The 71571-nt window shown below is 45.5% G+C and overlaps 3 protein-coding genes and 1 long non-coding RNA gene across 8 annotated transcripts; 3 read left to right on the top strand and 1 right to left on the bottom strand.

Moving 5' to 3' along the window:
• Window positions 1-10200: 10200 nt before the first annotated feature.
• Window positions 10201-15325, bottom strand: LOC106575928 (Krueppel-like factor 12). Its single transcript, XM_082971268.1, has 4 exons — window positions 15259-15325; window positions 12273-12762; window positions 11195-11349; window positions 10201-10580 (listed from the first exon to the last, which is right to left on the bottom strand). Exons 1-4 carry the CDS (start codon window positions 15323-15325, stop codon window positions 10399-10401), a joined length of 894 nt encoding a protein of 297 aa, XP_082827394.1. The 3' UTR covers window positions 10201-10398.
• A 6193-nt stretch (window positions 15326-21518) lies between these two features.
• Window positions 21519-25727, top strand: LOC145867214 (uncharacterized). The gene is made up of 4 exons (XR_014383264.1): window positions 21519-22433; window positions 22593-22704; window positions 25192-25261; window positions 25675-25727. It is a non-coding gene; the product is annotated as an uncharacterized LOC145867214 (long non-coding RNA).
• A 7-nt stretch (window positions 25728-25734) lies between these two features.
• LOC145867213 (LIM domain only protein 7-like) lies at window positions 25735-26808 on the top strand. The gene is made up of 4 exons (XM_082971269.1): window positions 25735-25743; window positions 25776-25889; window positions 26325-26529; window positions 26717-26808. The coding sequence occupies exons 1-4, from the start codon at window positions 25735-25737 to the stop codon at window positions 26806-26808; spliced, it is 420 nt and encodes a 139-aa protein (XP_082827395.1).
• On the top strand, window positions 26535-51139 carry LOC106575926 (uncharacterized). 5 transcript variants are annotated; one of them, XM_082971274.1, is made up of 11 exons: window positions 40146-42728; window positions 43073-43182; window positions 43925-44086; window positions 46119-46489; window positions 46812-46856; window positions 47060-47115; window positions 47570-47839; window positions 48123-48386; window positions 49662-49770; window positions 50183-50285; window positions 50623-51139. In XM_082971274.1, exons 3-7 carry the CDS (start codon window positions 44063-44065, stop codon window positions 47833-47835), a joined length of 762 nt encoding a protein of 253 aa, XP_082827400.1. In that variant the 5' UTR covers window positions 40146-42728; window positions 43073-43182; window positions 43925-44062; the 3' UTR covers window positions 47836-47839; window positions 48123-48386; window positions 49662-49770; window positions 50183-50285; window positions 50623-51139. The 5 variants fall into 5 exon arrangements, with proteins under 5 accessions (XP_082827396.1, XP_082827397.1, XP_082827400.1 ...); XM_082971273.1 differs by having other exon boundaries at window positions 47570-47793; XM_082971270.1 differs by lacking the exons at window positions 46812-46856; window positions 47060-47115; window positions 47570-47839; ... (2 more) ...; window positions 50183-50285; window positions 50623-51139 and adding exons at window positions 26535-26796; window positions 27049-27208; window positions 36129-36158; ... (1 more) ...; window positions 38937-39067; window positions 39190-40136 and having other exon boundaries at window positions 42471-42728; window positions 46119-46313.
• Window positions 51140-71571: the final 20432 nt, after the last annotated feature.

Consider the following 71571-nt stretch of genomic DNA (forward strand, 5'->3'; position numbering starts at 1 on the left):
TACTAGACCAGGCCCATCACAACACAGCTCTACTAGACCAGGCCCATCACAACACAGCTCTACTAGACCAGGCCCATTACAACACAGCTCTACTGGACCTGGCCCATCACAACACAGCTCTACTGGACCTGGCCCATCACAACACAGCTCTACTGGACCTCACCCATCACAACACAGCTCTACTAGACCAGGCCCATCACAACACAGCTCTACTAGACCAGGCCCATCACAACACAGCTCTACTAGACCAGTCCCATCACAACACAGCTCTACTAGACCTGGCCCATCACAACACAGCTCTACTAGACCTGGCCCATCACAACACAGAACTACTGGACCTGGCCCATCACAACACAGCTCTGATCACTACTCCCGGGTCGGACAGAACACTGTCCTTCAGAGAAGTACACCACATGATCCAGTCCACACCATGTATCATTCAGATCATCAGCCTACATATGCTGAGGTAACCTCTGGCAAAAGACACCTAGAACAATCAGAGATAGGAGAGGTGCGCCAACTACTGCAACTAATATGCAGACTACTGAGCTAGACAGACTCTTTAATTCACACACACACAAACACACACACACAGACAGGGTTGCAGATTGCATTGTACTTATTTTTCATGCAATCTTATTCCATTCTTATTCATTTGTTTACAACTATTCTTAATTTTATTGGCACCGGTATTATAGTAATGTATGTATGTATGTATGTATGTATGTATGTATGTATGTATGTATGTATGTATGTATGTATGTATGTATGTATGTATGTATGTATGTATATTATTATTATTTTGTTTTTTTTCAATGTACTTTACTCAAACCAGTGAATATCACTTATTATAAATGAGATCATTAACTATCAGCTCTTGGAATATCCAGGGACTATACTCTTCACATTTTGGTTATAAAACAACAAATCCAGAATTGATTAAAAACATCAAGGGACAGGACATCATAATCCTACTGGAAACATGGTGTCGTGGAGACATAGATACTCAGTGTCCCTCAGGCTATAGAGAAAGTTTACTACCATCAATCAAACATAAAAATGTTAAACGGGGCCGAGACTCAGGTGGAATCATCATTTGGCATAAGCAGGACTAAGCACTGAATGAAATGAAAAAAGGTACCAGTCACATTTGGCTAAAACTTAACAAAGGTACAATCTACTGTGACAATGATGTATACATATGTGCAGCTTATGCTCCTCCTTCAGATTCACCATATTATGATGATCAGTTTTTTGACAATCTCCACACAGAAATCATTACATTTCAGACAGAAGGTAAAGTGCTTATTTGTGGAGATTTCAATGCAAGAACAGGTTCTGAGCCTGACTACACTGATGAGGGAGGTAACCACCACATATTTGGACACCCCTCCTTGTACAGTAACCCTATTATAAATAATAGAAACAGTCCTGACCAAATACTGAACAAAAATGGGAAGGAGTTAGTGCATCTCTGTCGAGCCTTAGGCCTGTACATGCTTAATGGTAGAATCAGAGGGGACTCTTTAGGTCGGTTTACTTACTGCTCAGCTCTTGGGACAAGTGTAGTCGATTATGCCATCACTGACATCGACCCCTCCTCCATTAGTGCATTCACTGTCAGACCACAGACACCATTGTCAGATCACAGTCAGATCAACGTGTTTCTGAAGAAATTAACCGGCAATACTCATTCAAAAAAACAGCACAATAAACTCTACAACATAAACCCATCGTACAGATGGGCTCCAAACAGTGCAGAGAGATTCATTGAAACGTTGAACTCAAATGAAATGATGAACTCTATACAGTTTTTCAATAACTCACAATACCAAAACAATAAAGATGGTGTCAATTTGGCTACTCAAAACATCAACTGCATATTCCAAAAAGCAGCATCGAAAGCAAATTTGAGAAAACCAAAGAAATGCAACCTCAGAAACAAAAAACAAAATGTTTCTGATAAATGGTTTGATAATGAATGTAAAACAATCAGAAAACACCTAAGACAAATGTAAAATGAAAAACATAAGCAGCAAAACAACCCAGAGCTACGATATGAATATTTTGAAACTCTGAAACAGTATAAACAAACACTGAAACGCAAGAAATTGAATTATACCAACAAGACACTTGATGAAATTGAAAACGCAATTGACCAAAATCAGTTCTGGGACATGTGGAACAATTTAAGCACAACAAAGCCACAGGAATTAGCCATACAAGATGTAGGAATTTGGAAAACGTATTTTGATAATCTATACAAAAACATCCCACAAAAAGACTTACAACAGAACCAATTAGAAATTAAAGAAAAATGGAACATCTTTCAATCAGTCATTAAAAACAATCAAAATCCATTAGATTACCCAATAACCCAACAAGAACTAAATGAAAAGCTCAAATCTATTAAATCAAAGAAGGCTTGTGGTCTAGACAACATCAGAAATGAAATGCTGAAAAACAGCATACCTGAGTTGCAAAATGCTGTGCTTAAATTGTTCAACATGGTTTTAACTTCTGGCTGCTTCCCTGATGCCTGGAACCAGGGGCTCATCTCCCCTATCCACAAAAGTGGAGACAAATCAGACCCCAATAATTACAGGGGAATTTGCGTAAACAGTAACTTGGGAAAGGTTTTCTGTAGCATTTTGAATTCAAGAATTCAAACCTTTCTTCAAGAAAAAAATGTAATAAGTAAATGTCAAATTGGCTTTCTCCCTAACCATCGCACTACTGACCATATATACACCTTACACACACTAATTAATAAACATGTCCACCAAAAAAAAGAGGGCAAAATCTTTGCTTGCTTTATTGACTTTAAAAAAGCATTTGATTCTATTTGGCATGAAGGGCTATTCTACAAAATTCTCCAAAGTGGGCTTGGTGGTAAGGTGTATGACTTAATAAAATGTATGTACACAGAAAATAAATGTGAAATAAAAATCAAAAACCAAAGAACAGAATTATTTTCACAATGTCGAGGTGTGAGACAAGGCTGCAGTTTGAGTCCAAACCTTTTCAACATTTATATCAATGAATTAGCAGACATGTTGGACCATTCTCCAGCCCCAGGACTCACACTATTTGACACAGAGGTGAAATACCTTCTATATGCTGATGACTTGGTACTTCTATCACCAACCAAAGAAGGTCTTCAACAGAACATTAATATTCTAGAGCAATATTGCCATAATTGGGCCCTGGCAGTATTTTTCCAAAAAACAACAATCATGATTTTCCAAAAGAAAACCAGATGTCAGAAACACAAATATAAATTCACCCTGAACAACACCATCATTGAACACACTAAAAAGTACACCTACCTTGGTCAGACCATATCTGCATCGGGAAACTTTAATATGGCAGTGAATACACTCAAAGAAAAAGCCCGCAGAACATTGTATGCAATAAAAATGAAATTATTCAAAATCAACATCCCAATTAGAATTTGGACCAAAATATTTGACAGTGTAATCCTACCAATAGCTCTTTATGGAAGTGAGGTTTGGGGGCCACTCAATAAACTGGACTTTAAAATGTGGGACAAACATCCAATTGAAGCCCTACATGCAGAATTCTGTCGGAAAATCCTACAAGTCCAGAGAAATACACCAACTAATGCATGTAGGGCAGAATTGGGCCGCTTTCCAGTAATAATGAAAATACAGAAAAGATCATTAAAATTTTGGCTACATCTAAATTCAAGTCCAAATTCAAGTCTACAATTTAAAGCACTCCAAACCCAAGAGCTGAGCCCAGAATCGAGCCCTCTCAGTCAGCTGGTGTTGGACCTCACCAAACAAGCTGACACCAGCACTGCTTCAAAAGAAAGAATTCAAATAAACAAAATCATGAACCAATCAAAGGACTCATATTTACAACATTGGAAAAACGAAACAAAATCCCAAAGCCGACTAAATTGCTACCTGACCCTAAACAGAGAATATGAATTGGCTGATTATCTCTACTCTGTCAGAGATACGAAGCAGAGACAGATCCTTACCAAGTACAGGCTGAGTGACCACCGATTGGCAATAGAAACCGGCAGACATAAAAAGACATGGCTACCCAAAGAGGAGCGTGTATGTGGTCACTGCATGACAGGGGAGGTAGAGACAGAGATGCACTTTCTCCTTTACTGTGATAAATATTCCTCACAAAAAGATTCCTTATTCACAGAAATGACTACATTTATTCCAAATTTGAACTTATTAAACCCAGAGGAAAAACTAAAAATACTCATGGGCGAAGGAGCAATGGCTCCTCTTGCAGCCAAATATGTATTTGCCTGCCATAGCCTGAGGGACACTGAATAATAACATCTAGATAGTAAGCAGTAACTTACTTATTATTACTATTATTGTTATTACTGTTACTGTTATTTCTATTATTATTGTTGTTTATCATTCCAAATAGTAGTAATGGGTAGTAATGGTAATGATAACAGTTTAGTCATGGTGGTGGTGATAGTAGTGGTGGTAATGATGATAGTAGTTGTAGTACTGATGTAATGGTGAAGATGACCGTTATTTAGTTATAAGTTAGTTATAGATTCATTTTCCATATTTAGATTTTTATATTTATTGCATTCTACTATTTTACTATTATTTTACTACTATTTTATTGTTATTATTTTTAATTTTGTATTATTATTTACTGCCATGTTATATTATTATTTGTTATTGTTTATAATTGTATTACAATGTATATTGTATACATTGTTGCTTTGGCAATATTAACACAATGTTTTTCATGCCAATAAAGCAGCTTGAATTTGAATATGAATTTGAATTTGAGAGAGAGAGAGAGAGAGAGAGGAGAGAGAGACAGAGAGAGAGAGACAGAGAGCGAGAGAGAGAGAGAGAGAGAGAGAGAGAGAGAGAGAGAGTGAGAGAGAGAGAGAGAGAGACAGAGAGAGAGAGAGAGAGAGAGAGAGAGAGAGAGAGATTCGTGCCAAAGGAAATAAAGAACCAGTTTTCTCTTCCCTGTGTTTCTGCTTCGTGGGAATGTCTTGTCAACAAACGTTCTCTTCTGTGGTGGAGCGGTGTGCCCAGGGGTTCCACTCTCGTGTTTGGATTGTGTGTGTGTGTGAGGGTGTGTGTGCGTGTGTGTGTGTGTGTGTGTGTGTGTGTGTGTGTGTGTGTGTGTGTGTGTGTGTGTGTGTGTGTGTGTGTGTGTGTGTGTGTGTGTGTGAGTGTGTGTGTGTGTGAGGGTGTGTGTGTGTTATAGTAATAACAGTACACTGCCTGTTTGAATTGACGCTGAGACAATATTTTCATAAGGTGTTTCTTATCTTCTCTCTTTCTCTCAACCAGTCAGTCAGAAAAATAATTACATACCTCTATCTCTCTCTCTTTCTGTGTCTCTCTCTCGCCCTCTCTCTCGCCCTCTCTCTCTCTCTCTCTCTCTCTCTCTCTGTCTCTCTCTCCCTCTCTCTCTCTCTCTCTCTCTCTCTCTCTGTCTCTCTCTCTCTCTGTCTCTCTCTCTCTCAACCAGTCAGTCAGAGAGATAGTTACATACCTCTATCTCTCTCTCTCCCTCTCTCTCTCTCTCTCTCTCTTTCTCTCTGTCTCTCTCTCTCTCCCTCTCTCTCTCTCTCTCTCTCTCTCTCTCTCTCTGTCTCTCTTTCTCTCAACCAGTCAGTCAGAGAAATAATTACATACCTCTCTCTCTCTATCTCTCCCCTCCTCTCTCTCTCTCTCTCTCTCTCTCTCTCTCTCTCTCTCTCTCTCTCGCCCTCTCCCTCTCTCTCTCCCTCTCCCTCTCTCTCGCCCTCTCTCTCTCTCTCTCTCTCTCTCTCTCTCTCTCTCTCTTCTCTCTTTCTCTCTCTCAACCAGTCAGTCAGAGAGATAGTTACATACCCTGGGTTGAGGCTGGTACAATCTGGCTTAAACATAGTTCATGATTTTCAATTTACACAATGAAACGTACACAACTCACACACCGACCTTGTTCAACAGTAGGACTCTGTTATAACTCACACACCGACCTTGTTCAACGGTAGGACTCTGTTATAACTCACACACCGACCTTGTTCAACAGTAGGACTCTGTTATAACTCACACACCGACCTTGTTCAACAGTAGGACTCTGTTATAACTCACACACCGACCTTGTTCAACGGTAGGACTCTGTTATAACTCACACACCGACCTTGTTCAACAGTAGGACTCTGTTATAACTCACACACCGACCTTGTTCAACAGTAGGACTCTGTTATAACTCACACACCGACCTTGTTCAACGGTAGGACTCTGTTATAACTCACACACCGACCTTGTTCAACAGTAGGACTCTGTTATAACTCAACACACCGACCTTGTTCAACGGTAGGACTCTGTTATAACTCACACACCGACCTTGTTCAACGGTAGGACTCTGTTATAACTCACACACCGACCTTGTTCAACAGTAGGACTCTGTTATAACTCAACACACTGACCTTGTTCAACAGTAGGACTCTGTTATAACTCAACACACCGACCTTGTTCAACAGCAGGACTCTGTAATAACTCACACACCGACCTTGTTCAACAGTAGGACTATGTTATAACTCAACACACCGACCTTGTTCAACGGTAGGACTCTGTAATAACTCACACACCGACCTTGTTCACCGGTAGGACTCTGTTATAACTCACACACCAACCAGTTAAATGTTATAGAGAGGTGTTCACCTTCAGATAGATACCAGTTAAACTCCTCTCTGTTCCTTCACCTTCAGATAGATACCAGTTAAACACCTCTCTGATCCTTCACCTTCAGATAGATACCAGTTAAACACCTCTCTGATCCTTCACCTTCAGATAGATACCAGTTAAACACCTCTCTGTTCCTTCACCTTCAGATAGATACCAGTTAAACACCTCTCTGCTCCTTCACCTTCAGATAGATACCAGTTAAACACCTCTCTGTTCCTTCACCTTCAGATAGATACCAGTTAAACACCTCTCTGCTCCTTCACCTTCAGATAGATACCAGTTAAACACCTCTCTGTTCCTTCACCTTCAGATACATACCAGTTAAACACCTCTCTGTTCCTTCACCTTCAGATATTTACCAGTTAAACACCTCTCTGATCCTTCACCTTCAGATAGATACCAGTTAAACACCTCTCTGATCCTTCACCTTCAGATAGATACCAGTTAAACACCTCTCTGTTCCTTCAGATAGATACCAGTTAAACACCTCTCTGCTCCTTCACCTTCAGATAGATACCAGTTAAACACCTCTCTGTTCCTTCACCTTCAGATAGATACCAGTTAAACACCTCTCTGTTCCTTCACCTTCAGATAGATACCAGTTAAACACCTCTCTGCTCCTTCACCTTCAGATAGATACCAGTTAAACACCACTCTGCTCCTTCACCTTCAGATAGATACCAGTTAAACACCTCTCTGTTCCTTCACCTTCAGATAGATACCAGTTAAACACCTCTCTGTTCCTTCACCTTCAGATAGATACCAGTTAAACACCTCTCTGATCCTTCACCTTCAGATAGATACCAGTTAAACACCTCTCTGTTCCTTCACCTTCAGATAGATACCAGTTAAACACCTCTCTGTTCCTTCACCTTCAGATAGATACCAGTTAAACACCTCTCTGTTCCTTCACCTTCAGATAGATACCAGTTAAACACCTCTCTTGTTCCTTCACCTTCAGATAGATACCAGTTAAACACCTCTCTGATCCTTCACCTTCAGATAGATACCAGTTAAACACCTCTCTGCTCCTTCACCTTCAGATAGATACCAGTTAAACACCTCTCTGATCCTTCACCTTCAGACATGCCCGATTAAATGAAAATTAGGCAACAAAACCTAGATTGAAAATCATTAAGACAGTTGATTATTTAAATCAGGTGTTTTAGTGCTGGGTTGGAAGAAAAACCTGCATATCCCTCTCCAAGACCAGAGTTGGAAACCCATGTTGTTTTAAATAGGGAACTGCTGCCCTCTAGTGGATATATATAGAATATACAGCCCCCTTGTGGATATATATAGAATCTGCTGCCCCCTGGTGGATATATATAGAATCTGCTGCCCCCTAGTGGATATATATAGAATCTGCTGCCCCCTAGTGGATATATATAGAATCTGCTGCCCCCTAGTGGATATATATAGGATCTGCTGCCCCCTAGTGGATATATATATAATCTGCTGCCTCCTAGTGGATATATATAGAATCTGCTGCCCCCTAGTGGATATATATAGAATCTGCTGCCCCTAGTGGATATATATAGAATCTTCTGCCCCCTAGTGGATATATATATAGAATATATTGCCCCCTAGTGGATATATATAGAATCTGCTTGCACCTAGTGGATATATATAGAATCTGCTGCGCCCTAGTGGATATATATAGAATATACTGCCCCCTAGTGGATATATATAGAATCTGCTGCCTCCTAGTGGATATATATAGAATCTGCTGCCCCCTAGTGGATATATATAGAATCTGCTGCCCCCTAGTGGATATATATATATGATCTGCTGCCCCCTGGTGGATATATATAGAATCTGCTGTGCCCTAGTGGATATATATAGAATATACTGCCCCCTAGTGGATATATATAGAATCTGCTTCCCCCTAGTGGATATATATAGAATCTGCTGCCCCCTAGTGGATATATATAGAATATACTGCCCCCTAGTGGATATATATATAGAATATACTGCCCCCTAGTGGATATATATAGAATATCCTGCCCCTAGTGGATATATATAGAATCTGCTGCCCGCTAGTGGATATATATAGAATATACTGCCCCCTAGTGGATATATATAGAATCTGCTGCCCCCTAGTGGATACATATAGAATCTGCTGCCCCCTAGTGGATATATATAGAATCTGCTGCCCCCAGCTGGATATATATAGAATCTGCTGCCCCCTAGTGGATATATATAGAATCTGCTGCCCCCTAGTGGATGTATATATAGAATCTGCTGCCCCCTAGTGGATATATATAGAATATGCTGCCCCCTAGTGGATATATATAGAATATGCTGCCCCCTAGTGGATATATATAGAATATGCTGCCCCCTAGTGGATATATATATAGAATATACTGCCGCCTGGTGGATATATATAGAATCTGCAGCCCCCTGGTGGATATATATAGAATCTGCAGCCCCCTGGTGGATTTATATAGAATATGCTGCCCCCTAGTAGATATATATAGAATCTGCTGCCCCCTGGTGGATATATCGAGAATCTGCTTTCCCCTAGTGGATATATATAGAATCTGCTGCCCCCTAGTGGATATATATAGAATCTGCTGCCCCCTAGTGGATATATATAGAATCTTCTGCCCCTTAGTGGATATATATAGAATCTGCTGCCCCCTGGTGGATATATATAGAATCTGCTGCCCCCTGGTGGATATATATAGAATCTTCTGCCCCCTAGTGGATATATATATATATAATCTGCTGCCCCCTTGTGGATATATATAGAAACTGCTGCCCCTTAGTGGATATATATAGAATCTGCTTCCCCCTAGTGGATATATATAGAATATACTGCCCCCTAGTGGATATATATATATATAATATACTGCCTCCTAGTGGATATATATAGAATCTGCTCCAATGTCGTCTTCTCACTGTGATGTCTCAGAATACAAACTATATCTTCTTTGAAACGTAATTAAGAGAATTCAGACATTATAGTACAATAAATTAATAAATCAATGTCATTTTAACATTTGACACATTTGTATTTTAGTATACATTTAATTCACAGTTTAATTTGTATGGAAAACAGAATAAAATACATTAGACAAATAATTTTGGTACTTGGACACTTGTTCTTTCAATCCGAGTTTAAAACATGTTGAATGACCTGTCTGGCTTCTCAACCTTAGTGGACCTTTCCTACTGTTCTGTCTACTGACCCATCGGTACACTTGCAGGCTACAACAGTCCATCTACTGTTTGTCTCAGTGTCTGTCTGTCTGTCTGTCTGTCTGTCTGTCTGTCTGTCTGTCTGTCTGTCTGTCTGTCTGTCTGTCTGTCTGTCTGTCTGTCTGTCTGTCTGTCTGTCTGTCTGTCTGTCTGTCTGTCTGTCTGTCTGTCTGTCTGTCTGTCTGTCTGTCTGTCTGTCTGTCTGTCTGTCTGTCTGTCTGTCTGTCTGTCTGTCTGTCTGTCTGTCTGTCTGTCTGTCTGTCTGTCTGTCTGTCTGTCTGTCTGTCTGTCTGTCTGTCTGTCTGTCTGTCTGTCTGTCTGTCTGTCTGTCTGTCTGTCTGTCTGTCTGTCTGTCTGTCTGTCTGTCTGTCTGTCTGTCTGTCTGTCTGTCTGTCTGTCTGTCTGTCTGTCTGTCTGTCTGTCTGTCTGTCCGTTCCTCCTCAGATCAGTGTCTGTCTGTCCGTCCGTCTGTCCGTCCGTCCGTCCCTCAGATCGGTGTGTGTTTGCGTCTGTGCAGGGCCAGGTGATCTGAGCGGGAAAAGGAGCGTTCGCAGTCGCCACACCTGAAGGGCTTCACCCCCGTGTGTTTCCTGTAGTGGCGGGTCAACTCGTCAGAACGGGCAAAACGCCAGGTACACCCGTCCCACGTGCACTTGTACGGCTTCTCACCTGGAACAGAGAAGATAGATGATGTTTTTACTGTCACAGACACCGGATAGGTGACAGGTGCAGTGTAATGTGTTGTTTTACAGGGTCAGCCATAGTAGTATGATTGGTGTTGTTGTACAGGGTCAGCCATAGTAGTATGATAGGTGTTGTTGTACAGGGTCAGCCATAGTAGTATGATAGGTGTTGTTGTACAGGGTCAGCCATAGTAGTATGATAGGTGTTGTTGTACAGGGTCAGCCATAGTAGTACGATAGGTGTTGTTGTACAGGGTCAGCCATAGTAGTACGATAGGTGTTGTTGTACAGGGTCAGCGATAGTAGTACGATAGGTGTTGTTGTACAGGGTCAGCCATAGTAGTACGATAGGTGTTGTTTTACAGGGTCAGCCATAGTAGTATAATAGGTGTTGTTGTACAGGGTCAGCCATAGCAGTATGACAGGTGTTGTTGTACAGGGTCAGCCATAGTGGTATGATAGGTGTTGTACAGGGTCAGCCATAGTAGTATGATAGGTGTTGTTGTACAGGGTCAGCCAGTAGTATGATAGGTGTTGTTGTACAGGATCAGCCACCGGTGTCTGTGTGTGTGTGTGTGTGTGTGTGTGTGTGTGACCTACCTGTGTGTGTGCGTCTGTGGGCCTTGAGGTGGGAACTCTTGGTGTACTCCTTGTTACAGCCGTAAAACTCACACCTGTGGACACGCCCCCTGACCTGGTCACATGACCTACTCTCATGCTCTGGATACCACCGGCTAAGATGGAGCTGCAACAATCAATCAATCAGTCAGTCAGTCAGTCAGTCAATGAATCAATCAATCAGTCAATGAATCAATCAGTCAATCAGTCAATCAATCAGTCAGTCAATGAATCAATCAATCAGTTAATCAATCAATCAGTCAGTCAGTCAGTCAGTCAGTCAGTCAGTCAATCAATCAATATGTCAGTCAGTCAGTCAATCAATCAATCAGTCAGTCAATCAATCAATATGTCAGTCAGTCAGTCAATCAATCAATCAGTCAGTTAATCAATCAATCAATCAATCAGTCAATCAATCATTACACCACGTTGTATCCCATTTTATCCTGCTATTTATCAATGAACTGTGTTGCTGTCTCCTATTGGACAAATCCAGACTGTTTCAATACATTTAAATGGTATTTTCTGACGGTCTCTTCTTTTGCCACTAGATGGAGTGAAGAGGTGGAATGGAAGACTACTGTAGTCAGCCCTGACCCAGTCTGGTTACAGCCCTTCCCATCTCTGTACTCACTCATGACCCAGTCTGGTTACAGCCCTTCCCATCTCTGTAGTCCCTCATGACCCAGTCTGGTTACAGCCCGTCCCATCTCTGTATTTACTCATGACCCAGTCTGGTTACAGCCCGTCCCATCTCTGTATTTACTCATGACCCAGTCTGGTTACAGCCCGTCCCATCTCTGTATTTACTCATGACCCAGTCTGGTTACAGCCCGTCCCATCTCTGTATTTACTCATGACCCAGTCTGGTTACAGCCCGTCCCATCTCTGTATTTACTCATGACCCAGTCTGGTTACAGCCCGTCCCATCTCTGTAGTCCCTCATGACCCAGTCTGGTTACAGCCCGTCCCATCTCTGTAGTCAGCCCTGACCCAGTCTGGTTACAGCCCGTCCCATCTCGGTACTCACTCATGACCCAGTCTGGTTACAGCCTGTCACATCTCTGTCACACTGTCCAGTCTCATGGTTGGCAGCTCATCGTCCTGGCCGTCACCACGGTGATGTGGACGTCGGGTTACCGCCAGGGTTCTGCTGTGTGCTGGGTGGGTGTAGAGCAGGGGTGTGGGCCGCACCACTACGGGCGTACGGTGGGCATGAAGAGGGGCAGGGCTGGAGGAGAGGGGTGTGACGAGGTACCCTCTGACAAAACCCCAAAGGCCTCTCCTGCCGGGACCTGATATAGCAGGACTCTTCGGGACACACGTAATGACAGAGGAGGAGGAGGATGATGAAGGCCTGGTGATGGAGGTGGACGGTAGGGGGCACAGAGAGAACCATGTGGATGTTGGAGAAGTCCTGGAGCGGCTGGTTGACAGATCTACAGGCTCTGTCTGGGGCTGGAAGGAGTTTGGGTCACAGGGTTGCGTATATCTAGAGGTCTCGAAGGAACTGGGCCGAACATCTTCCTCTTCAGAACCGCCCTGTCTATCTCAGGAGGGGACAACACAGACAGAGACTGGAGAGGAGAGAGGGGAAGGAGAGAGAGGAGGTTGAGGGGAGAGGGAGAGAGGGAGAGTAGAGAGGGGAGAGGGGAGAGGGGAAGGAGAGAGGAGAGAGGGGAGAGGGGAGAGGGGGAGTAGAGAGGGGAGAGGGAGAGTAGAGAGGGGAGAGGGAGAGAGGGGGAGAGAGAGGAGTAGAGAGAGGAGAAAGGGGGAGAGAGGGGAAGGAGAGAGGGGTAGAGGAGAGAAGGGGAGAGGGGAGAGAGGAGAGAGGGGGAGAGGGAGAGAGGAGAGGGGAGACATTTTGTAATTCATCAGTCTGTTAGTACTAGTTGTTATGTCCTCCTCTTTGGTCAAGTGTTGGTTTACAAGGGGTTAGTAGAGTAGAGTAGAGTAGAGTAGAGTAGAGTAGAGTAGAGTAGAGTAGAGGAGAGGAGACTACAGTAGAGTGGAGTAGAGAGAACAGGAGAGGAGAGAACAGCAGAAGAGAGGAGAGGAGAGGAGAGGAGAGGAGACTACAGTAGAGTGGAGTAGAGAGAACAGGAGAGGAGAGAACAGCAGAAGAGAGGAGAGGAGAAGAGAGGAGAGGAGAGGAGAGGAAAGGAGAATAGGAGAATAGGAGAATAGGAGAATAGAAGAATAGGAGAATAGGAGAGCAGAGTTGAGACATCCCTCCGATGTCAACAACTACAGACCAGTATCCCTTCTTTCTTTTCTCTCCAAAACTCTTGAACGTGCCGTCCTTGGCCAGCTCTCCTGCTATCTCTCTCAGAATGACCTTCTTGATCCTAATCAGTCAGGTTTCAAGACTGGGCATTCAACTGAGACTGCTCTTCTCTGTGTCACGGAGGCTCTCCGCACTGCTAAAGCTAACTCTCTCTCCTCTGCTCTCATCCTTCTAGACCTATCTGCTGCCTTTGATACTGTGAACCATCAGATCCTCCTCTCCACCCTCTCCGAGTTGGGCATCTCCGGCGCGGCCCACGCTTGGATTGCGTCCTACCTGACAGGTCGCTCCTACCAGGTGGCATGGCGAGAATCTGTCTCCGCACCATGCGCTCTCACCACTGGTGTCCCCCAGTGCTCTGTTCTAGGCCCTCTCCTATTCTCGCTATACACCAAGTCACTTGGCTCTGTCATATCCTCACATGGTCTCTCCTATCATTGCTATGCAGACGACACACAATTAATCTTCTCCTTTCCCCCTTCTGATAACCAGGCGGCGAATCGCATCTCTGCATGTCTGTCAGACATATCAGTGTGGATGACGGATCACCAGCTCAAGCTGAACCTCGGCAAGACGGAGCTGCTCTTCCTCCCGGGGAAGGACTGCCCGTTCCATGATCTCGCCATCACGGTTGACAACTCCCTTGTGTCCTCCTCCCAGAGTGCTAAGAACCTTGGCGTGATCCTGGACAACACCCTGTCGTTCTCCACTAACATCAAGGCGGTGACCCGATCCTGTAGGTTCATGCTCTACAACATTCGCAGAGTACGACCCTGCCTCACACAGGAAGCGGCGCAGGTCCTAATCCAGGCACTTGTCATCTCCCGTCTGGATTACTGCAACTCGCTGTTGGCTGGGCTCCCTGCCTGTGCCATTAAACCCCTACAACTCATCCAGAACGCCGCAGCCCGTCTGGTGTTCAACCTTCCCAAGTTCTCTCACGCCACCCCGCTCCTCCGCTCTCTCCACTGGCTTCCAGTTGAAGATCGCATCCGCTACAAGACCATGGTGATTGCCTACGGAGCTGTGAAGGGAACGGCACCTCCATACCTTCAGGCTCTGATCAGGCCCTACACCCAAACAAGGGCACTGCGTTCATCCACCACTGGCCTGCTGGCCCCCCTACCTCTGAGGAAGCACAGTTCCCGCTCAGCCCAGTCAAAACTGTTCGCTGCTCTGGCACCCCAATGGTGGAACAAGCTCCCTCACGACGCCAGGACAGCGGAGTCAATCACCACCTTCCGGAGACACCTGAAACCCCACCTCTTTAAGGAATACCTAGGATAGGATAAAGTAATCCTTCTAACCCCCCCCCCTTAAAAGATTTAGATGCACTATTGTAAAGTGGTTGTTCCACTGGATATCATAAGGTGAATGCACCATTTTGTAAGTCGCTCTGGATAAGAGCGTCTGCTAAATGACTTAAATGTAAAATGTAATGTAAATGTAGAGTTGAGGACAGGTCCATGGCAGTGGGCCCACTCTAACAGAACAGAACAGAGTGGTTCAGCCTTTCTACTGCTTTGTCTGTTGATTTAAGTGAGGCCCTGATGGGCCCCTGATGCGGTCCAGAGCTAGACAGACACTACCCACACATTTCCTGTTGCTCTCTCTCTCTCTACCATTAACTAGCTGTCGCCCCGACGGCAACACCACCAGTAGCACCGCTAACAGGAACAGAGAGGATGGGGACTTGAGTACACACAGGAAGAGACCAGGGTTTTAATGTAGACACACACACCGCATCACTTCCTCTCACCGTTCTCTGAGGCTCCAGGGACTCTGGTTGGACGCTGACGTTCAGGCATCCCATCAATCAACAGCATGACGTCCCGCCCACGGCTGTTTAGAGAGCCAAAATAGGATAGATGTTTTAGTTTGTTTATTTGATAGGAATATAAACCACAACCAAAACATTGGTGAACGTAACCGTGAACAGACTGTGTCCTGCTGCACTGTAACCCCTCTGACTTGCAGCATCAGTCTCTGGGTTGTAGAGAGACATGTGGTGGTTTTAGTGTTTAGTCAGACATATAACCCACAATGCAACTTCCTCCCAGACAGACAGCCACCATCAGACTTAATGGTAAACCAGCTCACACTTTAACCACAGATTACTGCTGCTCAACATAGTTTTACCTTCCACCTATAGCTCTGTCCTGACCTGTCTGTCCTGTCTTGTCTTGTCTGCCTGTCTGCCTGCCTGCCTGCCTGTTAATCTTTCTGTCTGTCTGTCTGTCTGCTGCCTGCCTGCCTGCCTGCCTGCCTGCCTGCCTGCCTGCCGCTGCCTGCCTGCCTGCCTGTCTGCCTGCCTGTCTGTTGCGTTGTTGTTGTTGTTGGTATTTATGTATTTTCCTTAAAACTACACTGTTTGTTAAGGGCTTGTAAAGTAAGCATTTCACTGTAAGGTCTACACCGGTTGTATTCGGCGCATGTGACCAATACAATTTGATTTGATTTGTCTGTCTGTTCTGCTTGTCTGCCTGTCTGTCACACCTTGCTCTGTCTGTCTGTCTGTCTGTCTGTCTGTCACACCTTGCTCTGTCTGTCTGTCTGTCACACCTTGCTCTATCTATCTATCTGTCTGTCACACCTTGCTCTGTCTATCTGTCTGTCTGTCTGTCTGTCACACCTTGCTCTGTCTGTCTGTCTGTCACACCTTGCTCTGTCTGTCTGTCTGTCTGACTGACAGACAGACAGACAGTCACACCTTGCTCTATCTGTCTACCCCTGACTGCCAGAGTAGATAGATGTCCCTCCTCTCTGTCTGTTTCCTCTTGAGGTTTCCTCTTGATAAGGAGTTATTTCTATGTCACTGTGCTTGGCCTTCTGCTTTGCTCTCTGGGGGTCGAAGACGGATCACTGAAAATAACCGTGTGACATGTTGCTGTTAAAAGGGCTAATGTTATCTCTTCTCTTCTCTTCCTCTCCTCTCCTCTCACCCCCCCTCTCCTCTCCTCTCCTCTCATCCCCCCTCTCCTCTCCTCTCATCCCCCCTCTCCTCTGTTCAGTGTTATACTGATCACATAAAGGAAGCTCTTTATAAATCCTCATAAAGGAGGCTATTTATCGATCACATAAAGGAAACTCTCTATAGATCCACATAAAGGAAGCTCTTTATAGATCACATAAAGGAAGCTCTTTATGGATCCACATAAAGGAAGCTCTTTATATGTCACAAAAAGGAAGCTCTTCTTAGACCACATAAAGGAAGCTCTTTATAGATCACACAAAGGAAGCTCTTTATACATCAGAAAAAGGAAGCTCTTTATATGTCACAAAAAGGAAGCTCTTTTTAGACCACATAAAGGAAGCTCTTTATAGACCACATAAAGGAATCTCTTGCTATAAGATTTCCTTTCTTATTTTTTATTTTCTTTATTATGAGGACTGTTCTTCTCCATGGTCTCCACATGCCCATCCTGTCAGGCTGTGTCACCGCCTGGTACGGCAACTGCACCGCCTGCAACAACAGGGCTCCCCAGAGGGTGGTGCTGCCAGACCACCTGGCTACCACCCGGTACTCTACCCTGAACCTGTTACTAGCCGGCTACCACCTGGTACTCTACCCTGAACCTTAGTCACTGTTACTAGCCGGCTACCACCTGGTACTCTACCCTGAACCTTAGTCACTGTTACTAGCCGGCTACCACCTGGTACTCTACCCTGAACCTTAGTCACTGTTACTAGCCGGCTACCACTCAGTACTCTACCCTGAACCTTAGTCACCGTTACTAGCCGGCTACCACCCAGTACTCTACCCTGAACCTTAGTCACTGTTTCTAGCCGGCTACCACCCGGTACTCTACCCTGGACCTGTCACTAGCCGGCTACCACCCGGTACTCTACCCTGAACCTGTCACTAGCTGGCTACCACCCGGTACTCTACCCTGAACCTTAGTCATTGTTTCTAGCCGGCTACCACCCGGTACTCTACCCTGCACCTTAGTCACTGTTATGGCTACCACCCAGTACTCTACCCTGAACCTTAGTTACTGTTACTAGCCGGCTACCACCCGGTACTCTACCCTGAACCTGTTACTACCCGGCTACCACCTGGTACTCTACCCTGAACCTGTTACTACCCGGCTACCACCCGGTACTCTACCCTGAACCTGTTACTACCCGGCTACCACCTGGTACTCTACCCTGAACCTGTTACTAGCCAGCTACCACCCGGTACTCTACCCTGAACCTGTTACTACCCGGCTACCACCCGGTACTCTACCCTGAACCTGTTACTAGCCAGCTACCACCCGGTACTCTACCCTGAACCTTAGAAAGACCTTAGAGTCCAGCTCTGACAAGCGAGGAATGTGATTTCCCCCCTTTTTTTTTGCAGACGGTATGGCTCAGTGTTTGATTGACTGGTTTTATATAGTCATTGCTGCTCATCTTTATCGAGGCTGTCAGTCATTACGGACCCCGTGGTTTATAGAGACGTTAAACACTGGACCGTTTCTTTTATACTGTTTTTCAAACTGTGGATTCATATATCGGATTATTCACATAGCTCATTGTAATATTATTTGGCTGACCTGTGTCATGACGTTGGCCTGAGGGTAAGGTTTATGACCCCCCCCATAAATACCTTTCTCCCTTCCCTCTCTCTCTGACCCTACTGAAGGACTCTTGAATAGCCTTTGCTAAATATAGAGTGTCGGGGAACATCAAACAAGTGGGGGGAAAGGAACCATATTTCGGTAATAGAACCAGTTGAAAATATGCGTTGGTACTTAATGTATATGATGTCTGTTCGGGTGTCATCTGAGACATTATGACTGATGACATAAACTGTATCTGGGAAAGTCTACACATTCTAGTTATCAGATTCACATGGAATTGTTGTGCAATTTAAATGTTTAAATATGAAACTATTTGTGAAAAGATGAAATGTAATTTTAGCTTCCAAATGAGAGAATTGGGTTTTCATAAGGTTAGAGCCCTGCTCAATCAGTGGCCCGCCCCTGTGAAGAGACATAGGTTATAAACTATGAAACACACCCTTCTCTCCCTCCACTATATAAGCCCTTGACGAAAATGTAACCTCGTGTTCCGGGTACGTGAGGTCTGCAGCCTCTGTGTTAAAAAGGACTAACACGTCAAGTACAGAACTAAGCCAACCTCAGCGTGAGCTTTGGTTGTGAATGGTATGAACTTTGAACTCTTATTCACTACAGAAGTGATACTTCCTAGCCGTTGAGTTAGCAGCGGCCGCTGTAGACGTGGGCTAGGAAAGGACGGACGACGTATCCAGTCTAACACACAACGAAGATACTACAACATATACAATTTACCACCAGAGACATTCTTCAGAGGACAGGAAGATCTCTGTTGGCCAACACGGCCAGCATCTATGACCAACCTACCGAAGCGCAGCTCAGAGTAAATATTTATTGCATTTTCCTTTTCCAAATGGGCAGTAATTTAGAATGCATAAGATACTGTATTTACAATAGCACAGATTCTCCCTTTGTTCCTCAGTCTTCCCGCTCTTTCATTCAAGCCCAACCTCCTCTCTTTGTGTAACCAGCCATCATACAGGTTCTGTCCCCCAGGGATGTTTTCTGTATGACATAATTTGTATTCTGTGTATATGTAATTCTGTGTGATTAGTTAGGTATTTGGTAAATAAATAATTAAAAACCCAATTTTGTATTGCTGATTCAACTTGTTAGCCAGGGTTCGTGAAGATAACCAAGAATTTAGAACTTTCAGATGAGATTGAAATAAGGTGACGATTAATATTGACTGCTACTGATGTAAAATATTACTAGGTCTTTAAGAGTTTATTCGGGAAGATAACAGCTCTATAAACATTCTTTCGTGGTGCCCCGACTTTCTAGTTAATTACATTTACCTGATTAGCTTAATCAGGTAATATTAATTACAGAGAAATTATTTTATAGAAAAGCATGTCATATCACCTAATCCGGCATAGCCAAAGACAAGACACCTGTTTGGAGCTAGTAACATAAACATGTTTCCACCTTGTTAGGAGTTAGTAACATAAACATGTTCTACCCTGTTAGGAGTTAGCAACATAAACATGTTTCTAGGAGTTAGTAACATAAACATGTTTCTAGGAGTTAGTAACTGTCAAGTTGTGTATGATTCACACTGCACCTCTTTGCCCAAACTTGAAAAAGGCCTTTAAGGACTGAAGGACGCAAGGGACAAGTCAATTTTCTTCTGACTTCTTTTATTTCTTTAGTCAGTTAGTTAGTTAATTAGTTCTTTAGTTAGTTAGGTTGATAACCTTTAAAGGCAAAACACAAAAAGAAATATACATTACTTCAAGTAAGGTCATTTCAAATTAAATATATAATCTTAATGTAGTCATATTATCTAAATTATACTATACACTAAATTAGACAATTGGTCTAAATTCTCAACACAAATAAACACCTAACTGGCAACAATTTTACACAACAATGTCCATGTGCCTACCGGTTGAGTCTCCAGAATCCTAAATGAGCTGAATGTGTATGGATGAGAGTCTCCTCTTCCGTGAAGGACTTCCAGTGAAATGCTTTTCCACCAAACATTTCACCACCTGCTATCACAAAGGAGCACCGGTATATATGTTCCCCAGGGAAACACAAGCTAATGATGGGTTTGACAATGCATACACTCTTTCGCCCCCTGCTGGTGTTTTATCTTTGAAATCAGTTGAAAATCTGAACGCCTTGAATATGAATACCTGTCTTTTGACGCAACAGTAACATCAACATGTTTCTACCCTGTTAGGAGTTAGTAACATAAACATGTTTCTAGGAGTTAGTAACATAAACATGTTTCTAGGAGTTAGTAACATAAACATGTTTCTACCCTGTTAGGAGTTAGTGACATAAACATGTTTCTACCCTGTTAGGAGTTAGTAACATAAACATGTTTCTACCCTGTTAGGAGTTAGTGACATAAACATGTTTCTACCCTGTTAGGAGTTAGTAACATAAACATGTTTCTACCCTGTTAGGAGTTAGTGACATAAACATGGTTCTACCCTGTTAGGAGTTAGTGACATAAACATGGTTCTACCCTGTTAGGAGTTAGTAACATAAACATGTTTCTAGGAGTTAGTAACATAAACATGTTTCTACCCTGTTAGGAGTTTGTGACATAAACATGTTTCTACCCTGTTAGGAGTTAGTAACATAAACATGTTTCTAGGAGTTAGTAACATAAACATGTTTCTAGAGTTAGTAACATAAACATGTTTCTAGGAGTTAGTAACATAAACATGTTCCTACCCTGTTAGGAGTTAGTAACATAAACATGTTTCTACTCTGTTAGGAGTTAGTAACATAAACATGTTTCTAGGAGTTAGTAACATAAACATGTTTCTAGGAGTTAGTAACATAAACATGTTTCTAGGAGTTAGTAACATAAACATGTTTCTACCCTGTTAGGAGTTAGTAACATAAACATGTTTCTACCCTGTTGGGAGTTAGTAACATAAACATGTTTCTAGGAGTTAGTAACATAAACATGTTTCTACCCTGTTAGGAGTTAGTAACATAAACATGTTTCTACTCTGTTAGGAGTTAGTAACATAAACATGTTTCTAGGAGTTAGTAACATAAACATGTTTCTAGGAGTTAGTAACATAAACATGTTTCTAGGAGTTAGTAACATAAACATTTTTCTACCCTGTTAGGAGTTAGTAACATAAACATGTTTCTACCCTGTTAGGAGTTAGTAACATAAACATGTTTCTAGGAGTTAGTAACATAAACATGTTTCTACCCTGTTAGGAGCTAGTAACACAAGCATTCGGAGGCACCGTTATAACATCTGCTAAACTGTTTAAGCAACCAATATACATCGACATACTGCTGTGACCCTAAATGCTGTTGTTGATGCTGAATATATTCCTAATAAAGCCAAACAGAGAGACCGTGATGAAGAAATACCTTCCAGACCTGGACTGAGACTGAAGCCGTAGAGTAGACTGGAGTGGTGAAACAGTTTACTGTTATTTACCCCCCCTCTCTCTCTGTCTCCCTCTTCCTCTTTCTGTCTCTCTCTGTCTCCCTCTTCCTCTTTCTGTCTCTCTCTGTCTCCCTCTTCCTCTTTCTGTCTCTCTCTTTCTCTCTCTGTCTGACTCTCCCTCTTCCTCTCTCTCTCTGTCTCTCTCTCTCTCTCTCTCTGACTCTCCCTCTTCCTCTCTCTCTCTGACTCTCCCTCTCTCTCTCTGACTCTCCCTCTTCCTCTCTCTCTCTGACTCTCCCTCTATCTCTTTCTCTCTCTCTCTCTGACTCTCTGTCTCTCTCTCTCTTCCTCTCTCTGTCTCTCTCTCTCTCTCTCTCCCTCTCTCTTTCTCTATGTATTTCTGACTCTCTGACTCTTCCTCTCTCTCTCTCTCTCCCTCTCTCTTTCTCTGTCTTTCTGACTCTCTCTGACTCTTCCTCTCTCTCTCTCTCTGTCTGTCTGACTCTCTCTTTCTCTTTCTCTCTCTCTCTGTGACAATTTCTCTTCTTAAAAGCAGATTTTAAACCTACCCCTAACCTACCCCTAACCTTAACCACACTGCTTACCTTAATGCATAACCCAAAACCTCAGATGAAGTCCAAAAAGCACATTTTTGTTTTGTAGCCAAATGTTGACTTTGTGGCTGTGGAATGTGACTTGGTGGCTGTGTTATTTAGTGGAACCACTTCTTCCTTCACTGAAGACGGCGACGTGACCAGCGCAGGCCGCGTTATGACTCCGTGACGCCCCCTGGTGTTCAGTACAGAGAAACGCCGTCAACTGCAGAACAGGATGACGTAGCAAACAACAGGAAACGCCCACTTCGGTTATCGCACGTGTCAATAATGTTTGGTAAAAAAAGCGTCCCCCATGCGAGGTGCTCGGAAGTCAATTAACTGGAATCGTTCACCGGTGAGCAGAGTTTACACTTTCAAGTTTCGCAGCTGAAATTTGACGCAGGTAACACATTTTTTTACAATACCGTCATCGCCGGATAATTGTGTTTCTGTCGACAGGGAAATGGTTTGATTGAAGCTGTTTGTATGTATTTAGGGGAGGCATAACGATATCAATAAGGACCGACGTTTTTTTTCTCCCCCCTTGTTCTCTTTCAACTAGAACCAAAACGTTTCTTGTCTGTTTTGAGGAGCGTGTGGTAAAGATGGAGTGGAGAGAACAGACCAGTGTGACCTGTGAAGATGCCTTCACCGAGGCTCAACGGTGGATGGAGGTAAGTCGGAGCGGATTCATTTATAACCACTTCCAAAACATCTCGTTTGATCCAATGATTGGGTTGATGTACCGAACTAAATCTATCCAGGTAAATTGGGGTTTTGATGGACTACAGCAGCCTACAGAACTCTACGTCAAAGGCGTCTCACACTTTTTTTATAAGAGGGAAAGTTTAATTGTTTCCGCTAGTCCAAACTTAGACCTGTCTTATTCATTATTTAATTATGTTTTGGGTAATTGTTCCACGTGATACATTTAACAGACAAGAGGCTCACTCATTGAATGGTAGGGGACAGGGAGGGGTGAAGGGTAGGGGACAGGGAGAGATGAAGGGGGTGAAGGGAACAGTGAATGAATGAACAAAGGACTCCCTCCAGGGTGATGGGCAACAGTGCCCCATAGGCTTGAGCCCAGCATGATGTGACCCAGCACCATTCAGACAGAGAACAGTGCAACAGAGAGGGGGGGAGGAAATAGAAATGCAGAATTGACTGAGTTCATTTTAAGTTAATCAGTCAATTAAAATAAATTATTTAGGCCCTAATCTATGGATTTCACATGACTGGGCAGGGGCTCAGCCATGGGTGGACCTGGGAGGGCATAGGCCCACCCACTTGGGAGCCAGGTCCAGCCAATCAGAATGAGTCTTTACCCACAAAATGGCTTTATTACAGACAGAGATACTTTTCAGCATGTCGCCTGCGGTTGTGAGGCCCGGTTGGATTTACTGCCAAATTCTCTAAAACGGCTTATGGTAGAGAAATTAACATTGAAATCTCTACCAGCAGCTGTGGTGGACATTCCTGCATTCAGCATGCCAATTGTACTCAACCTCGGACATCTGTGGCATTGTGTTGTGATAAAACTGCACATTTTAGAGTGGCCTTTTATTGTCCCCCCAGCACAAGGTGCACCTGTGTAATGATCATGCTGTTTAATCATCTTCTTGATATTATGCCACACTTGTCAGGTGGATGTGGGACCAACAACATTACATGTTGTGTTTTTGTTTTTGTTCAGTTTAGTTGAAGTCTACATGAAACCATATTACCTACAGAGTGTCTGTGGACATCTCATTACTGTAATATTATTCAAGTTTATTTAAAAACTCCCATCAGTTTTTAAATAAACACTTTGATTACCCATGATGCATCATCTAGAGGAGTATTTACTTTTTTGTACTTTTTTTTTACCATAACTGACTTGGCTAGTTATATTAAGTTAAATAAATAACACTTTCTAATTTACAATGAAGGTCTGCCGGGGAACAGATAAGTAAATGTTTTCAGAATGAGCTTCTGTTTTCTAACATCCTCTTTACCCCGCTTGGCTTTCTCATTACCCCCCTTTACCCCGCTTGGCTTTCTCATTACCCCCCTTTACCCCGCTTGGCTTTCTCATTACCCCCCCTCTACCCCGCTTGGCTTTCTCATTACCCCCCCTTTACCCCGCTTGGCTTTCTCATTACCCCCCATCTACCCCGCTTGGCTTTCTCATTACCCCCCCTCTACCCCGCTTGGCTTTCTCATTACCCCCCCTCTACCCCGCTTGGCTTTCTCATTACCCCCCCCTCTACCCCGCTTGGCTTTCTCATTACCCCCCCCTCTACCCCGCTTGGCTTTCTCATTACCCCCCCCTTTACCCCGCTTGGCTTTCTCATTACCCCCCCCCTTTACCCCGCTTGGCTTTCTCATTACCCCCCCCCTTTACCCCGCTTGGCTTTCTCATTACCCCCCCCCTTTACCCCGCTTGGCTTTCTCATTACCCCCCCCCTTTACCCCGCTTGGCTTTCTCATTACCCCCCCCCTTTACCCCGCTTGGCTTTCTCATTACCCCCCCCCCCTTTACCCCGCTTGGCTTTCTCATTACCCCCCCCCCCTTTACCCCGCTTGGCTTTCTCATTACCCCCCCCCCCCTTTACCCCGCTTGGCTTTCTCATTACCCCCCCCCCCCCCCTTTACCCCGCTTGGCTTTCTCATTACCCCCCCCCCCCCCCCTTTACCCCGCTTGGCTTTCTCATTACCCCGCCCCCCTTTACCCCGCTTGGCTTTCTCATTACCCCCCCCCTTTACCCCGCTTGGCTTTCTCATTACCCCCCCCCCCCCCTTTACCCTGCTTGGCTTTGTCATTTTCCTGTTTTTGTTGTGTTTATTGACTCAGACCTTTTCATAAGGAGAGCAATGTTTAAAAACATATAAACATTGATTTGCTCTGCCAGTGAGTATTGTGGGAACTGTAGTGTATATATCTGGAGAAGGGAGCTCTGCCAGTGAGTATTATGGGAACTGTAGTGTATATATCTGGAGAATGGAGTCCTGCTCTGCCAGTGAGTATTGTGGGAACTGTAGTGTATATATCTGGAGAATGGAGTCCATAGGATGTGGTTCTATGAACCCCCTTTAGTGGTTTTATGTGTCAGGTTCCTGGTGTGGATGACGGTCATGCTGTCTAACTCATCTGTTCGTCTCTCTGTCTTCTTTCTCAGTCTAATCAACCAGCTGAAACCAGGTGTTATTAAGAGAATGAACATACTGTCTACTCCAATGGCCGGACTGGTGAGTTCACTGTGTAGCCGTTCTACATTTCATATTGAGACTGCAGTGAGATGTCTCGTCTGCCAGTGTGACACTAGTTCGACTACCTGGTGTCTTTCAGGAAGTGAGTCTCTGTGGTTTCCTGCTTTAGTGTGGCAGATCTGAAACTGTTTAAGGATTTAGTAATGTGATGAACATGACAAACTGAGTTGGGGTAGTTCAACACATTGGTTCAGCGGCTAGTCAAACTGTCAAGGATCCACTTGTTCGAAAAGGATCCTGGGAAGCTATTTGGAGACTCCTCCCACCATGTCATATGATCATCTTTAGGCCGAGCCTTCTCTGATTGTTCTGTATGGTAACTCCCAGTACCTCTACTGCTCCTCCCTCTCTACCCCTCCCTCTCTACCCCTCTACCCCTCCCTCTCCTCCAGGACAATGTGAATGTGTTTCTGAGAGCGTGTGGTACACTGGGTCTACACGAGGCCATAATAATGGATAAAGTTCCCGCCCAATGCAGTGATCTCTCCTCCAGGTTTTAATCACCATCTACTGGCTGGGTCGGAAGGCTCAGGTGGACCCCTTCTACTCTGGCCCTCAACTCAACCTCAAAGCATTCGAGGGACTACTGGGCATCGCTCTGTCCAAGGTAATGCGCTCCCTCACCTTAACCCTCAGCTCAACCTCAAGGCCTTCTAGGAACAACTAGGCTTATCTCTGTCTATGGTACTGCTCCTCTGTCCTCCAGACCTGAACCCACTGGGTTTCTCTGTCTACGGTACTGTTCCTCTGTCTGTACCCCAGACCTGAACCCACTGGGTTTATCCCGGTCTATGGTACTGTTCCTCTGTCTGTACCCCAGACCTGAACCCACTGGGTTTATCCCGGTCTATGGTACTGTTCCTCTGTCTGTTCTCCAGACCTGGGGCTAATACATGTGCCTTGCCTGATGTACTTTGCCCTGTACAACAAAACCAATGGATATTTATAAATATGCATTTTATTTAGCTTTGAGTTTGCGTTTCAAATCCCCCTGTTTTTTTTCCTTCTAAAGGATTGTAATCTCCCCTGTGTCCCCCCCCAGGCTCTCGAAGAAACCCCCAGAGGCAGTGTGAAGGACAGTGACGTGAGCTACCCAGAGCAGGATGATGAACTGTTACCTCTAACCCAGTCCCGGCCACCAGGCTACAGCAGAGAGGACTCGGTAGAGAGCTTTAACTCGGTCCTGAGCTTTGACTCGGCTGAGTCGCCACGTACTCTCAGCTGTATCTCTGACTCCATTTTGAGGAGTATTTTTTTGTTGTCATTTGTAAAAAAAATTAGGTCAGAATACGTTAAACACAGGATGTGGAGAGTTCCCGGTGGATACGTAAATCGCTACTAACAGTATCCAAAGTAGTCCCAATCAGGAATGCCGCTCTTCCCAGAGAAGGACATGCTTACGGCTATGGCCTCTCCCTGCTCCCGTCGTGCCAGCTGTCTCCTCTGTGAGACATTCCATCTGGTTCCACACGGGTCTGATAATGGACACGTCTCATGACTGGAGCGGGCCAGAGGTGGGGTGCTAAGAGGCTAGTCTCAGCATGCGTCCCAAATGGCACCCTATTCCCTACGTGGTGCACTACTTTAGACCAGAGCCCTGTTCCCTACGTAGTGCACTACGTAGGGAGTAGGACTCCATTTGGGACTCCACGGTTGACTGTCTAGGTTCATTATCTTCTCTCTGACTTGTCCTTTTACCTGTCTGTTGTTGGACTCCTCTACTCGTCTGTGAGCTGCTGTCCCTCCTTCCTTCCATCCCTCCCCAGACTCCAGCAGTGACGTGGAGGCAGAGAACTGTTTTAGGATGAAGGCGGCGGAGGGCAGAGACTCCGGACAGAGGAACTGGGGAAACATTCCTGCACCCTTCCAGAGGAAGAAACGGGAGGAAAAGCCAATTAAGGGCTGCATCCCCAGCCTTCTCACCAGGTACTGTGATGTCATACCTACGGAATGACTGTTTTAAAGAAGAATTGTTTCTTTGTTTAGTTAGCTGCTTTACTTGAGTCACCGCGTTTAGTTTTCTGCTAGTTGAATTTGCATGGTGTTGGCGATTTCTATTCAGCTCCGTTGTGTAGACGTGCTGATGTAGTGCACACCGTTGTGTCGGGGTAGCGACGTGCTGATGTAATGCAGTTGGAATCGACTTTTTTTTTTTTTTAAAGAACATTGTCACAAAGGAACCAAACCTCATGTTGATTTAACTCTGATTGCTGATTTGGTCTCTGATCAGTGTGGCCCCTCTTCTGAGCCCGCCCCTCCCCCAACTGCCTGATGTGGAGGCCTTCCTCCAGTGGGCTTACCCTAGCGACAGCTACTCGGACGCCGACCGGCCCCAGCCGGACGTTGTCGCAGACGACCTGGCCAGTCGGCGGTTCCGCTCCCCTTCACCAGCCACGCCCACAAATTTTGCGGTACCCATGAGCCCGCAGGGCACGTTGAGGCTGTGGACAGGAAGCCCTCGCCTGTTTAGGATTGACACCCCTCCGAGACACACCGCAGTGTTCTCTCCCAGGTCAGACGGAGAGAGAGACGTTTGTGTTTAATGGCTTTATATCAGGGTTGTGATCATCATCAAGCTAACAGCTACTGAAACTACTAGCGTGAGGCCGGTCCTGTCGTCAAGCTAACAGCAACGGAAACTACTAGCGTGAGGCCGGTCCTGTCGTCAAGCTAACGGCTACTGAAACTACTAGCCTGAGGCCGGTCCTGTCGTCAAGCTAACGGCTACTGAAACTACTAGCCTGAGGCCGGTCCTGTCGTCAAGCTAACGGCTACGGAAACTACTAGCGTGAGGCCGGTCCTGTCGTCAAGCTAACGGCTACGGAAACTACTAGCGTGAGGCCGGTCCTGTCGTCAAGCTAACGGCTACGGAAACTACTAGCGTGAGGCCGGTCCTGTCGTCAAGCTAACGGCTACGGAAACTACTAGCGTGAGGCCGGTCCTGTCGTCAAGCTAACGGCTACGGAAACTACTAGCGTGAGGCCGGTCCTGTCGTCAAGCTAACGGCTACGGAAACTACTAGCGTGAGGCCGGTCCTGTCGTCAAGCTAACGGCTACGGAAACTACTAGCGTGAGGCCGGTCCTGTCGTCAAGCTAACGGCTACGGAAACTACTAGCGTGAGGCCGGTCCTGTCGTCAAGCTAACGGCTACGGAAACTACTAGCGTGAGGCCGGTCCTGTCGTCAAGCTAACGGCTACGGAAACTACTAGCGTGAGGCCGGTCCTGTCGTCAAGCTAACGGCTACGGAAACTACTAGCGTGAGGCCGGTCCTGTCGTCAAGCTAACGGCTACGGAAACTACTAGCGTGAGGCCGGTCCTGTCGTCAAGCTAACGGCTACGGAAACTACTAGCGTGAGGCCGGTCCTGTCGTCAAGCTAACGGCTACGGAAACTACTAGCGTGAGGCCGGTCCTGTCGTCAAGCTAACGGCTACGGAAACTACTAGCGTGAGGCTGGTCGTTTGTCTGAATTACTGACATTTCATTTTCTTCAACAGCCGCAAGGTGGTTTGTGTTGACTCTGGGAGTGTCTTTGTTCCCTCTAGGCTCCAACAAACAAGTTTGGTGAAATAAGATGAACTAGTTTGCCTGTTGCCATGACATTCCTGGAACAGAGCTTGCTGTTGGTTTCCACTAACCCTGTGGTTGTGTTAAACATGGAGATGTAGTGTTGAACTGTGAAAGGTGTGGCTGCTCCTAACTCTACCCAAAGGCCCCCGGGTGCTTGTGGAAGTGTTTAGTTGGCGTTTTGTCCACTTCAGTGACGTTGACGACGACTATAACACAGATGGCTCTGGTGAGCAGCAGTTCCACAGCATTGTGTGACCAGTGCTCCTAACTCTTTACTCGATGCCTCGCTGTAAGGGACCAACTGTGTTTTGTATTGGGAATGTCCACTGTTAACACGGACGGATGTCCCGGTCTATCCTCTGGTTCAACAGCAGCAGTACTGCAACGTCTCCGTTCCCTCCCAACCCCCCCCCCCCCCCCCCCGTCCTCAATCACACCCACCTTCCTCTCCGAGGTGGAGCGCTCCATCGACGAGGAACTCCTCCTGATGGAGCTGTGTGAGGAAGACTGAGGAAGGGCGAGAGGATCCTGACCCTGTCAAAGATGATCTGTACGCTCGGCGGGTGGAACTGGCCCTCCACCAGACCTCCTCCAACCCTGGCTACAACTGCTTCCTGCCTCGCTGTTGGACTCCCGAGGAGGAGGTTCACGTCAGGACCATCAGGCTGGGCTCTCAGAGGAGGCCCTGGTACCGCAAGATGTACAGATTCAGGTCTGGCTCTGTCCCGTTACTGTGGCATGTGGCTGGGTTTGAATAATCCTAACTCTATCCCTAACCCTGGTACAGGGACGGGGTTTGTATAATCCTGACTCTATCCCTAACCCTGGTACAGGAACTGGGTTTGAATAATCCTAACTCTATCCCTAACCCTGGTACAGGTAGATGTGGGTCTTGGGCCATGGCTGGGTTCGACTTAAGCTGGGTTTGGATAATGCTTGACGTTGACGTTTGGTGTTCAACTCTTGCGTGAGAGAACCAGAATACCTCAATGCTCTAAACATAAAAAGCCTCAACGTGTAATCCCTAAACTTTAACATCAACGCTTTGCTCTGCTTTTCACCGTTTTAGTTCTTTCTCTCTACATTTTAGGAATTTCCATCTTTGTTTTGGCTCAACTTTTTGTTTCCGTTCTGTTGATCTTGCCTTGTATATCTCCTCTGTTCCTCAGTTTCATCCCTTTCCTTCTCTCTCCTTCCCCTCTTCTCTCCTGTTTGTAGCCGAAAGACGAGCGGTTCCTCAGGATGATTCAGGCTGTGACATCACTCCCTGGCTCGTTGTTCCTTTCTTGTCTGCCCTCCCTCGCCCTTCCCTCCAGCCACCCCCATCCCGACTGTACCTTCATTCCTGTGCTTCGTGCAACCGAAAATGAACTATTTCCGAAGGAGTAGATTTAAACTAGGCTTGTGTGGTATCCAGATTGTCATGTCTTCATACCGACCTTGTTCCATCCTGAGATATTCAATAATACCGGCACTGAACGCAAGGGCTGCTATTTTCAAACTCCACTGAGCCTCTGTAATCCGAAGGTTAGCAATGCTAACAACTACATGTAAAATCCCATAGAGAATGCTTATTTAACGCTAACAGACGCATTGCGATTTAATCTATTTGCTGGACAGACATCCCAACTATTGAAGTTATACAAGTAATTCAAAAATGCTACTCACTTTGCTGCACGCAGAAAGCAAATATTAGCCCGCAAGGATCTTGATCCAGGAGGGGATTATCTGTTATCACACAAAGCTTGATTTTGGAAGAAGCTAATCACTTAGCTAGGTAGCTAACTAGCTACTAAATTAGCTAACCATTTAGCTAGGTAGCGAAATAGCCACTAAATTAGCTAACCAGAGCATTTAGTATGTTTTAGACGTTTAATTTATTTTATAACTGGAAAAAGTAATAATTGGGGCCCATCACCCTTTTGTAGGACAAAATTAAACATAGTTTTTACAGCTTTCTCTTGTGTACTTTCTACACATTTTACTTGGCACTTTTTATTTTTCTTATTTAAAAAAAAAAAAATTTGATATGTTGATATACAGTACCAGTCAAAAGTTTGGACACCTACTCATTCAAGGGTTTTTCTTTTACTATTTTCTATATTGTAGTTTAATAGTGAAGACAAACTATGAAATAACACATGGAATCATGTAGTAAGCAAAGTGTTAAACAAATCAAAATATATTTGAGATTCTTCAAAGTAGCCACCCTTTGCCTTGATGACAGCTTTGCACACTCTTGGCATTCTCTCAACCAGCTTCATGAGGTAGTCACCTGGAATGCGTTTCAATTAACAGCTGTGCCGTAAATTAATTCGTGGAATTTCTTTCCTCCTTAATGCGTTTGAGCCAATCCGTTGTGTTGACACGGTAGCGGTGGTATATAGAAGATGCCAAATAGGGCTAAAAGACCTAGTCCATATTATGGCAAGAACAGCTCAAATAAGCAAAGAGAAACGACAGTCAATCATTACTTTAAGATATGAAGGTCAGTCAGCCCAGAAAATTAAGAACTTTGAACGTTTCTTCAAGTGCAGTCGTAAAAACCATCAAGCACTATGATGAAACTGGTTATCATGACGACCGCCACAGGAAAGGAAGACCCAGAGTTTCCTCCGCTGCAGAGGATAAGTTCATTAGTTAACAGCCTCAAATTACAGCCCAAATAAATGCTTCACAGAGTTCAAGTAACAGACATCTCAACATCAACTGTAAAGAGGAGACTGCGTGAATCAGGCTTTCATGTTCGAATTGCTGCAAAGAAACCACTACTAAAGGACTCCAATAAGAGACTTGCTTGGGCCAAGAGAACACGACCGGTGAAAATCTGTCCATTGGTCTGAGCCCAAATTTGAAATTTTTTGTTCCAACCGCCATGTCTTTGAGACACAGAGCAGGTGAACGGATGATCTCCGCATGTGTGGTTCCCACCGTGAAGCATGGAGGAGGCGGGATGGTGTGGGGGGTGCTTTGCTGGTGACAGTCTGTGATTTATTTAGAATTCAAGGCACACTGAACCAGCATGGCTACCACAGCATTCTGCAGCGATACACCATCCCTTCTGGTTTGCGCTTAATGGGCCTATCATTTTTTTTTTTCAACAGGAAAATGACCCAAAACACACCTCCAGGCTGTGTAAGGGCTATTTGATCAAGGAGAGTGATGGAGTGCTGCATCAGATGACCTGGCCTCCACAATCCCCCGACCTCAACCCAATTGAGATGGTTTGGGATGAGTTGGACCGCAGTGAATGAAAAGTCGCCAACAAGTACTCAGTATATGTGGGAACTCCAAGACTGTTGGAAAAGCATTCCTCATAAAGCTGGTTGAGAGAATGCCAGGAGCGTGCAAAGGGTGGCTACTTTGAAGAATGTAAAATAGATTTGTTTTAACACTTTTTTTTTTTGGTTACTACATGATTCCGTATGTTTTGATGTCTTTTCTATTATTCTTAATGTAGAAAATAGTAAAAATAAAGAAACCCTTGAATGAGTAGGTCAAATAGTCCTTGGCTGGCAGGGTAGCCAAGTGGTTAGAGCATTGGGCTAGTAACCGAAAGGTTGCTGGATCAAATCCCCGAGCTGACAAGGTAAAAATCTGTCGTTCTGCCCCCTGAACAAGGGAGTTAACCCACTGTTCCTAGGCTCATTGAAAATAAGAATTTGTTCTTCACTGACTTGCCAAGTTAAATAAAGGTTTAAAAAATATATATTTTCTTTACATCTAGATATTAATGAGAAACACAATGTTTAAGTACTAACTATCATAGATCGTGAGCTTTTAGACCCACCCTTCGTACAACTAACTTAACAGTTATAAGTTAAATCTCTCTGGGAAAGATTTAGTTGCGAATTCTATCCTGTAATAAGATCACCTGGTTCATTCTGCACAACAGTGAGAGACTCAACGCTCCGGCCTCAACGTCACATGACTGGGGACTACCTACCTGTAAGCTTCATAATGGGGAAAAATTTGTGACCGGTAAAACAAACGCCATCTTTATCTCCTAACATATTGTACAAGTTGACTGCAGGTATTTTACTTAAAGTAGCCATCTAATATTCAAATGTATTAACTTCAAATAAATAAATATATATATATATATATTTATTTATTTGCGGTATTTGAATAAAATCATTCCTGTGGCTATTTCCAAATCCCCCAGTATGCCACCCAAGCCTACTTTTAAACCACGTCATTGTGACAATTATAGCTTATAAACAACCTGCGACAAGCTTATCACTTTTGTCATATAGGCAGGGACAGAGCCTTCTGTTTAAAAATCTACTGCGAAGGGCAGTACTGGAGTCCTTTTGTGTTTAATTTTTTTTTTAATGTAAGCTACATGCTTACCCATAATCATCATGCAAATAATATTGGCCTGTAGGTGTGCTACCAAAGTGATGAGGCTGTTAACTTTTTATTGAGAAGTATTTTTAATGCCAAACTCCAATCTCTCTGTCTCCCACACACACGGCATCCTATTTATACAGACTACTGGTTAAAAGAAGTGCCCAAGAAAACGAAATGTTTTTTTTTTTTAGATTTCACATTTCAACTGTGATGTAACAATTGGTCAATAAACCAAGATGGTCTTTTTTTTTTTTTTTTTAAGTATTTGGAGTTAGTGTGATGAATGTTTAGCTTCGATCACGGCCTGCGTATCATATACATTTAAGTCATTTAGCAGACGCTCTTATCCAGAGCGACTTACAAATTGGTGCATTCACCTTATAATATCCAGTGGAACAACCACTTTACAAAAGTGCATCTAAATCTTTTAAGGGGGGGGGGGTTAGAAGGATTACTTCATCCTATCCCAGGTATTCCTTGAAGAGGTGGGGTTTCAGGTGTCTCCGGAAGGTGGTGATTGACTCCGCTGTCCTGGCGTCGTGAGGGAGCTTGTTCCACCATTGGGGTGCCAGAGCAGCGAACAGTTTTGACTGGGCTGAGCGGGAACTGTGCTTCCTCAGAGGTAGGGGGGCCAGCAGGCCAGTGGTGGATGAACGGAGTGCCCTTGTTTGGGTGTAGGGCCTGATCAGAGCCTGAAGGTACGGAGGTGCCGTTCCCTTCACAGCTCCGTAGGCAAGCACCATGGTCTTGTAGCGGATGCGAGCTTCAACTGGAAGCCAGTGGAGAGAGCGGAGGAGCGGGGTGGCGTGAGAGAACTTGGGACGGTTGAACACCAGACGGGCTGCGGCGTTCTGGATGAGTTGTAGGGGTTTAATGGCACAGGCAGGGAGCCCAGCCAACAGCGAGTTGCAATAATCCAGACGGGAGATGACAAGTGCCTGGATTAGGACCTGCGCCGCTTCCTGTGTGAGGCAGGGTCGTACTCTGCGAATGTTGTAGAGCATGATCATATGAATGTTTGGACCGTTGTCCTCGCTGATCTGCGTCGGTCGCGGCCCGGTGTAAATGGGGATGGGTTGGACGTCGTCCTTGTTTGTCACTAGAGTTTTCACTAGTGTTGCACGGTATACTGAAACTTCGGTATGTTTAAAAAAAATATATATATATTTTTTTTTTATACTAGAACATGAAAAACGGGTTCTGTACTAGAATTGGTTTCTTTCGGTGTTTCTATCAAATGTGTCTGACGTCTAATGATTTGAGAGGATCTGTCTGTCAGCGCAGCAGATGTCCTGTTATAGCGTGAATCCCGTCACTGCTCCACTTCCTCATTGTTGGCTCGAGTCTGTCCTGAGGAACCACTGGGAGTCTGGACTGTATCATGTCATCTCCCCTCTCATACTGACTAGTGTGTCCTGAGGAACCACTGAACTCACTGGGAGTCTGGGCTGCACCACCACTTATCCTGCACAGAAGTCAACACACTTGAATAATTCAACACGGCCGTGTAGAGATGTTGAAATTTGTTTCATGTTCCCAAAACAATGTCTAGAACACTTTCAAATTGCAGTAAGGTATTGATAGCTTTGTAGGCTAACTTTCCTTGCTAGCTTACAGCTGAAACCAACATCAATTCACTACCTTACCTTGTCTGTTTTATAATATGCAAACCATGATTCAAAATATTGCTGATAGTCACCAAAAACATCTCTGCCAAGATAATCTTGCCTGAAGGCTGACTTTGTGTGAATGAGAGCATAGGTCAGAGAGCACTTTCATAAAATATATTGCTTCTTATATGCAAATGTTGATCAGTACAATGAAATAAGACCTTAAATGGAAGGGAAACGGGTTGTTTTTCAACCTGTAGTCTCATGAAATCAGCCTAAACAAGCTCAGTAACTCAATGCATGCACACCCTCCTGTTGAGTATGCGTTCCCCTGTATTGTGAATAGACCTAGGTGACATCTTAATTTACCCAGTTTTATCAATTTAAATTTACCTTAAAAATAAATTACCTTTTATTTACCAAAAATAAAATTGATTGTTATTGATTAATTAATGCATACATTACATTCAATGATATTGACTGTCAGATTTTGTCGTGGTGCCTGGTATCGGGGACGCTGGGCCTGGTATCGGGCCAACACTAGTTTTCACTGCTACGGTCTTCTAGAGAGAGGGGATATTTCCTGGTTGTGTGTGTGGCTGTTGGTAGAACATGGCACTTACAATACCAGGGCTGTAGGTTCAATTACCGCTGGTGTCACCAGTACTGCAATACCAGGGCTGTATTACCAGGGCTGTAGGTTCAATTACTGCTGGTGTCACCAGTACTGCAATACCAGGGCTGTGGGTTCAATTACCGCTGGTGTCACCAGGGCTGTAATACCAGGGCTGTGGGTTCAATTACCGCTGGTGTCACCAGGGCTGTAATACCAGGGCTGTGGGTTCAATTACCGCTGGTGTCACCAGGGCTGCAATACCAGGGCTGTGGGTTCAATTACCGCTGGTGTCATCAGGGCTGCAATACCAGGGCTGTGGGTTCAATTACCGCTGGTGTCACCAGGGCTGCAATACCGGGGCTGTGGGTTCAATTACCGCTGGTGTCACCAGGGCTGCAATACCAGGGCTGTGGGTTCAATTACCGCTGGTGTCACCGGTATTGGGAGGGGGGAAAAAAAATGTAAGCATTAATTATTATAGATGTTTCTACTGTATTATTGACTGTTTTGTTTATTCCATGTGTAACTCTGTGTCGAACTGCTTTGCTTTATCTTGGCCAGGTCGCAGTTGTAAATGAGAACTTGTTCTCAACTAGCCTACCTGGTTAAATAAAAACTGAGTTGATTTGAATAAGTGGATCTGCTAAATGGCATGTATCTGAGTGTACAGTGGTCTGGTCTTTCTCTGATTCCTGTAGAGACTTGGAGGTAAACCCAGGATGGATATGGTGAGTTAACAGCGCCTCCCTGCTGGCTCGCTTGGCTTCAGCGCCCACCCCCCTTGCTTGGCTTTAGCGCCCCCCCCCCCCCTCCCATTTTGCTGGGCTCGCTTGGCTTTAGAGCCCCCCCCTCCCCTTTTGCTGGGCTCGCTTGGCTTTAGCGCCCCCCCTCCCCTTTTGCTGGGCTCGCTTGGCTTTAGGGCCCCCCCCTCCCCTTTTGCTGGGCTCGCTTGGCTTTGGGGGGCCCCCCCTCCCCTTTTGCTGGGCTCGCTTGGCTTTGGCGCCGCCTCGCTTTGGCGCCCAGCCTGCTGGCTAAAGTACCTAATTGTCATACTTGAGTAAAACTTAAGATACCTTTTTAATAGAAAATGACTCAAGTGAAAGTAACCCAGTAAGATACTACTTCAGTAAAAGTGTTTTTGTTTTAAATATACATTGGTATCAGAAGTGTAAATATTTTCCAAATTCCTTACATTAAGCAAACCAAAAGGTTTTTTATTTATTCATGGGTAGCCAGTGGCACAGTCCAACACATTTACAAATGAAGCGTTTTGTGTTCAGTGAGTCCACCAGATCAGAGGCAGTAGGGATGACCAGGGATGTTCTGTTTAGTGAGTCCTCCAGATCAGAGGCAGTTAGATGACCAGGGATGTTCTCTTTTGTGCTCCCGAGTGGCGCAGCGGTTTTAAGGCACTGCATCTCAGTGCTTGAGGCATCACTACAGACACCCTGGTTCGAATCCAGGCTGCATCACAACCGGCTCTGATTGGGAGTCCCATAGGACAGCGCATGTTTGGCCCAGGGTCATCCGGGTTTGGCAAGTGTAGGCCGTCATTGTAAATAAGAATTTGTTCTTCAGGGACTTGCCTAGTTAAACAAAACGTGTTTTGAGTTGGACCGTTTTGTTAAGCGTTCAGAATGTAACATACTTTTTGGTGTCGGAGAATGTGTAGAACGAAGTACATTCTTATTTTAAGAATGTTGGAAAGTATAAGTTGTAAAAAATACAAACAGTAAAGAACAGGTATTTTTACTTAAGTACTTCACACCATTGCGTTTGGCACAGTCTGCCGGCTGGCTTGGTTTGGCACAGTCTGCCGGCTGGCTGGCTGGCTGGCTTGGTTTGGCACAGTCTGCGGGCTTGGCACTTTCTACTGCTGCTTGTGGTGAAATGTTGGACAACGTAATATACTATGAAATCCTGATCATCAATCTGCAGTGTTCTCCCTCTCGGTCTTTCTCGCTCGTCTTTCACTCGTCTCCCTCTTCACTACAATAGGAGCAAGTCGTTGAATGACATCAGGCGGTTCCTGTCGGCCACGCAAGTGGTGCGCCAGGTTTCTGAGGGTGGCATAGAGGAGCTAAGCCCCAGCGCCGTGAGCCAGGACCAGCTGCAGAGGGTCAGAGCCCGGGTCCACGAGAGTGAGGCCAAGTGGCACAACGTGAGTCACACACACGCGGGAGTCCATAACCTGTACCATCCTGCCCAGTATAACTACTCACCTGTCCCATTTCCTCATCACCATCTGACTGAAATTCTACAATCGGTGATCCCTTTGTGCCCCGACCTATGACCCTGTCAAATCACCATCTTAATCTTATGGGCAGGTGGGACGGTAGCGTCCCACCTTGCCAACATCCGGTGAAATTGCAGAGCGCGAAATTCAAACTACAGAATTTATCAATTTTAACTTTCATAAAATCACAAGTGTAATACATCAAAATAAAGCTTAACTTGTTATTAATCCAGCCGCTGTGTCAGATTTCAAAAAGGCTTTAGGGTGAAAGTACACCATGCGATTATCTGAGGACAGCGCCCCGCATACAAAAGCATGAAAAACACATTTCAACCAGGCAGGTGCGCCACGAAAGTCATAAATAGCGATATAATAAATGCCTTACCTTTTGATCTTCTGTTGGCACTCCAAAAGGTCCCAGATACATCACAAATGGTCCTTTTGTTTGATAATGTCCTTTTTATATCCATAAACTCAGTTTAGCTGGCGCGCTTCAGTCAATAATCCACCCAGTTTCCCTCCAAAATACATACAAAATGAATCCCAAACGTTACTAATAAACTTTTCCAAACAAGTCAAACAACGTTTATAATCAAACCTTTGGTACCCTAATATGTAAAGAAACAATAAAATTGAAGACGGAGAATCGTTGTCTTTACCGGAGAAAAATACCAAAGAATGCGCCATCTTCCACACGCTTGGAAACACTACATCCAAAATGGGAGCCACCTAGACAAACTACAATTTCTGCCTCATTTTTCCAAAAACCAGCATGAAACTCTTTCTAAAGACTGTCGACATCCAGTGAAAGCCCTAGGACCTGCAATCTGGGAGGAATTCGCCTTATAATAAAAGTGACAGCCGTTAAACAGTGGCTGAATATTATTATTTTTTTTTTTAATTAGGGACATGGTTTGTCCTTGGGGTTTTGCCTGCCATATCAGTTCTGTTCTACTCAGACATTATTTTAACAGTTTTAGAAACTTTAGCATTTTCTATCCAAATCTACCAATTATTATATGCATATCCTAGCTGCTGGGCCTGAGTAACAGGCAGTTTACTTTGGGCACACTTTTCATCCGGACTTGACAATACTACCCCCTACCCAAGAGAGGTGAAGTGCTGTTTAAAAAACCACATTCTCTGGAGCTCTTCACTGGGTTAATTGTTGCTGCAACAAATGAACTCAACAGCAGTTGTTGTCTCTGTCGTGATCCATTGTTTTAAGTGTCCCCCCCCCCCCCCCCCCCCCACTGATGCCTCCTGCCAGGACCTGACCAAGTGGAAGCTCTGGCGTCACAGGTCAAACTGTGACCTGCGGAGGAAGATGCAGGAGAGGGACAACATCGTCCTGATGGCCAACGCAGGGGTCGGGACATGCAGGAGCCTACAAGAGGACAGGTAGGGGACGGACACGGAGACAGACTTGATTAACTTTATAGTACGTCCTGCCTGGCCGTTGATGTGTAGCATGATCATCACTATTCATATGTTACCACTCCTCTTTTCATCTGGTACCACAGGGAAGAGGATGAAGAGTCCCTATGCAGCAGTAGCTACAACAAGGTCTCTCTCGCCACTTCTTTCAAGGAGGGTTCCCTAGAGCTCCGAGCCCAAACCAGAGCCCCCGCCTCGGTCAAGGAGGGTTCCCTGGAGCTCCGACCCCACACCAGAGCCCCGCTGGCCCTCAGCTCCTCCGTGGAGTCCCCCTACAGCTCCGGAGCCTCGGAACCCTTCACCACCCCCAGCCTGACCCTCCAGGACCAGGGACCCTCGGCCGGAGCCGTGCCCCAATCAGAGCCCCTCGTCCTGGGGGAGAGGCGGCGTCACACACCGGTGGAGCCAGACGGAGCTGGAGGTTTAGGCGCTTTCCCCGACTCTGCCTCTCCCTTCTCCTCCCAGACCCGTGCCCAGAGCATCTCTAGGCCAGTTCTCGTGGTCTCCACTGGACGAGACCAGACCATCTCTAGCCCAGCTCTCGTGGTCTCCACTGGATGAGACCAGACCATCTCTAGCCCAGCTCTCGTGGTCTCCACTGGACGAGACCAGACCATCTCTAGCCCAGCTCTCGTGGTCTCCACTGGACGAGACCAGACCATCTCCATGCTCTCAAACGGGATCTCCACGACCTCTGACCTGGTGAACGGTACCGGCTCAAACCTAACCAACGGTACCAGCTCCCACAGCCTCTCTGCCTCCATGGACACCCCAGGCCAAGCTCTCCTCTCTACTGTACAGTCCCTGACCTCTGTGGTAGCCCCGGGTCACGTCTCAGCTCCCCAGCGGCAGGAGCTCCATCTCTACAGGTACAGCTCCAGGGCTCCGGGAGGAGGGACTGGGGTGTCTGCCTCTCTCCCCAGGGGATACCGCCGGGGAGAGAGGCTCTTCGTCCTGCCTCTCTGCCGGCTTCACCCCCCGGCCGTTTGGAGCCAAGTCTTCCAGAGTGTCCTCGCTACCCAGGCTCTACAACGTGAGGAATGCCTTCCTCTCTCTCTCTGTCCCTCTGTCTGTGTGTGTGTCCCTCTGTCTGTGTGTGTGTCCCTCTGTCTGTGTGTGTGTCCCTCTGTCTGTGTGTGTGTCCCTCTGTCTGTGTGTGTGTCCCTCTGTCTGTGTGTGTGTCCCTCTGTCTGTGTGTGTGTGTCCCTCTGTCTGTGTGTGTGTGTCCCTCTGTCTGTGTGTGTGTGTCCCTCTGTCTGTGTGTGTGTGTCCCTCTGTCTGTGTGTGTGTGTCCCTCTGTCTGTGTGTGTGTGTGTCCCTCTGTCTGTGTGTGTGTGTGTCCCTCTGTCTGTGTGTGTGTGTGTCCCTCTGTCTGTGTGTGTGTGTGTCCCTCTGTCTGTGTGTGTGTGTGTCCCTCTGTCTGTGTGTGTGTGTGTCCCTCTGTCTGTGTGTGTGTGTGTCCCTCTGTCTGTGTGTGTGTGTGTCCCTCTGTCTGTGTGTGTGTGTGTCCCTCTGTCTGTGTGTGTGTGTGTCCCTCTGTCTGTGTGTGTGTGTGTCCCTCTGTCTGTGTGTGTGTGTGTCCCTCTGTCTGTGTGTGTGTGTGTCCCTCTGTCTGTGTGTGTGTGTGTCCCTCTGTCTGTGTGTGTGTGTGTGTCCCTCTGTCTGTGTGTGTGTGTGTGTCCCTCTGTCTGTGTGTGTGTGTGTGTCCCTCTGTCTGTGTGTGTGTGTGTGTCCCTCTGTCTGTGTGTGTGTGTGTGTCCCTCTGTCTGTGTGTGTGTGTGTGTCCCTCTGTCTGTGTGTGTGTGTGTGTCCCTCTGTCTGTGTGTGTGTGTGTGTCCCTCTGTCTGTGTGTGTGTGTGTGTCCCTCTGTCTGTGTGTGTGTGTGTGTCCCTCTGTCTGTGTGTGTGTGTGTCCCTCTGTCTGTGTGTGTGTGTGTCCCTCTGTCTCTGTGTGTGTGTGTGTCCCTCTGTCTCTGTGTGTGTGTGTGTCCCTCTGTCTCTGTGTGTGTGTGTGTCCCTCTGTCTCTGTGTGTGTGTGTGTCCCTCTGTCTCTGTGTGTGTGTGTGTCCCTCTGTCTCTGTGTGTGTGTGTGTCCCTCTGTCTCTGTGTGTGTGTGTGTCCCTCTGTCTCTGTGTGTGTGTGTGTCCCTCTGTCTCTGTGTGTGTGTGTCCCTCTGTCTGTGTGTGTGTGTGTGTCCCTCTGTCTGTGTGTGTGTGTGTCCCTCTGTCTGTGTGTGTGTGTGTCCCTCTGTCTGTGTGTGTGTGTGTCCCTCTGTCTGTGTGTGTGTGTGTCCCTCTGTCTGTGTGTGTGTGTCCCTCTGTCTGTGTGTGTGTGTCCCTCTGTCTGTGTGTGTGTGTCCCTCTGTCTGTGTGTGTGTGTGTGTCCCTCTGTGTCTGTGTGTGTGTGTGTCCCTCTGTGTCTGTGTGTGTGTGTGTCCCTCTGTGTCTGTGTGTGTGTGTGTGTCCCTCTGTGTCTGTGTGTGTGTCCCTCTGTGTCTGTGTGTGTGTGTGTGTGTGTGTCCCTCTGTGTCTGTGTGTGTGTGTGTGTGTGTGTCCCTCTGTGTCTGTGTGTGTGTATTTAGTTCTTCTGTAGGATGTGCAACAGTTGTATAGTACATCTCTTGTGATTGGATGCTCACGTGTTCGCTGTCTATCTAAATACTACTGCCTCCCTTCAAGGTGTGATTGGTACTTGTAGTTCTCCCTGGTAGTATGTGGAGGGAGAATTGTGTGGTTTGTACTTGTAGTATGTGGAGGGAGAGGTGTGTGTAGTCTTGTTACCGTGTGCTTCCTGATCCTCTTCCATCTCATATGAATAATGCAGTAGTATAACAGGAGGCTGCTGGCTGGCTCACTGTGCCCAGCCTGAGGCCCAATGGCACCCTAGTTCCTATATAGGGCGGCAGGTAGCCAAGTTGTTAGGGCGCTGGGCCAGCACCCTATTCCCTATATAGGGCGGCAGGTAGCCTAGTGGTTAGGGCGTTGGGCCAGCACCCTAGTCCCTATATAGGGCGGCAGGTAGCCTAGTGGTTAGAGCATTGGACCAGCACCCTATAACACCTACCATACCACTATGGCTGACCCTGTACAACAACACCTACCATACCACTATGGCTGACCCTGTACAACAACACCTACCATACCACTATGGCTGACCCTGTACAACAACACCTACCATACCACTATGGCTGACCCTGTACAACAACACCTACCATACCACTATGGCTGACCCTGTACAACAACACCTACCATACCACTATGGCTGACCCTGTACAACAACACCTGTCACACTACTATGGCTGACCCTGTACAACAACACCTGTCACACTACTATGGCTGACCGGAAACGGTTCTCTGATCCCCACCAAGACTGCTCCCTCACGCCCCCAGAAAATGGTCACTATCTCGGTGGTCGCCGTCACGGCTCAGCCCTGGGCCACAGCCAATCAGAGCAGTGTGAACCAGGAAGTAAATGAGGAGAGTGGGAGTCAGACCCAGCCTTCCATCCTGAAGACCAGAGGGGGTCCTGGACCTGCCACCTGCCCCAAACCCAGCCGGAAGGGACCCTTACCCCCTTCTCTCCTGCCCAGCCTCCCTGTCTCAGCCAGAAAGAACGGATCTGCCCAGGTGAGCTCAACAGTCTTTACCTTGAGTTTTACCCAATGATGTGTATAAACCCTGGCTGGCTGACTAAGGTGCTTGTATTGAAGCCATTGAGCAGCCATCTTGGCACTCCTCAATTGTAGGACTTAGAATCTGCCCGAGGGGGGGGGGGGGGGGGCAGGCAAGGTTGAACCTGCCCTAGCGAGGGGGGGTTTGAACCTGCCCTAGCGAGGGGGGGTTTGAACCTGCCCTCGCGAGGGGGGGTTTGAACCTGTCCTGCATCCTGCTGCTGCGTGTCAGAGGGTCTGTGGTTTCGTGAGACATGGAATCGCCAGGTGTCACCTTCACCGTGTGTGTCTCGCCCTCAGGTACGTCACAGTGACAGTGAGTCTTACCTTGAAGCTTACCGGTCGACCACACTTTGGTTTCAACACTCACTGGGACTCGACAGGAGCACGAGTTGGAGGCATCCAACCAGGTGAGAGTTGACTCACGGATGGATGGGGACACTTATTTCCTGTGTACTGTTTTTGTTTTGTTTTTGCTTTGGTTGTAATCAAATAAGAATTTACCGTAGTAGGTAAGATGCCTACAGAAATGTACCAACAACAGTAAGTAATGGATGACTAGAAGTTTGAACAAACAGCTGAATATTTATCTGTTTTTGGGGGATATGTTTCAGTCTAAAGGTGTCTTGGTGCTGGAAACGTTTTGAATTGACCACGTCTTGGGTCATTAGTAATGACATACTGGTTTTTCTGCCGATGTTTCTTAGCTACAGTACAGGGAGGTGTTCATGAATGTTTAAACAGAGCTGTGAGAGAGAAAGGTGTGACTTACCCTGCAACAGAGAACTATAGTCAGAACCACTCTGGAGATCTGTAGTCAGGAGATCTACAGCCTGAAACTGTTCCCCTGGGGCGGTCAGGTGTGACTGGAAATACGATCTCCTGCTGTCCTGTAGCTCTTCTCTCTCCTCTCCTGCTGTCCTGGAGCTCCTCTCCTGCTGTCCTGGAGCTCCTCTCTCTCCTGCTGTCCTGGAGCTCCTCTCTCTCCTGCTGTCCTGGAGCTCCTCTCTCTCCTGCTGTCCTGGAGCTCCTCTCTCTCCTGCTGTCCTGGAGCTCCTCTCTCTCCTGCTGTCCTGGAGCTCCTCTCTCTCCTGCTGTCCTGGAGCTCCTACATTGATCTCGACATAGTGAAAGCCTCTCGTCTCCCTCCAGGTAGTCCTGCAGACTTGTGCCAGCTGCGTGCAGGTGATGAGATCGTGTCTGTTGGTGGGCACAGGGTGGCAGAGATGAGCCACAGCCAGTGGAAGGGCACGATGACCTCTGCCCTGCAGAAGGGCAGTCTCACCATGGATGTACAGCGCTATGGTAACAACGGTGAGAGAAAGAGACTCCACCCCTCCACCTGACCTGCTGGGAGCTCTGTTTGTCCCTCACCACTTGCCTTCCTGTAGTGTCCCTCACAACTTGCCTTCCTATAGTGTCCCGCTATGTTTGTCCCTCACCACTTGCCTTCCTGTAGTGGGTGTCCCTCACCACTTGCCTTCCTGTAGTGGGTGTCCCTCACCACTTGCCTTCCTGTAGTGGGTGTCCCTCACCACTTGCCTTCCTGTAGTGGGTGTCCCTCACCACTTGCCTTCCTGTAGTGGGTGTCCCTCACCACTTGCCTTCCTGTAGTGGGTGTCCCTCACCACTTGCCTTCCTGTAGTGGGTGTCCCTCACCACTTGCCTTCCTGTAGTGGGTGTCCCTCACCACGTGTCTAAATTGATGGGTGATGTGAAAGAGGCTATAACCACGTCTAGCTTAGTGAATATCTCCCTGAGGAGAGGGAAGGGAAGTACTGGTTGTTAAATGGGATTCCTTGTTTCTGTTTGTTTCCATCTGTTTTGTTTAGAAACACTCTTCATCAAAGCAATATGTTGGTTAGGTTCTACAGCAACAAAACTGGGAAATGTCTGTCACACTTTCTGTCCTATACACATGTTTATGAACCTTACAAGTATAGACTGTTTGTCCATCATAGGGCACCGCAGAGAACCCTGACTGTTTGTCCATCATAGGGCACCGCAGAGAACCCTGACTGTTTGTCCATCATAGGGCACCGCAGAGAACCCTGACTGTTTGTCCATCATAGGGCACCGCAGAGAACCCTGACTGTTTGTCCATCATAGGGCACCGCAGAGAACCCTGACTGTTTGTCCATCATAGGGCACCGCAGAGAACCCTGACTGTTTGTCCATCATAGGGCACCGCAGAGAACCCTGACTGTTTGTCCATCATAGGGCACCGCAGAGAACCCTGACTGTTTGTCCATCATAGGGCACCGCAGAGAACCCTGACTGTTTGTCCATCATAGGGCACCGCAGAGAACCCTGACTGTTTGTCCATCATAGGGCACCGCAGAGAACCCTGACTGTTTGTCCATCATAGGGCACCGCAGAGAACCCTGACTGTTTGTCCATCATAGGGCACCGCAGAGAACCCTGACTGTTTGTCCATCATAGGGCACCGCAGAGAACCCTGACTGTTTGTCCATCATAGGGCACCGCAGAGAACCCTGACTGTTTGTCCATCATAGGGCACCGCAGAGAACCCTGACTGTGTCAATGTGTTTGGTTTGTATGTTTCTACATGTTGATCTGTCTTGGTAGAGCTTTTACTACATGTCAAAGCAAGTGATGTTGGTTTGGTTGTAGTGGTACATGACTGTGAAGATGACTGGGTGCTTTTCTCTCACTGTTCGGTCCTCACTGTTCGGTCCTCACTGTTCGGTCCTCACTGTTCGGTCCTCACTGTTCCACACTACATTTAGGTTTTAATTTTTGTTCACAGTAAAAGTATTGACTTTCTATTGATCAGCTATTAGGCTACTGATTTGCTAATCGAACTCCCGGCCTACTGATCGAGGTTCAATAATTAGCGTACTGATTTTGTGAATCAATGTTTGTAAACCTTTGTGGACCGGTCTGTGTTTTGACGGACTGGGGTCAGCGGCCTTGTGGCGGACCGGGCCTGTACCACCCATGAGATCATCCATCTGTCCAGTGGTGCTCTGACACGTTCAGGTCCAACTGATACCAGCAGAGAGACAACGATGGTGAAACTGGCCCAGCTCAACGGACAAGAGGTCAATGTGTTACTTTTTTCTTCCTCCTCCTGCAGGTCAGGAAGACTGGCGCGCGCGCCTCCTCCTGCGGGTCAGGAAGGCCAGCGCGCTCTCTTAGCCTGGAACCACTGAGTAAATATCACTGATCTTTCACTTCAGTGATTCAACGTGGAACTGCTTTCATTGGAGCCGTTTGTCCCCGTGTCTGTTACGATTAAAAGCGTCAATTCTGGGCTAAACTTACCTGTAATCTGAGAGAATGCTGATTGGACAGCTTACTTGTCTTATGTGATGTTGTACAGGAGAAATACCGTCAGGATCAGGAGAGGCTGGATGCCGAGTGGCAGCAGGCCCAGGAGGAGGCAGGGGTGGAGGGATACAGACAGGCTGAGGTGACCCCTGATCCTCTACCGTCCAGAGGTATCGTGGGAAATGTAGTCCCTTGTGTCAAATCATCCGCACCGAACATGGAGAGCTCAGGAGAGATGACCAATGGGATCGCTAGCCTTGCCAGTCCTCAGCCAGTCTTGAGCCAGCCCATGCCCCCTGTTGCCCGTGTGGCATCCAATCAAAAGGAAGTTGTTTTTGATGGGGGAAGAAGGGAGGAGCCTCATCCTCAAGAAGGGAGGAGCCTGGAAGAGGAGACTGATGGACTGGCAGAAGGAGATACTTGGTGAGGAAGACCATATCTTTGTTGTTATTTAGTTCTAGTGGTGATGTTTAAAGGCATCACTCTGCCCAGTGGCACTACGGCCCTGTTCAAGAGAATCAAATCCTTGATGCATTGTGGGTCAATTGTGACTGACTTATCTACAAGTAATGACTAGTTTGTGATTTGTGGACCAGTCAGTCACGACTTGCTGGCTGCTGTCAAACAAGCCCAAATTGTACGTCTGCAAATTGACTCTGCTGTGGTTGTCCTCTCGCCCTGCCCTCTCGCCCCCTGCCCTCTCGCCCCCCGCCCTGGCTGCCTCCTCTGCTGCCTCTGCCTCCAGGTCTGGGGACTCCTATGGTTTCACCCAGCTATCTATAGCTGACAGGTCAGTCAGTACTAGAGATTCCTCCTATGGTTTCACCCAGCTAGGGGGCTTGGGAGTGCACCTTTTTTGATGGTCAACTGTCAATCATGTGGTGATATTTGTATGTCAACCACCTTGATGCTTGTATGACTGGTTGTGCTCAGTGTTTGTATGTGTGAGTGATGTCTTGTATAACCTGACAGACTAATGTGTTTGTTGATCAGGATGAAATCCAAGTCCTTCCCGTCGCTGGAGGGTTTCCACAGACCGGAAGTGAAAGGTCAGCCTCTACTGTTGACTAACCCTCTGTTTAATGAGTGGGCTCCCCATTCCAAACCCAGCCTTGATCTCGATGTACTTTACACCATGTTGGTCAAATCTAAACCAGTCCTCTCGTTTAGCCGAGGCCCAGGGAGACGGGAGGGCTGGGTAATGACTCTAACCGGTCCTCTCGTTTAGCCGAGGCCCAGGGAGACGGGGGAGGGCTGGGTAGTGACTCTAACCAGTCCTCTCGTTTAGCCGAGGCCCAGGGAGACGGGAGGGCTGGGTAATGACTCTCCTCACCTCTTTATATTGTGATAGAGGGTTTTCTTTACACCTATTGGTCGTGTTGGAATAATATTCTTCACTCATTGGACAATGCTCGAATGACTGTCCTTCTTTATTGGTCTTGCTGTAGGAACTATGATCTGATTGGTTATACTGTCTGTCTCTGCTCTCTGGTTGGTTATTAGGCGTTACCGGGGAGGTCGCTAGGAGGAAGTCTCGTCAGAGCATGTCGTTAGTAGAGGCTGAGAGGCAACAGATCCTGGAGGAGATGAGGAAGAGGACGGCTCTGCTGACAGACAACAGCTGGATACGACAACGTTCCACCTCTGACAACAAACAACCCAATTACCGGCGAGGGCCAATGTGGAGGGGGGGGTCAACCCAATTACCGGCGAGGGCCAATGAGGAGGTAGGAGGGGGGGTCCACCCAATTACCGGCGAGGGCCAATGAGGAGGTAGGAGGGGGGGTCAACCCAATTACCGGCGAGGGCCAATGAGGTAGGAGGGGGGGTCAACCCAATTACCGGCGAGGGCCAATGAGGTAGGAGGGGGGGTCAACCCAATTACCGGCGAGGGGCCAATGAGGTAGGAGGGGGGGGTCAACCCAATTACCGGCGAGGGCCAAATGAGGAGGGGGGGTCAACCCAATTACCGGCAAGGGCCAAATGAGGAGGTAGGAGGGGGTGTGTCATTTGGAATGTACCTCTCTCTGTGACCTGTTATCTGACCTCTCGGCAGGTACGACTCTCTGGACAACCTTCCCTCTTCTTCCTCTCTGCTCTCTAACCCCCAACGCCCCCACTCCTCCCTGGGTTTCTCCGCCCCGTACCGCCCCCCTTCCTCCCGGCACAGCATGGGTGGGGCCCTGGGCGGTTACTCCAACGGGACCCAGAAACACAGCCCTACCAAGCCCTGCCCCTTCAGCACGTCTTCCACCACACCCAACACCGGAGAGGAACCCGCCACCGGCGAATCATGACCCGTCTCACAGCAGCACGACCGGTAATGGACCAATTAGGACTTGGGCTGTGTGTATGTTTAAAATGTACAGTCCATTCTGAGAGTATTCATATCCCATGACTTTGTTACATTACAGCCTTATTCTAAATTTGATTTAAATTGTTCCCCCCCCCCATCAATCATCAATCTACACACAATACCCCATGATGACAGACATTTCTGCACGTTTATTAAAAATAAAATAAAAACATTTTACATAACTATTCAGACCCTTTGCTCAGTACTTTAAAGCATCTTTGGCAGCGATTACAACCTCGAGTCTTCTTGGGTATGACACGAGAGCTGTCCCGAAGCCACTGCCGCGTTGTCTTGGCTGTGTGAACTTTCACCCCAGTCTGGAGCAGGTTTTTATCAAGGATCTCTCTCTCCTTTGCGTCGTTCATCTTTGCCTCGATCCTGACTAGTCTCCCAGTCTCTGCCCGCTGAAAAACATCCCCACAGCATGATGCTGCCACCACCATGATTCACCGTAGGGATGGTGCCAGGTTTCCTCCAGATGTGACGCTTTGCATTCAGGCCAAGATTAGGTTTTGGCTTAGGTTTTTGCTCTGACCTTATATAGACAGGTGTGTGTGCCTTTCCAAATCATGTCCGATCTTATTGAATTTACCCCAGGTGGACTCCAATCAAGTTGTAGAAACATCTCAAGGATGATTAATGGATACAGGATGCACCTGAGCTTAGTGTTGAGTCTCATAGCAAAGGGTCTGAATACTTATGTAATGTGTTTAAAAACTTGTGTTCACTTTGTCATTATGGGGGTCTTGTGATGTCAGAATGGGGCTTATTGTGTTTAGATTGAGGAATAAATAATTTAATCCATTTTAGAATAAGGCTGTAACGTATGTGTGTGTGGGGGGAAGTCAAGGGGGTGTGAATACTTTCCAAATCCACCATCTTTGCGTTTTCAGTGCTGTTGTCTCCTCATACAGTCTGATCCCCGAGAGGAGAATGAGGGGTGACTTAGCATTAGGAACAAGGATGGATGAACAGAGAACAGGCTTCATGTATAATCAATAAGCCATCATAATACATTAGACACAAGGGCCTTTTTGTGAAAAAATAAAAACCCAATTTCAGTTTTATCTTCCTCGTGAACGTGTAGCTCATCGTCCAGCCATATACCAATGCATTTGTAGGAGGACACCTTTTCAATGGAAGTTCCTCCCCCAGATCAGTCTAGTCCCTCTGATCCCTCCTCTCTCATCCTGTTTTTCTTCCTGTGTTCCCGTTCCCTCCCACCCTCTCTCTCTGCAGAGTGCTGACTTCTTGTCAGGTGTGTTCAGTGTGTGTGTGTCCTATGGGCAGAGGGGCTGCCATGGTCATTGAGACCCTGAACCTTTGCTTCCACCTGTCCTGCTTTCAGGTGAGTCTGGTCTGGACCTCATTCACCTGGTCGGAGGAGAGGTCCTCTACAAAACCTGTCAGCACACTCAATGACCAGCATGAGCTAATGGGCACTAGCAGGCTGGCTTCACCTGGGCACTGTAGCGGGCTGGCTGGCTTCACCTGGGCACTGTAGCGGGCTGGCTGGCTGGCTTCACCTGCTTATCTTCCATGACAGAATACATGTCCTGCTCTGCTCAGTGTCTGTTCTAACTGTATGGAGGATGGTGACGTCTGACAGGAATCCATGAGGTGTCACCTTTCTTTGGGGTTTTCCTTGGTTTCTCCCTGCCTCACCCTCTTAACTCTCTCCATTGTGATGGCTGGTAACGCTAACTCTCTGTCCACGGCGGTTGAATGAAGCTAATCACAGTCCATCTCCTCTCCCTCAGTGTGTGGACTGCAGGTGCCGACTTGGCGGGTCAGAAGTCAGAGCCCAGATCAGAATCAGTAACGGGAAGCCTTACTGTGACCCCTGCTACATCCGACTCAAGTGTAAGTCATTTATACAGGAAGTACAGGAGTCCGATTTAAAGAATCTCCCTCCACACCCTCCATGTATCCCTCCGTGTCTCCCTCCGCGTCTCCCTCCCCCCCCCTCCAAGTCATTTTACTCTGCTGGCCTGTTCTACTGATCCACCTGCTGCCGCTGCACCTCATTTAATGAGAACATACCTGACAGTTAATGAGATGAACGTCTATTTAGAGAAGACGGGACTGTCGTTTTGGATGTTTAGTCCTAATACTCTGTAATTAGATGACGTGTCATTACTACATTAGATTACTGATTACATGAGACATAATCAGATGTTCTCTCTTTATGACTTTTCAGCCCACCTTGCCACCTCCCAGTGACCAGAATGCATTGCAGCAGATTGAGGAAGAGACGACAACAACACCCTCAAACACGACGGTGGAGAGCTTGACTATGACCTCGTGTTGACCACGTATTTAGAGCTGGTTAACCTTTTTGTATTTTTTGGGAACAATGCAACAATTTATACTATGGCTTGTGACTCAAATTGCTTCCTTATTCCCTACATAGTGCACTACCCATAGGTATCTAGTTAATAGTAGTGCACTTTGTAGGGAATAGGGGGCCATACACTATGTCTCTGACTAAGTTTTGGTGTTCTTCCTAGTTAATTAACTACTGTACTTGTCCGTAGCGTTTAATATGCAATCGATGGCTATCCACGACAATAACTGGACACGTGGTAGTTAAGAGCTATAGGGAGTTTTTAAATCACAATTGTACTTGGGATTTGTTTGTCTTTGTTGATGAAGTAAATTGATAAATGAGGCTCTATTAAATGAATCTAATAAATGTGAGTATTGTATTTGACATACTTCTCGTTTGTATTTTTCTTTGTAGATAATCTCTACCTTAAAGTTAAATTGTATTCTTTGTTTTGTTGAAATATGTTATTGAGATTTATTTTGTCTTTTTTTCCTTTTTGAGATGTCTAAAATATTAGTAGCTCAGTACAAGTGGTAGAAAAGCACTTCTCACAAGTTGATCATCCCGTCACTTAAACTCTACGATTGGTTCACTTGGGAAGCAGCGACGCTCGTTGTATTGCTCACTAAAATATATAAAGGGGCCTCGTATGAAAGGAATTTACTTTCTAAACGTTTGTAAATAAAAAGGACCAGGTGTAATCTCTATTCTAAATACGGACAGTGAACATTGGGGCGGCAGGTCGCCTAGTGGTTAGAGCATTGGACTAGTTTATTTAACTAGACAAGTCAGTTAAGAACAAATTCTTATTTACAATGACGGCCTACCAGGGAACAGTGGGTTAACTGCCTTGTTCAGGGGCAGAACGACAGATTTAGACCTTGTCAGCTCAGGGATTCAAACTTGCAACCTTTTGCTTACTAGTCCAACGCTCTAACCACTAGGCTACGCTGCTGCCCTGAAAGGTTGCAAGATCGAAGGTAAAACATCTGTCATTCTGCCCCTGAACAAGGCAGAAAGACACTGTTCCCCGGTAGGCCGTCATTGAAAATAAGAATTTGTTTTTAACTGACTTGCCTAGTTAAATAAAGGTAAAAAATAACATTGGATTGGGACGTCCCTCTAGGTTGTTATGGCCGTGTTTCACCACTAGATGGCAGTTTGTGGCCTCAAGTTGTCCATCTTGATGTTTTTGTATGTTGAAAGAGAATTTGTACCAAATAGCACACTATTCTCTTTATAGTGGACCACTACCCTGTGATGTCTGGTTAATAGTGGACTATTTTAAGAATCCCCTTTTTTTTTTTCTTTTTTTTTTTTTCTGCCAATTAAGGCAGTAATATACATAAACGTGAGAACAGATTTCACAATACATCGTGTACCCAGAGACCACCACTCTACAGCACACAATCTAGGTGTGTTTTCAAATCCCCAAAAAATGTTTTCGAGAAGGTTATCCTCGCAAGGTGAGGTACTGAAAACTGGTATCAAAAATTTTTTGACACATATTATTGATAAAAGTATTGCAATTTTAATTATAAATGCAAATATTTTTAAAAGATTTTACTGAGTTACAAGGGAAACCAGTCAATTGAAATAAATTCAACAGGCCCTAATCTATGGATTTCACATGACTGGGCAGGGGCTCAGCCATGGGTGGGCATAAGCCCACTCACTGGGGAGCCAGGCCCAGCCAATCAGAATTTTTCCCCACTAAAGGGCTTTATTACAGACAGAAATGTGCCTCTGCATCCCCTTAGAAAAAGAAACCGGATGTGGAGGTCCTGGGCTGGTTTGGTTACGCGTGGTCTGCGGTTGTGAGGCCGGGTTGGAAGTACTGCAAAATTCTCTAAAACGACGGAGGCGGCCTATGGTAGAGAAATTAACATTCAATTCTCTGGCAACAGCTGTGGTGGACAATCCTGCAGTCAGTTTGCCAATTGCGCGCTCCCTCAAAACATGAGACATCTGCTGTACATCCCATTATGGATTCATGAGAACTGGCCAATGGGGTTAGAGTTCAAGATCCTCTTTATACCCCCTGTTCCCCCATTTCCTCAAACACAACAAGCCTGTTCTTCATCCCCCTGTTCTCCCACTTCCTCAAAAACACAAGCCTTTTCTTCATCACCTGTTCCCCTCTTCCTCAAAAACACAAGCCTGTTCTTCATCCCCCTGATCCCCACTTCCTCAAAAACACAACAAGCCCCCTGTTCCCCACTTCCTCAACACAACAAGCCCCCTGTTCCCCACTTCCTCAAAAACACAAGCCTGTTCTTCATCCCCTGTTCCCCACTTCCTCAAAAACACAAGCCTGTTCTTCACCCCCCTGTTCCCCACTTCCTCAAAAACACAACAAGCCAACCAGTGAAAAGAGAACCGTTGACAAAGATCATTTGGTGAGAAAAACGTCCGTTATGTGGACAACTGACTGTTCTGAAGGTTAAATTAAAGTTAACACGAATCAGATGAAAAATGAGGGAGGGAGAGGAGGAATCGGGAGGGAGAGGAGAGATCGGGAGGGAGAGGAGAGATCGGGAGGGAGAGGAGAGATCGGGAGGGAGAGGAGGAATCGGGAGGGAGAGGACGAATCGGGAGGGAGAGAGGACGAATCGGGAGGGGGAGAGGGAGGTGGAGGAGGAAAAGAGTTATGGAGGGAGTGAGGGGAGAGGGAGGTGGAGGGGGAAAAGAGTTATGGAGGGAGCGAGGGGAGAGGGAGGTGGAGGGAGGTGAAGAGGGAGGTGGAGAGGGAAAGAGGGAGGTGGAGGGGAGAGGGAGGTGGAGGGAAAGAGGGAGCTGGAGAGGGAACTCAATGCTGAAGTTGAAAACAAGTTAAATTATTTGATAGGGTTCATTAAATCATGTGTTCCTTCTGATTCTGGGGATCTTTAACCTGATCAAAACACACGTACACACAGTCATGATTTAATGAACCAAATCAAATACAGTAGACTGGTTCATCTTTCAGCAATGAGCCCTCTCCTCATTTCTCTCTCTCCTCTCTCTCTCCTAATCTCTCTCTCCTGATCTCTCCTCTCTCTCTCTCCTAATCTCTCTCTCTCATCTCTCTCCTCCTCTCTCCTCTCCCTTTCTCATCTCCCTCTCCTGATCTCTCCCCTCTCCTCCCTCCCTATCTTGTTGATGTCTTTATAGATCCAGTTTCCTATGAGTGATGTTATTAATATGTAGTTGGAGGTCAGGCACCTGAGTCTGATGTCAGCGCCGAGGGACGATGTCAGCGCCGAGGGACGTTGTCAGTTTCTGGGGATCTTTATCCTGATCACATGAACACACAGCGTAGACATACACAATGTACGTAAACACAGTCGTGATTTAATGAACCAAATCAAATACAGTAGACTTGGTAATCTTTCAGCAATGGGCCCTCTCCTCATATCTCTCTCTCTCCTCATCTCCCTCTCCTTCTCTCTCCTCATCTCCCTCTCCTCATATCTCTCTCTCTCCTCATCTCCCTCTCCTTCTCTCTTCATCTTCCACTACTCATTTCCCTCTCCTCAAATCTCTCTCTCTCATCTCCCTCTCCTTCTCTCTCATCTCTCCTTCTCTCTCATCTCTCCTTCTCTCTCATCTCTCATCTCTCCTCATCTCTCTCTCCTCACCTCCCTCTCCTCCTCATCTCTCTCCTCCTCCCTCCTATTTCCTCATCTCTCTCTCCTCATCTCTCTCCTCTCTCTATAATAATGATAACAGGGTGATGTCAGAGACGTTCTAGGTAAACATGTTTATAATAATGATAACGGGTGATGTCAGTACAGTCTCCTTACAGAGTCGTTCTAGGAACTAGAATGTTTATAAGAATGAGGGGGTGGGGCATGGTGTAGAGTGGCTCCCTATTCCCTATATGTGTAGAGTGGCTCCCTATTCCCTATATGTGTAGAGTGGCACCCTATTCCCTATATGTGTAGAGTGGCACCCTATTCCCTATATGTGTAGAGTGGCACCCTATTCCCTATATGTGTAGAGTGGCACCCTATTCCCTATATGTGTAGAGTGGCACCCTATTCCCTATATGTGTAGAGTGGCACCCTATTCCCTATATGTGTAGAGTGGCACCCTATTCCCTATACGTGTAGAGTGGCACCCTATTCCCTATACGTGTAGAGCGGCTCCCTATTCCCTATACGTGTAGGGCGGCACCCTATGAGGAGGTCTGAAACTGAGGACTGGATAGAGTGGGGACCATGAGGTCTGAAACAGAGGATTGTTTGTTTAGGAACAAAACCAACACGTGTGCAATTATGGTGCCAAACACTCTTGGTCGTTTTGGTGATGTTGTCAGCTATCCCATCTATCCCAGCTATCCCATCTATAGCAACACTGTAACTCCAATGGAGGTTTTCCTCAAGCTGGATGACTCCTGGCAGTACTTGTTGATCTTTACAGTTTTAATATAAAATCAAATTACTGCTAACCTACAAAGCATTACATGGGCTTGCTCCTACCTATCTTTCCGATTTGGTCCTGCCGTACATACCTACACATACGCTACGGTCACAAGACGCGGGCCTCCTAATTGTTCCTAAAATTTCTAAGCAAACAGCTGGAGGCAGGCCTTTCTCCTATAGAGCTCCATTTTTATGGAATGGTCTGCCTACCCATGTGAGAGACGCAGACTCGGCCTCAAAATGTAAGTCTTTACTGAAGACTCATCTCTTCAGTAGGTCCTATGATTGAGTATAGTCTGGCCCAGGGGTGTGAAGGTGAACGGAAAGGCTCTGGAGCAACGAACCGCCCTTGCTGTCTCTGCCTGGCCGGTTCCCCTCTCTCCACTGGGATTCTCTGCCTCTAACCCTATTACAGGGGCTGAGTCACTGGCTTACTGGTGTTCTTCCATGCCGTCCCTAGGAGGGGTGCGTCACTTGAGTGGGTTGAGTCACTGACGTGGTCTTCCTGTCTGGGTTGGAGCCCCCCCCTTGGGTTGTGCAGTGGCGGAGATCTTTGTGGGCTATACTCGGCCTTGTCTCAGGATGGTAAGTTGGTGGTTGAAGATATCCCTCTTGTGGTGTGGGGGCTGTGCTTTGGCAAAGTGGGTGGGGTTATATCCTGCCTGTTTGGCCCTGTCTGGGGGCATCATCAAATGTGTGACTGATTGGGGACTGAGGGTTGAACCAGACAGTCAAGTGTGTGACTGATTGGGGACTCGGGGTTGAACCAGACAATCAAATGTGTGACTGATTGGGGACTGAAGGTTGAACCAGACAATCAAGTGTGTGACTGATTGGGGACTGAGGTTTGACCCAGAGGCTCCAGCTCTTCAGCACCGTGGTGCCGTCCTAAATGGCTGACTGTACTCTATATATAGTGCACTCCCTTTGAACCGAGACCCATTATGGTGCCATTTAGAATGCACTCTGAGTTAGCCAAGTGGAGATGTGATCTGTTGGGGGAAGGAGAGACTTGTATAAACCATGATGGTAACCAGACCAATATATTTTACGCCTGGTCTCCATGGAAATCCCAAATATGAAGAAACTGGGAAATTACAGGGGACAGAGGGGAAGTGGTCACTAGGGTACGTCCCAAACGGCTCCCTATCTAGTGTGCACTACTTTTGACCCAGACCTGTAGAGCTCTGGTCAATAGGAATGCACTATATATATATATATATATATAGTGCCGTTTGGGAAGCAGACCTACTATAAGTATGCTGGAAAGTTCCCAGAATTCCCCCTAGGAGTTAGATGAGAGGAATATTTCAAAAGGAGACTTGTTTTTGAATCCCAGTCACATGATATGCCTCTGGTTAATGTTTGACGTGTAACATTGAAGGGAAGGAATGCCCCTTTCTAATATGGGCTGAGAGAACTGGAACTCTCTAGTCTTTGTGTATATATCAATATATATAACGGGGTTTTGGCTGCTTCTCAGCAGCTAGACTGACAACCAACAGACAAGACAGTCTATTCAACGGTTCATCTTGACTAGGGTTGTTTATAGGCGATGGTCATTTGGTAACAAAAATAGAACTGTTGAAAACATGTTAAAAGTACATGAAGTACATGCCGTTCTGTTCCCATTGTAAACATGTTACTCTTTGACTCTCCTCAGTATATACTTCCCTTGTCTCTCCAGAAGAGTGACGTGAGGACAGTTGGACAGGGACAAATTAACCTGTTAACTAGTCTGGTCTCTTAGTCTCCTGAATAGATATACTGCAGTAGACTGGTCTGGTCTCTTAGTCTCCTGAATAGATATACTGCAGTAGACTGGTCTGGTCTCTTAGTCTCCTGAATAGATATACTGCAGTAGACTGGACTGGTCTCTTAGTCTCCTGAATAGATATACTGCAGTAGACTGGACTGGTCTCTTAGTCTCCTGAATAGATATACTGCAGTAGACTTGTCTGGTCTCTTAGTCTCCTGAATAGATATACTGCAGTAGACTTGTCTGGTCTCTTAGTCTCCTGAATAGATATACTGCAGTAGACTGAGATAATCTGGGTTTGTTGAATATGATGTTGATTTGTACACAACATCCTTCCATTATTCCCACAGTATTTCCATGACCCCCCCAAACATGACCATGAAAAGTATTGACTGGGGGGGGGGAAACTAACATTCCCATTTTTAATAAACAAACAAGTTGGAGTGTTTACAGCAAGCCAAAGGACTATGCCCAGTCAAAGCTTTTTGTCTGTCCTGGCACCCACCATAGAATGGAACCATATAATTAGGAATTAAAATAGGAATTTAAAAAAGGATTTCTCTTGGTGGAACCAGTTGACGTTAGGACAGCGGAGTGTCACGGCGGTCGTAAGGAGAAGCGGACCAAAGTGCAGCGTGTGTGTCGTTCCACATTTTTTATTTACACTGTGAAACTATGCAATACATAAACAAAAACTAAAGAACAACAACAACAAACCATGACGCAGAGGTGAAACATACACTAACTCAAAAAATCAAATCTCCCACAAACCCAGGTGGAAAAAAAAAAACCTACTTAAGTATGATCTCCAATTAGAGACAACGAGGACCAGCTGCCTCTAATTGGAGATCATCCCAAACAAAACCCCAACATAGAAATACAAAACTAGAACCTGACAACATAGAAATAGAAAACATTTTTTTTAAAACCTGTAACGCCCTGACCTACTCTACCATAGAAAATAACATTTTTCTATGGTCAGGACATGACAGCGGAGTCCCTGTTCATCTTCTGAAAACGGCTGAAAATCCACATCTTCACAAAGTATTGTGATTAATCCCATAGCACCCCTTCCTTTATTGAAGAAAACGTACTGACTATGACTGAGATATGTGGTTGTCCCACCTAGCTATCTGGAGATGAATGTACTGACTATGACTGGTCCACCTAGCTATCTGGAGATGAATGTACTGACTATGACTGGTCCACCTAGCTATCTGGAGATGAATGTACTGACTATGACTGGTCCACCTAGCTATCTGGAGATGAATGGACTGATTATGACTGGTCCACCTAGCTATCTGGAGATGAATAGACTGACTATGCCTGGTCCACCTAGCTATCTGGAGATGAATGTACTGACTATGACTGGTCCACCTAGCTATCTGGAGATGAATGGACTGACTATGACTGGTCCACCTAGCTATCTGGAGATGAATGGACTGACTATGACTGGTCCACCTAGCTATCTGGAGATGAATGGACTGACTATGACTGGTCCACCTAGCTATCTGGAGATGAATGGACTGACTATGACTGGTCCACCTAGCTATCTGGAGATGAATGGACTGACTATGACTGGTCCACCTAGCTATCTGGAGATGAATGGACTGACTATGACTGGTCCACCTAGCTATCTGGAGATGAATGGACTGACTATGACTGGTCCACCTAGCTATCTGGAGATGAATGGACTGACTATGACTGGTCCACCTAGCTATCTGGAGATGAATGGACTGACTATGACTGGTCCACCTAGCTATCTGGAGATGAATGGACTGACTATGACTGGTCCACCTAGCTATCTGGAGATGAATGTACTGACTATGACTGGTCCACCTAGCTATCTGGAGATGAATGGACTGACTATGACTGGTCCACCTAGCTATCTGGAGATGAATGGACTGACTATGACTGGTCCACCTAGCTATCTGGAGATTAATGGACTGACTATGACTGGTCCACCTAGCTATCTGGAGATTAATGTACTGACTATGACTGGTCCACCTAGCTATCTGGAGATTAATATACTCACTATGACAATACTGAACAGACTTTTAATACCGTCCTTCATCCTACCAACACTGACCAACCTTTAAATACTCTTCCTTCATCCTACCAACACTGACCAACCTTTAAATACTCTTCCTTCATCCTACCAACACTGACCAACCTTTAAATACTCTTCCTTCATCCTACCAACACTGACCAACCTTTAAATACTCTTCCTTCATCCTACCAACACTGACCAACCTTTAAATACTCTTCCTTCATCCTACCAACACTGACCAACCTTTAAATACTCTTCCTTCATCCTACCAACACTGACCAACCTTTAAATACCTTCCTTCATCCTACCAATACTGACCAACCTTTAAATACTCTTCCTTCATCCTACCAACACTGACCAACCTTTAAATACCTTCCTTCATCCTACCAACACTGACCAACCTTTAAATACTCTTCCTTCATCCTACCAACACTGACCAACCTTTAAATACTCTTCCTTCATCCTACCAATACTGACCAACCCTTAAATACCTTCCTTCATCCTACCAACACTGACCAACCTTTAAATACTCTTCCTTCATCCTACCAACACTGACCAACCTTTAAATACTATTCCTTCATCCTACCAACACTGACCAACCTTTAAATACTCTTCCTTCATCCTACCAACACTGACCAACCTTTAAATACCTTCCTTCATTCTACCAACCAACCTTTAAATACTCTTCCTTCATCCTACCAACACTGACCAACCTTTAAATACCTTCCTTCATCCTACCAACACTGACCAACCTTTAAATACTCTTCCTTCATCCTACCAACACTGACCAACCTTTAAATACTCTTCCTTCATCCTACCAATAGTGACCAACCTTGAAATACCATCCTTCCTCTCTAGTGACTCATCTTCTCCACCTGTCCTCCCTCACCCCCATCCCCAAGGTGGTCTCCATGACAGCAGACCCGTTCTGACACCGACCCAGAGATTACCCGTGCGGTGGTGTAATCACCATCAGAACCTCTTGATGCGTCAGAGCTCCTGAGTCCTAACGAGGAACCAGGGATATATATAGAACTCCCGTTATGAGCAGTGAGACTCTCTCTAACGACACCGGTGTGGTTCTCAAATCAGACAACGTTAGTTTCTGGCCAAAGGGCTGGCTGTGAAAGGAATGCCTCTGGGGGAAGAATAACGATACCAATATACCATACTACTGTACTGGTGTAATGATACCAATATGATACCATACTACTTCTGTACTGGTGTAATGATACCAATATGATACCATACTACTGTACTGGTGTAATGATACCAATATGATACCATACTACTACTGTACTGGTGTAATGATACCATACTACAGTACTGGTGTAATGATACCAATATGGTATCATACTACTACTGTACTGGTAAAATTATACCAATATGATACCATAATACTGTACTGGTATAATGATATCAATATGATACCATACTACTGTACTGGTGTAATGATACCAATATGATACCATACTACTACTACTGTACTGGTGTAATGATACCAATATGATACCATACTACTGTACTGGTGTAATGATCCCAATATGATACCATAATACTGTACTGGTGTAATGATACCAATATGATATCATACTACTGTACTGGTGTAATGATACCAATATGATATCATACTACTGTACTGGTGTAATGATACCAATATGATACCATACTACTGTACTGGTGTAATGATACCAATATGATACCATAATACTGTACCGGTGTAATGATACCAATATTATACCATAATACTGTACTGGTGTAATGATACCAATATGATACCACACTACTGTACTGGTGTAATGATCCCAATATGATACCATACTACTGTACTGGTGTAATGATACCAATATGATACCATAATACTGTACTGGTGTAATGATACCAATATGATACCATACTACTGTACTGGTGTAATGATACCAATATGATACCATAATACTGTACTGGTGTAATGATACCAATATGATACCATACTACTGTACTGGTGTAATGATACCAATATGATACCATACTACTGTACTGGTGTAATGATACCAATATGATACCATAATACTGTACTGGTGTAATGATACCAATATGATACCATAATACTGTACTGGTGTAATGATACCAATATGATATCATACTACTGTACTGGTGTAATGATACCAATATGATATCATACTACTGTACTGGTGTAATGATACCAATATGATACCATACTACTGTACTGGTGTAATGATACCAATATGATACCATAATACTGTACCGGTGTAATGATACCAATATGATACCATAATACTGTACTGGTGTAATGATACCAATATGATACCACACTACTGTACTGGTGTAATGATCCCAATATGATACCATACTACTGTACTGGTGTAATGATACCAATATGATACCATAATACTGTACTGGTGTAATGATACCAATATGATACCATACTACTGTACTGGTGTAATGATACCATAATACTGTACTGGTGTAATGATACCAATATGATACCATACTACTGTACTGGTGTAATGATACCAATATGATACCATAATACTGTACTGGTGTAATGATACCAATATGATACCATACTACTGTACTGGTGTAATGATACCAATATGATACCATACTACTGTACTGGTGTAATGATACCAATATGATACCATAATACTGTACTGGTGTAATGATACCAATATCATACCATAATACTGTACTGGTGTAATGATACCAATATGATACCATACTACTGTACTGGTGTAATGATCCTAATATGATACCATACTACTGTACTGGTGTAATGATACCAATATGATACCATACTACTACTGTACTGGTGTAATGATCCCAATATGATACCATAATACTGTACTGGTGTAATGATCCCAATATGATATCATACTACTGTACTGGTGTAATGATACCAATATGATACCATACTACTACTGTACTGGTGTGATGATCCCAATATGATACCATACTACTACTGTACTGGTGTGATGATCCCAATATGATACCATACTACTACTGTACTGGTGTAATGATACCAATATGATACCATACTACTACTGTACTGGTGTAATGATACCAATATGATACCATAATACTGTACTGGTGTAATGATACCAATATGATACCATACTACTGTACTGGTGTAATGATACCAATATGATACCATACTACTGTACTGGTGTAATGATACCAATATGATACCATAATACTGTACTGGTGTAATGATACCAATATCATACCATAATACTGTACTGGTGTAATGATACCAATATGATACCATACTACTGTACTGGTGTAATGATCCTAATATGATACCATACTACTGTACTGGTGTAATGATCCTAATATGATACCATACTACTGTACTGGTGTAATGATACCAATATGATACCATACTACTACTGTACTGGTGTAATGATCCCAATATGATACCATAATACTGTACTGGTGTAATGATCCCAATATGATATCATACTACTGTACTGGTGTAATGATACCAATATGATACCATACTACTACTGTACTGGTGTGATGATCCCAATATGATACCATACTACTACTGTACTGGTGTGATGATCCCAATATGATACCATACTACTACTGTACTGGTGTAATGATACCAATATGATACCATACTACTACTGTACTGGTGTGATGATACCAATCTGATACCATACTACTGTACTGGTGTAATGATACCAATATGATATCATACTACTACTGTACTGGTGTAATGATACCAATATGATACCATACTACTGTACTGGTGTAATGATACCAATATGATACCATACTACTGTACCGGTGTAATGATACCAATATGATACCATACTACTGTACTGGTGTAATGATACCAATATGATACCATAATACTGTACTGGTGTAATGATACCAATATGATACCATACTACTGTGCTGGTGTAATGATACCAATATGATACCATAATACTGTACTGGTGTAATGATACCAATATGATACCATACTACTGTACTGGTGTAATGATCCCAATATGATACCATACTACTATACTGGTGTAATGATACCAATATGATACCATACTACTACTGTACTGGTGTAATGATACCAATATAATACCATAATACTACTGTACTGGTGTAATGATACCAATATGATACCATAATACTACTGTGTCTAGTGTAATGATACCATACTACTGTACTGGTGTAATGATACCATACTACTACTGTACTGGCGTAATGATACCAATATGATACCATACTACTACTGTACTGGTGTAATGATACCAATATGATACCATAATACTACTGTACAGGTGTAATGATACCAATATGATACCATACTACTACTGTATCTAGTCTAGTGTACACTAACACAAAAAAACAATATTACATAATTGAGGACTCATCCCAAACGGCCCCCTATAAAGTAGTGCATTATATAGGGAATAGGGTTATATAGGGCCCTGGTCTAAAGTAGTGCACTATATAGGGAATAGGGTTCTATAGGGCTCTGGTCTAAAGTAGTGTACTATATAGGGAATAGGGTTCTATAGGGCCCTGGTCTAAAGTAGTGCACTATATAGGGAATAGCGTTCTATAGCGCCCTGTTCTAAAGTAGTGCACTATATAGGGAATAGGGGGCCATTTGGGACACAGACCCTATTTTACCAGTATTAACGACTTCTCTGTAAAGCCAGATGTATTTCAACAGCAGCTAGGTGATTCAATAGGATGTGTATTTATTCAGTTTAAACATGTCACTGTGCTCTAGCCTGTGTTATAATTACAGCTTTCACTTCCTGTGTAGAAAGTCTCATGATGTATCTGTACAGGAAAGAGTCAGAATGGTCCACTGTCACTATCTGGCCATGCAGAACACAGGTCTCAAATGGCACCCTATTCCCTATGGCACCCTGGTCATTCCCTACGGACCCTGGTTATTCCCTATGGATCCTGGCTATTCCCTATGGATCCTGGTTATTCCCTATGGATCCTGGTTATTCCCTATGGACCCTGGCTATTCCCTATGGACCCTGGTTATTCCCTATGGATCCTGGTTATTCCCCATGGATCCTGGTTATTCCCTATTGATCCTGGCTATTCCCTATGGACCCTGGCTATTCCCTATGGACCCTGGCTATTCCCTATGGACCCTGGCTATTCCCTATGGATCCTAGTTATTCCCTATGGATCCTGGCTATTCCCCATGGACCCTGGCTATTCCCCATGGACCCTGGTTATTCCCTATGGATCCTGGTTATTCCCTATGGACCCTGGCTGTTCCCTATGGACCCTGGCTGTTCCCTATGGATCCTGGTTATTCCCCATGGACCCTGGTTATTCCCCATGGACCCTGGTTATTCCCTATGGATCCTGGTTATTCCCTATGGATCCTGGTTACTCCCTATGGCATCCTGGTTATTCCCTATGGCATCCTGGTTATTCCCTATAGACCCTGGTCGAAAGTCACGCACTATAAATGGAATAGGGTGCCATCTCTCTCTCTCCTTTATCTCTCTCTGTCTCTCTCTCTCTCGCTCTCTCTCTCTCTCTCTCTCTTTCTCTCTCTCTCTCTCGCCCTCTCTCTCTCTCTCTCACACACTCTCTCTCTCTCTGTCTCTCTCCTTTCTCTCTCTCTGTCTGTCTCTCTCAATTCATTTCAATTTCAGGGGTTTATTAGCATGTTTACATTGCCAAAGCACTTAAAGTAGGTAATAAATTAAAGTGAAATAAACAATAAAACAATTAACAGTAAACAGTACACTCACAAAAGTTCTCTCTCTCCTTCTGTCTCGGTCTCTATCTCTCTCTTTCTCTTTCTGTCTCTATCTCGCTCTCTCTTTCTGTCTCTCTTTCTGTCTCTCTATCTCTCTCTCTCTTTCTATTTCTGTCTCTATCTATCTCTCTATCTCTCTCTCTTTCTCTCTCTCCCCATCTCTCTGGCTGAAGTTTGGTTCCACATCCTTGCCAGAACCTTCATCCTGGCAGGATGCCAGAGACAGAGACAGATTTCATAAATATTCAGCCGACCTTGTCAGTAATATACACCATGTCATCTCATCGGAGGAGTGTGATTGAAAAGATTTAGACTGCGTCCAAAATGGCACCCTATCCCCTTTACAGACCCCATAGAGCTGTAGTCTATATAAATGGTACCCTATCCCCTTTACAGTCTGTAGTCTATATAAATGGTACCCAATCCCCTTTACAGAGTCCATAGAGCTGTAGTCTATATAAATGGTACCCTATCCCCTTTATAGAGCTGTAGTCTATATAAATGGTACCATTTCCCCTTTACAGAGCCTGTAGTCTATATAAATGCTACCCTATCCCCTTTACAGAGCTGTAGTCTGTATAAATGGTACCCTATCCCCTTTACAGAGCTGTAGTCTATATAAATGGTACCCTATCCCCTTTACAGAGTCCATACAGCCTGTAGTCTATATAAATGGTACCCTATCCCCTTTACAGAGCCTGTAGTCTATATAAATGGTACCCTATCCCCTTTACAGAGCTGTAGTCTATATAAATGGTACCCTATCCCCTTTACAGAGCTGTAGTCTATATAAATGGTACCCTATCCCCTTTATAGAGCTGTAGTCTATATAAATGGTACCCTATCCCCTTTACAGAGTGAATAGAGCTGTAGTCTATATAAATGGTACCCTATCCCCTTTATAGAGCTGTAGTCTACATAAATGGTACCCTTTCCCCTTTACAGAGCCTGTAGTCTATATAAATGGTACCCTATCCCCTTTACAGAGCTGTAGTCTGTATAAATGGTACCCTATCCCCTTTACAGAGCTGTAGTCTATATAAATGGTACCCTATCCCCATTACAGAGTCCATAGAGCCTGTAGTCTATATAAATGGTACCCTATCCCCTTTACAGAGCCTGTAGTCTATATAAATGGTACCCTATCCCCTTTACAGAGTCCATAGAGCTGTCGTCTATATAAATGGTACCCTATCCCCTTTACAAAGCTGTAGTCTATATAAATGGTACCCTATCCCCTTTACAGAGTCCATAGAGCTGTAGTCTATATAAATGGTACCGTATCCCCTTTACAGAGCTGTAGTCTATATAAATGGTTCAATATCCCCTTTACAGAGACTGTAGTCTATATAAATGGTACCCTATCCCCTTTACAGAGCCTGTAGTCTATATAAATGGTACCCTATCCCCTTTACAGAGCTGTAGTCTATATAAATGGTACCATATCCCCTTTACAGAGCCTGTAGTCTATATAAATGGTTCCCTTTCCCCTTTACAGAGCTGTAGTCTGTATAAATGGTACCCTATCCCCTTTACAGAGCTGTAGTCTATATAAATGGTACCCTATCCCCTTTACAGAGTCCATAGAGCTGTAGTCTATATAAATGGAACCCTATCCCCTTTACAGAGCTGTAGTCTGTATAAATGGTACCCTATCCCCTTTCCAGAGCTGTAGTCTATATACATGGTACCCTATCCCCTTTACAGAGTCCATACAGCCTGTAGTCTATATAAATGGTACCCTATCCCCTTTACAGAGCCTGTAGTCTATATAAATGGTACCCTATCCCCTTTACAGAGCTGTAGTCTATATAAATGGTACCCTATCCCCTTTACAGAGCTGTAGTCTATATAAATGGTACCCTATCCCCTTTATAGAGCTGTAGTCTATATAAATGGTACCCTATCCCCTTTACAGAGTCCATAGAGCTGTAGTCTATATAAATGGTACCCTATCCCCTTTATAGAGCTGTAGTCTATATAAATGGTACCCTTTCCCCTTTACAGAGCCTGTAGTTTATATAAATGCTACCCTATCCCCTTTACAGAGTCCATACAGCCTGTAGTCTATATAAATGGTACCCTATCCCCTTTACAGAGCCTGTAGTCTATATAAATGGTACCCTATCCCCTTTACAGAGCTGTAGTCTATATAAATGGTACCCTATCCCCTTTACAGAGCTGTAGTCTATATAAATGGTACCCTATCCCCTTTATAGAGCTGTAGTCTATATAAATGGTACCCTATCCCCTTTACAGAGTCCATAGAGCTGTAGTCTATATAAATGGTACCCTATCCCCTTTATAGAGCTGTAGTCTATATAAATGGTACCCTTTCCCCTTTACAGAGCCTGTAGTTTATATAAATGCTACCCTATCCCCTTTACAGAGCTGTAGTCTGTATAAATGGTACCCTATCCCCTTTACAGAGCTGTAGTCTATATAAATGGTACCATATCCCCAAAACAGAGTCCATAGAGCCTATAGTCTATATAAATGGTACGCTATCCCCTTTACAGAGTCCATAGAGCTGTAGTCTATATAAATGGTACCCTATCCTTTACAGAGCTGTAGTCTATATAAATGGTACCCTATCCCCTTTACAGAGCCTGTAGTCTATATAAATGGTACCCTATCCCCTTTACAGAGTCCATAGAGCTGTAGTCTATATAAATGGCACCCTAACCCCTTTACAGAGCTGTAGTCTATATAAATGATACCCTATCCCCTTTACAGAGTCCATAGAGCTGTAGTCTATATAAATGGTACCCTATCCCCTTTATAGAGCTGTAGTCTATATAAATGGTACCCTATCCCCTTTAGAGAGTCCATAGAGCTGTAGTCTATATAAATTGTACCCTATCCCCTTTACAGAGTCCATAGAGCTGTAGCCTATATAAATGGTACCCTATCACCTTTACAGAGTCCATAGAGCTGTAGTCTATATAAATGCTACCCTATCCCCTTTACAGAGCCTGTAGTCTATATAAATGGTACTCTATCCCCTTTACAGAGCCCATAGAGCTGTAGTCTATATTAATGGTACCCTATCCCCTTTACAGAGCTCATAGAGCTGTAGTCTATATAAATGGTACCCTATCCCCTTTACAGAGTCTGTAAAGTAGTGCACTATATAGGGAATAGGGTTCTATAGGGCCCTGGTCTAAAGTAGTGCACTATATAGGGAATAGGGTGCCATTTGGCATGCGGCCCTGTACTTTAACGTTGTGTTGTGTATTTTCCAGCCAAATCTGATGTCTGTTGACATCATCAGGTTTTTTCCACATCACGTCACCTTTCAGATCTATTGTTCTTCCTAAGTGTCTGATTTAACTTAATAAAATAGAATAGTGCCCAAAGTGAATCATCTCAATCTGATTGAACATGTTAGTGTGAGACACATCTTCTCTTCCTTCTTTTCACTAACCTTTAAGATGCGGCCCTACAGTACTGTCTCTCTCCCTCAACCCCTTCATCTCTCTCTCTCTCTCAACCCCTTCATCTCTCTCTCTCTCTTTCTCTGTCTCTCTCTCTGTCTCTCTCTCTCTGTCTGCCTCCCTCAACCCCTTCATCTCTGTCTGTCTGTCTGTCTGTCTGTCTGTCTGTCTGTCTGTCTGTCTGTCTGTCTGTCTGTCTGTCTGTCTGTCTGTCTGTCTGTCTGTCTGTCTCTCTGTCTCTCTGTCTCTCTGTCTCACTCACTCACTCACTCACTCACTCACTCACTCACTCACTCACTCACTCACTCACTCACTCACTCACTCACTCACTCACTCACTCACTCACTCACTCACTCACTCACTCACTCACTCACTCTCACACACACACACACACAGTCAGAGATCCTATGGTGCAGAGGTGAGAGCCTTACAGACTGTGTAGAGCCAGTCTGGCTGGTTTCAGAGAAACACTGAATAAGCATGAGAACCACAGCACAGTAGGTTACAGTACACCGTCTCTGTCAACAGCAGCTGTCCTGTCGGTCTGGACAGTGTCCACTAGCTGCTATTACAGCGTCTGTGTCCCAAATTAAACCCTTGTAGACTAATGTGGACAGGAGCTCTGGTCAAATGTAGTGCACTTAATAGGGAATAGGGTACCCTTTGGGAAGTATACAGCGTTCCTCTGATGGAGACACTCCACAAACCTTGTCCTCTTCTCCTCCTCCTCTCTTCCTTCCATCCATCCTCTTCCCTGCCTCCTCTCCTCTCTTCCTTCCATCCATCCTCTCCTCCTCTCTTCCTTTCATCCATCCTCTCCACTGCCTCCTGCCTCCTCTCCTCCTCCTCTCTTCCTTCCATCCATCCTCCTCTCCTCCTCCTCTCTTCCTTCCATCCATCCTCTCCTCCTCTCCTCTCCTCCTCTCTTCCTTCCATCCATCCTGTCCACTGCCTCCTGCCTCCTCTCCTCCTCTCCTCCTCTCCTCTCTTCCTTCCATCCATCCTCTCCACTGCCTCCTGCCTCCTCTCCTCCTCTCCTCTCCGCCTCTCTTCCTTCCATCCATCCATCCTCTCCTCCTCTCCTCCTCATCTCCTCTCCTCTCCCCTCTTCCTTCCATCCATCCTCTCCACTGCTTCCTGCCTCCAGAAAACATAGAAGATCAGATTCATGTCATTACTCAGTCCATCGCTGAGCTGTCATCGGGCAGGGAGGAGGCAGAGTTTAGCTGTGTTCTTGACCTGGTCCGTGGGTGGGTTCTTTCTCAATTCCTTGGTTCCTTGCGTCCTCATTCCCCCCCCACCTTTCCTCACACAGTTGGAAGGGGCTAGAGCTGAGGGCAAGGGGGGGGGGGGGGGGAGGGGGAGGGGGGGGGGGGGGGGGGGGGGTTTGAGGAGGAGGCTGGGAGAGAGGCTCTTGTTGACCGCAGGAAGATGAAGATGCTGGTTTTCACACACCTAATCCGGATCCTAGTAAACTACCGAATACCAAAGAGGACACAATCGAGGAATCAAGGAGAGACAATTGAGACAGAGCCCCAGCCAGCCGTATCTCCTTGGTGATCTGCTGTGACGCAGGTCTAGTGACGAGGACAACCACTTTGTGTCCCTCCAATCAGGAGTTTCATTCATTCCGCTGTAATTAACAGAGAAGAGAGCTGCTGTGTTTGTTTACTAACTGGGACCATACTGCTAGTGCTTTCACTCTGATTTCTTTTGGGAGACTTTTAATTATATTTACTGCTGGGAGGAAAATTACCTTTGCTAACACAGGTGTCAGTGTGTGGTGCTGTGAGCCTCTCTCTGTCTCTGTCTCTCTGCTCTCTGTCTCTGTCTCTGTCTCTCTCTTCTCTCTCGCCTCCTTGCTCTCTCTCTCTCTCTCTCTCTCTCTCACCTCTCTCTGTCTCTCTCCTCTCTCTGTCTCTCTCTGCTCTCACTCTCCTCTCTCTCTGTCTGTCTCTCTCTCTCTCCTCCTTGCTCTGTCTGTCTCTCTCTGTCTCTCTCTGTCTCTGTCTCTCGCCTCTGTCTGTGTCTCTCTCTCTTCTCTCTCGCCTCCTTGCTCTGTCTCTCGCCTCTGTCTGTGTCTCTCTCTCTCTCTTTCTCTCTCCTCTCTCTATCTCTCTCTGCTCTCTCTCCTCTGTCTCTGTCTCTGTCTCTCTCCTCCTCGCTCTGTCTCTCTTCAATTCAATTCAATTCAATTCAATTCAATGCAGTACACTTTATTGACACAGTGAGTTAAATCACTTATATTGTCAAAGTATACATATAACAACAATATGGTGGGACCAACATCACGGCAGCTAGCTAACCACGACCCGGGTTGACTACTCCTGGCTAACGTTTCCGTCCCAGAGAAAGCACCAACTAGCCTGGGGTTAGCCCATGCTAGACCCATCTCCCGGCTAGGGCTCCTGGGCTACTCCTGAAGCCCACTGCTGGGCTACAATATCCGGACCCCTTCTACTGCCGGTACGGGGCACGGAACCCCGCCGATCCTTCACGACTGGACTACCGACATAATCTGCCCGAGGATTCCAACAGGTCTCTCAGGTGCAACGTCCCCTGAATGCCCATTCTGCTAACCGCGGCCTGCTAGCTATCTATAGCATATTGGACTGTTAGCCGATCGGCCAGTTTCTTGGACCACTATACCCATTTTGCCAATTGGATTTGGACCCCTCTGCTACTTGGAACCCTACTAATTCCACGACTGGTCTATCGACGTAAAAAAAAAAAAGACTTTACCCCATCGCGACGTCCCTCTAGCTAACTGCTAGCTTGCTATCCCCGGCCTGCTAACTGCTAGCTAGCTATCCCCGGCCTGCTAACTGCTAGCTAGCTATCCCTGGCCTGCTAACTGCTAGCTTGCTATCCCCGGCCTGCTAACTGCTAGCTAGCTATCCCCGGCCTGCTAACTGCTAGCTTGCTATCCCCGGCCTGCTAACTGTCTGAATCGCCGTGTCCCCAGCCAGCCCAACCACTCACTGGACCCATACGATCACTAGGCTACACACACACACACACACACATACACACACATACACACACATACACACACATACACACACACACACACACACACACACACACACACACACACACACACACTCACTCACTCACTCACTCTTCCTTGGCCTTTTCGGTAAACTTAAAAGCTATTTAATTTTAATTTAAAAGAGGGTTGGTCCCAGCAGGACGGAGGATGCTCTTTCTCCTCCCCTGTGATCTCATCCCTCTGTTCTTTCTCCTCCGCTGTGCTCTCATCTTCTGTTTCCTGTGGCTTATTGAAGCTCTTCAGCTTTCCAGATTCAGCTGCTGCACAGACATCAGTACCGGTCTCCTAGTGGGTCTGGGTAGGAAACTGACACAGCAGAGAGCCAGGCAACGTTTACACTGGATATAACCTCTCTCTCTTAGATTTACTA

This window comes from Salmo salar, unplaced genomic scaffold (genome assembly GCF_965601325.2).
Source record: "Salmo salar unplaced genomic scaffold, fSalSal1 ptg000229l, whole genome shotgun sequence".
Taxonomy (NCBI): Eukaryota; Metazoa; Chordata; class Actinopteri; order Salmoniformes; family Salmonidae; genus Salmo; species Salmo salar.

Bases quoted from the DNA above. Each gene is read 5' to 3' on its own strand.
- LOC106575928 (XM_082971268.1), bottom strand. From the start codon at position 15,325: ATGCTGTTGATTGATGGGATGCCTGAACGTCAGCGTCCAACCAGAGTC. The intron at 11,350-12,272 runs GTGACAGGCTGT...ACTGATTGATTG, and splicing joins CTGGACAGTGTGACAGAGAT to ATTGTTGCAGCTCCATCTTA. The intron at 10,581-11,194 runs GTAGGTCACACA...TCTCTGTTCCAG, and splicing joins CCACAGACGCACACACACAG to GTGAGAAGCCGTACAAGTGC.
- LOC145867213 (XM_082971269.1), top strand. The intron at 25,890-26,324 runs GTAATGCGCTCC...GTCCCCCCCCAG, and splicing joins TGGGCATCGCTCTGTCCAAG to GCTCTCGAAGAAACCCCCAG. The intron at 26,530-26,716 runs GTATTTTTTTGT...CCGTCGTGCCAG, and splicing joins CTCTGACTCCATTTTGAGGA to CTGTCTCCTCTGTGAGACAT.
- LOC106575926 (XM_082971270.1), top strand. From the start codon at position 27,087: ATGAAGGCGGCGGAGGGCAGAGACTCCGGACAGAGGAACTGGGGAAAC. The intron at 27,209-36,128 runs GTACTGTGATGT...TGATTCCTGTAG, and splicing joins ATCCCCAGCCTTCTCACCAG to AGACTTGGAGGTAAACCCAG. The intron at 37,592-38,936 runs GTGAGTCACACA...GCCTCCTGCCAG, and splicing joins GTGAGGCCAAGTGGCACAAC to GACCTGACCAAGTGGAAGCT.